At 32.5% G+C, this 58,978-nt stretch overlaps 3 protein-coding genes across 5 annotated transcripts; 2 read left to right on the top strand and 1 right to left on the bottom strand.

Moving 5' to 3' along the window:
• Positions 1-12,176: 12,176 nt before the first annotated feature.
• Positions 12,177-19,423, top strand: LOC143081737 (dorsal root ganglia homeobox protein-like). Its single transcript, XM_076257464.1, has 5 exons — positions 12,177-12,438; positions 16,905-17,030; positions 17,751-17,911; positions 18,128-18,283; positions 18,957-19,423. The coding sequence occupies exons 1-5, from the start codon at positions 12,303-12,305 to the stop codon at positions 19,188-19,190; spliced, it is 813 nt and encodes a 270-aa protein (XP_076113579.1). The 5' UTR covers positions 12,177-12,302; the 3' UTR covers positions 19,191-19,423.
• Positions 19,424-20,673: 1,250 nt separating this feature from the next.
• Positions 20,674-28,092, bottom strand: LOC143083194 (sperm axonemal maintenance protein CFAP97D1-like). The gene is made up of 6 exons (XM_076259441.1): positions 27,891-28,092; positions 26,306-26,376; positions 25,578-25,699; positions 22,795-22,918; positions 21,780-21,899; positions 20,674-20,858 (listed from the first exon to the last, which is right to left on the bottom strand). Exons 1-6 carry the CDS (start codon positions 27,994-27,996, stop codon positions 20,763-20,765), a joined length of 639 nt encoding a protein of 212 aa, XP_076115556.1. The 5' UTR covers positions 27,997-28,092; the 3' UTR covers positions 20,674-20,762.
• A 2,734-nt stretch (positions 28,093-30,826) lies between these two features.
• On the top strand, positions 30,827-46,351 carry LOC143083193 (uncharacterized). 3 transcript variants are annotated; one of them, XM_076259440.1, is made up of 3 exons: positions 30,827-30,937; positions 44,017-45,531; positions 46,147-46,351. In XM_076259440.1, the coding sequence occupies exons 2-3, from the start codon at positions 44,026-44,028 to the stop codon at positions 46,204-46,206; spliced, it is 1,566 nt and encodes a 521-aa protein (XP_076115555.1). In that variant the 5' UTR covers positions 30,827-30,937; positions 44,017-44,025; the 3' UTR covers positions 46,207-46,351. The 3 variants fall into 3 exon arrangements, with proteins under 3 accessions (XP_076115555.1, XP_076115552.1, XP_076115553.1); XM_076259437.1 differs by having other exon boundaries at positions 44,017-45,603; XM_076259438.1 differs by lacking the exon at positions 30,827-30,937 and adding an exon at positions 34,394-34,507 and having other exon boundaries at positions 44,017-45,603.
• Positions 46,352-58,978: the final 12,627 nt, after the last annotated feature.

Below are 58,978 nucleotides of genomic sequence, written 5' to 3'. Positions count from 1 at the left end.
TTATAATTTTATTGACGGAGATATCAACAACATTAAGATCTAAACATAAAATAAATCACCACTGACGCTCGTATACAACAATTTTAAAGCGCTTCTAACTGCAAGTACTTATGCATCTAGTACGGGGCGCCGAATGGGACTCTTGTGATTTTGTACGGACAAAAGTGAGTTTTGTTAAAAAAAAAATGAGTTCAGTTTAACAAAATTTGTAGCATACTACAAATTTAATATTTTGTCATACAAAATTATCTTTCAGTGGACAAAAGTTACTTTTGTCATGACAAAATTCATTTTTGTAACACAGACTTTTCTTTTATTACCTAATTTGAAAATTGGGTGACATACGTAAATTTTGTATGCAAATTTGTTTAGTTTGGATTCTATGAACTAATTTGCATACAAAAGCGACTTTGTGACCCAAAATTGACTTATGTGAGACAAAATTGACTTTTGTGACACAAAATTGACATTTGTGAGACAAAATTGATTTTTGTGAGACAAAATTGACAAAATTGAATTTTGTCTCACAAAAGTCAATTTCGTCTCACAAAAGTCAATTTTGTCTCACATAGGTCAATTTTGTCTCACAAAATTTTGTCTCACATAGGTCAATTTTGTCTCACAAAATTTTGTCTCACATAGGTCAATTTTGTCTCACAAAAGTAAATTTTGTGACGACAAAACTCAATTTTGTGAGACAAAACTCAATTTTGTGAGACAAAACTCAATTTTGTGAAACAAAATTGAATTTTGTCAATTTTGTCTCACAAAAGTCAATTTGCAAATTAGTTCACAGAATCCAAACTAAACAAATTTGAAAACAAAATTGACTTTTGTGAGACGAAATTGACTTTTGTGAGACAAAATTCAATTTTGTGAGACAAAACTCAATTTTGTGAAACAAAATTCAATTTTATTGAATTTTGTCTCACAAAAGTCAATTTGCAAATTAGTTCACAGAATCCAAACTAAACAAATTTGAAAACAAAATTGACTTTTGTGAGACAAAATTGACTTTTGTCTCATAAAATTGAATTTTGTCTCACAAAAGTCAATTTTGTCTCACAAAAGTCAATATTGTCTCACAAAGGTCAATTTTGTCTAACAAAATTGAATTTTGTTTCACAAAATTGAATTTTGTCTCACACAATTGACTTTTGTGTTTTCATTTCCATATCAGGTAACAAAAGTAAATTTTGTATGCAAATAAGATTATATTTGCATTCCTTTTTGACAAAATTGACTTTTGTCATGACAAAACTGAATTTTGTCTACAAAATTGAATTTTGTCTACAAAATTGAATTTTGTCATGACAAAAATGAATTTTGTCATGACAAAAATGAATTTTGTCATCACAAAATTGAAGTTGTCATAAAACAAGTCTGTACCACATAGTTTTGTAAGACAAAAATGATTTTGTTATGACAGAATTGAATTTTGTACAAAACCACAAATGTCCCATTCGGCGCCCCGTATCTAAACCTTATATTATTTGACTAAAGCTAAATCCTGTATAACGTAATAAACTTAAAGGCACAAACAAATAATATATTAATCGACATAACATTCAAACTGCAGAACAGCAACGAACATACGAAAAGGAATAGCCTCTCCAGCAGTTTGTCATTTGATCCACGACATTACTCTACAACGTAAGCTAAATATAAAAATGTTTTGCTACAGAAACGGTTTAGAGATATGCCTTCAATTTAACAGAAACAGTGCAATAGCATCTGGTATATTTTCAGGTGACAAACCATATCATGCCAGTTGCAGTATGATGTGTCTTTGGTTTTGTTATATCATTGAGATGTTGTTTTTTTCTGTAAATTTACTTTCAATAAAAAAAGTATAATTATTAGATACAATTGGATTTTTTACCTTACTTTGGCCTTTTTTGTCATAAAGTTTATAAATTTTCGTTCTTAATGCTGGTCGACTACGAATCGTATTTGATGTGGCTTTCTATATCAGGAATAGATTACACGTTTACAAAATTAGGAATTTTAGAAATACTAAGGCTTTTCTACCTCAGAAATAGATTACCGTAGCTGTTTTTGGTAAAAGTTTTAGGAATTTTGGTCCTCATTGCTCTTCAACTTCGTACTTTATTTGGCCTTTTTAACGTTTTTGGATTCGAGCGTCACTGATGAGTCTTTTGTAGACGAAATGCGCACCTGGCCTAAATACAAAATTTAATCCTGGTATCTATGATGAGTTTATTTTCTATATATCGCTATTAGTTCAAGTGTTAATCGTTGATCTAATGTAAACGAAACGAGGTTTGGCGTACAAAAATCAAACGCTTGGTTTTTGAGGAGTGTTTTTTTTTTAATGTGGAGTGTCGTTGCTATGAAAAGTGACGTTAATAAAACGTCACACTCTTTTCAACTGTTTATATTGAGACAGACTAACGGTACTTTTTTTAATTCTTATTTGAATTTTATTGCTTTTGAAATGAATTTATATATTGTTTAAACAAATTAATTTATAATAAAAGTTAAAAAAACAAAATAGCCTCTTTACGAAGAATTACCAGTACAAATTTATTTGTCTTTAGAAGTTTAAAAACCACAACCGTTAATTTGAAAAGAATGTTTGTGCATACAAGAAAATTTATTTTTTGTACTTTCATGTTCACATGTGACAAATGTAAGATATACAATGAATAAGATTTGAAATTTCTGGAGAAAAAAATTTGCCGGATAAGATTGGATAAACATTTTAAAAAGAAGCTATTTTCTTTCCTTTTAAAATCGTTACACGATGATGACTGCTGAACCCATATTTTGGATTTTGCCATGTGATTATGGACTTTCCGATTAGATTTTCCTCTGAGTTCAGTATTTTTGTGATTTTACTTTTTTCTAGAATTTAAACTTAAACACTGATTATAACCAAAAAAAAGGAAACCAAATGAATAAATGCACTATTGGTCTATTTAAAAAAAATAGTTTTTATACTTCGGAGCCAAATATGGAAAGTTCTAAAGTCAATCAAGCTTTAAACGCAACCAAAAAATCCAAACAAAATTTCAAATGCGAGTTCTAAAAGTTACATTTTAAAAGATATTTAAAAGATACCATGAGCGATATCAACATCCATGCGTCCAAGAAAACAACAATATGGCCAGAAAGAAAGAAGATGAAAAAAATATTACAAAAACCACAATAATAAGCCGAGAGTAACACACTCCTTTAAAGTTACCTGGGAAACGAACAAGCCATATATATATACAGTTAACAAATTCAAATTATGGCTTCTGTTAACCTCCAAAAGAAATGGCTTCAAATCTTTAATATCAACTCCTAAACAGCAACGATATATGGAATCATAATATGCAACACAAGTCCTGCAATAGTCTACCAAAAAGAAGAAAATAAAATCTATACTAGTATGCATGCGCTAACGAAACGTGCACTGTGTGAAGTTGATAAAATATCAAGTCACATAGTTTAGTCCTTAAAACTATTCTTGTGATAACTTAGACTGAGCCATCATATAAAGCAAATAAACAGTAGGCTTAGTGATATCTTCTACAAATGTTATATTGTATTTTTGATTGACAATGATGCGTCTCTCTGTTCTAAAACATACCCGACAAAGTTAGAAATGCAGTAAATAAGTTATTATTTAAAAAGTACAGATGTAGGAAAGGTTCTATATTAAAGGGACTATGAGTACATGTATGTGTTCTCCAATATATTTTATTATTTTTTTTATTATCCATGTCTGATTCCAACTGCTTCTAGATTATGTAGTTTACAGTAAATCAGTAGTATGATTATGATTTGTTTATCAAATATATTACTGATTTAAAAGGTGTTAGGGAAATCCAATTATTCAACGTTGGATAAGCTCCCTAAGAATAGATAAACGGACACTTCCCAATCCTTAAATAATTGCTTTTGCATCATATGTCAATTAGACCACTTTGCAATGGCGTCAATTGTCCTCTTTAAAGCTTGTCTTTCTTATTAAAGTCATTAAAACCAGTGATACCCAAGGACATCATATGTCGACATGCTGTGATTTGGTTATAGCATTAACAGCTAAGTATTGTATAAATCAGACAATTCTAAAGGAGTGGTCTGGGCACTTCACTACTACAAAAGAGTCTATTTATTTTTTGGAAGACAATAAAAAAAATATACACAATCATCTTTCTGAACAGAAATTCAGATACCATTTGCTAGATAACAGATTTCCTATTCACTGTGATTGTTTTGTCATATTTATTAATTTCCGTTTTTTTCCAATTTTGAATTTTGAATTTGACTATTAATTTCAAGTGTACTTTCAGAAATCATAAAACAAGACGTTATTAAAAAGCGAAACCTAGACATTAAAGGCTTTTATGAAGTCGACAATAAAGATAAAACTGATTATCTTTTATATGAAGTCTAAACAGGTGCCAAGTGTCATGCTTGACACTTAGTAAAATCTATCCGTACTCAACAAGACATAGGTTCCTTTATAGTTGAACTGCATTCGCAAAATTTAGCTCATCGAATTAATTACATCATTGATATACTTCATTGACATTTGATAAACATTTTTTAAAATCGATTTATAAACTGGCTTTTGGCAAGTTCATTTTTTTTAACTTGTCTTAATATTAAGCAGGACGAAGGTTTATTAGTTGATACAATGTGTAATCATTTATTGAATCAAACGATATGTTCACAGTTCGTGCATTTCGTATTATCATAAAAGTGTATAGATATAGCTGAATTCTATATCCCTAAGCTTTTTGCTATGTTTCATTATTGTTATAATTAACAACAAAATAAATCTTAATACACTACAGAACATTGATGCAATAACCTACAACTTGCGTTTGTTGTTTCTATATATTTAAATCAATATGATTAAGGTAAATGTATATTTTTATGTAACTCCTATTGATAAATGAGAATGAAATATAACGTGATATAGAAATTAAAAAAAAATATGAAAATATTTGTTTAGATAATAATGATTCAGTTTGTCGTGTTAGAATAAGAAAGCTACATGATGTAATCTTCTTAACTTCAAATAATATTGACCAAGATATTTTTACCATGTAAAGCCTTCTTTTTGTGAGTACGAAGGAGATAGTTTGATATATGGAATCATCTGATTCTGTTTAATTGGGTCTTATACTGTTTCAAATTAGTCGAGTACGTTAGATAATTTTTAATCAAAGTTTCCAAATATATAGCGAATTATGTTTTAAAAAGCAGCTGCCTTTTTTTGTAAACAGATTATAATTTTAATAGTAGGTTCTTATATTTACAAATACAGTAACGCATTTTAACGCGTTCCTGATGAAGGTAAATCCAGAAAAGCGCTGTTTAACATGACATTTTTTTAAGGATTTCCACCATAATTATTATTATTATTATTATTATTATTATTATTATTATTATTATTATTATTATTATTATTATTATTATTATTATTATTATTATTATTATTATATTAGTGTCCATACTCGTGTCATCGGATGATTGGTAAGCCATAAAAAAACCAACATTGAAAATGTGCGAAGCGACCTTGGATTTAGTTCACGGGGTCTGATCCTCTGAACACCTGGGTTATCAATTTCTCTACATAACTCTTGAAAATGATCAAAGTCAACAATCTCAGGTCAATGGAAATTAAATTTATTGCAAAATTATGATTCAAAGGCAAATAAAAGGACAAAAGTGAAACTTAAAATCCTGAAAGAGAGTTCAATATTGTTGAAAATAATGCAATAATTGTCATAATTTTCCTTTTGATTTTGAGTTTCTAGTTCCGACAAGCTCCATGTTCCCACAAGGTGTGTTAAAAATTTGGTACCATTAAAACTTCAAATAGATAATAGCTCTTAATAGATTTTATAACTCTTAAAGTTATTATTAGTTCTTAAAAAGTGTTTGTTATGGCTTTGTTACGACTATCGTGAAATTTATATTTTTTGGAAGGTTTTCTTTCAATCCACCATTTTCTACATTTGAAAATGTCTGTACCAAATCAGGAATACGACAGGTGTTGTCCATTCGTTTAATGTGTTTTATCCTTTCATTTTGCCATTTGATTAGGTACTTTCCGTTTTGAATTTTCCTCAAAGTTCAGTATTTTTGTGATTTTTTTTTGACAATCATTTGATAATTGACAGACAAAATACACATTTGTTTCGTCAAATTGTCAATCTATACAATGATAAACACATTTCTCTTTTTTTTTTATATCAGGATAAGATTTTATCCTTTTTCTTAAAGATCGGAAAAGCTTTATATTTAAACAACTAAACTACAGGTATGGTCATATGTTTAACTAAATGTTTCAAACTGAATTAGAAAATGATTCATTTGTATATTCATGAGAATAATCTAACAATAAACAAATCAACAAAAGGATTGAAATCTTAATATGTTTTGAAACAATATTCTTAAATCTTTCCGTTTTCAATTTCAATATAGACTTTCGTTGCATGTTTCAAATGCACTGTTCGTTAATAAATATATTGCTGTTTTAGAAAACTAACACGTAGAAACAACGAATGTTTGACTTTTGTTTTTTTTTCACATGTTTACAAAAGATTTCACATGGATGTACCATAGAGTACATTACTTCAAAAATGCTGACCAGATTTTTTTTGTGATTTCTTTAAGATTATTTTTCCCCAAATAAAACCGTCTTGGTCATATTGATCTGAATCTTATATTCGATACGTCCGATTGCCTAGATTTTTTTTTCTGTATAAATAGAAAATGTTTTTTTTTGCAATACTCAACTTATATAAATTAAACACAATGAACTCATTGTTGTTCTATCAAAAAGGATCTTTGACTTTGTTTATTTCTAGGAAATTTTTACAGCCACATATGCCATCTTTGTTTCATATGCATTCAAGTTATTAACACATTTTTTTAATATATTCTTTATGAAATTCTGGTAAAATTAATAAATATTTTTGAAAGTGTAGCAGGAGAAAACAAAAAGGAAAAAAATGATATAATTGGCATTTCAAGTTACTCAGAAAGTAAAAACTATTGGATCAATCTATTTAAACCACTGACGATACATCTAGTTTAATCGTTTAGATATAGCTAGTTTAATCTTTTCCGGGAAATGATAGTCTTAAATAGATAGAAAAGAAAAGAAATATGATTATCTTTATAAAGCTTCACAATTAGACTAAATAATGTGTGCTTTTTTTTTGGTCGATTCTCATTTAAATGTAAATCTAGAACATCAAATCGTCTATTTTACCTGCGAATGGAAAGAATAACCTTGGCTTTTGAATTAGTATGATAAATTGGTAGAACAATAAAAAAAGAAATAAAAAAAAAATTAAAAAGCATCCTATTGTCCTTCACAAGATAATTTAAAAGAAATTTCCACAAGATATCATAAAATAATAAAACAAATATTACAAGCCTTTTTTTATTTTTTGTTAATTATCTCTTCTGTATTAAGTACGTCATGCCACTTATTTTTCTCTAAGATTTTTAGTTTAACCTTTGACTTTTAATAGTAATGAGATATTTATGTTCACATTACCAATTTTAAAGACCATTTGTTTTATATAATTTGTATAATGTAGGTAGATTTAAAATGTCATCCACGAAATCATAAATAATAATTGGTATTTATTTGGAAAATAAACCCGTTAAATTACTCCGAATTAGTGATAAAACGAAACAAATGATCACTTATTGGCAACCGTCAAGTGTCTTATCAAGATTACACAAGTGTGTATATCTATGCTGATTTGGAGAATTGATCAGTTTATCATTTCTAATGTCATTGATAACCATTTCATTGGTGGCATATATATAACCATGGCTTAAGTATACTTTAAACATATATATAGCGATAAGCAACTTATTAAGCGATGAATAACTTTTTAAGACTTTTAAATTCGCTCGTCGCCGTTAAATCTTGACCCTTAACTTCACTGTAACAGTCACGAATCGTGTCTTAGAGATTTTTATTGCCATGAATCCTAAATAAATTTCAAATTAGAATTCGATAAATCTTTTTTCTTATAAATCATATAACTCTTTGACAACCATAAAATTCAACTATAAATTTATCAGAATTGCACAAGAAACGAACCTACGGTACTTTTAATACATTGAAAATAATGTTTTAAAAAGATAATTATATTTTTCAGTATAATCATTTAATAATCAATAACTATTCAAAAAGTCATTTGTATTTTCTAATGTAAATCATAAAAATTTTGATCGCTACTTTTAATTAAAATCAAACACAATGCAAGGCATTTTATTCAAATTGTAAATTAAATGGTATTAAATTTAATTTAGATTTTAAAGAATACATTTTTATTAATAACGCGAAGTATTAAACTCATAAAAATTGTTCTTTTGAAATTTTCACTATTGTATAAATAACATATACTAGTACTTGAAAGGGTGATTGAACAGATTGTTACCCGGAGAAAACATTGTCAACCGAGGAGAAGCCATTCTGCTTTTATTTAATGTGTATTTTTCGGCATTTTGCATTTGCGCCGATCTGCATTTAATTTGCGCCGATTTTTTCTTTTATTTGCGCCGATTTTTGTTTTCATTTGCGCCGATTTTTTACAGATAAATTACAGGTTACAGTTGAATGTTAATTTTCATTTGTCATTATAATCCTATTCCGTTAGCCAGTTGTACAAATATTATGAATTGTCAATCATTTACCAATGCCACGTTATGCATTGCTTGTTCAAAGTCAATATGCAAAACCTCGGCCACAGGGAAAAGTGTTTTTTGATGGCAGATATTGCAAATTATTTCTCACATCACTTCATAACACTGTTCAATAATTTTCGCCGGTAAGAGGGCGTAAAATAGAAGTACTTCATATTCGTTTCCATTTTGACATCCGTGTAAAGTATATAACTGATAAACTTGAGTATTTTAGACAGCATTTGAAAGTTCCATCTATAAATATTGCAGACATATATTTGCAAAGACATTCAAGATTGAGGTGTGTAGCAAAAATAAATATACCTTTCTCGCAATCAGATGCACTGACCTTCTGATATGTATGGCTAGATAAACTGTAAATGCAATTAGGACATGTAGATATAAAATCGGCGCAAATGAAATAATGAAAATTTCAAAAATAGTCGCAAATGTCATACGCCCGTATTTTTTCAAGGAAGGGATCTGTTCTTTTTTAAATTGTAGTGTTTAAATTATTAGCAGTATTTTTATTATTATTTACATGTAATTTTATGGAAAACAATTAGGCTTTCCCTAGCTTTGTAAATAGGTATAGGTTTTGTTTCTTTATTAAACCCATGTGTGGTTAACTGCAGTTGGTTACCTCATTGTCTGTGTATCTACCGGATAGTTAGTTATCAAAGGCAATAGTACAACACCCCCTTTCTACTATACATTGTAACCTACAGTTTGTTACCTATAAGACGTGTCGCGGTACTTTTCTATCCCAAATTCATGTATTTGGTTTTGATGTTATATTGGTTATTCTCATCGGATTTTGTCTAATGCTTAGTCCGTTGCTGTGTGTGTTACATTTGAATGTTGTGTCGTTGTTCTCCTTTTATATTTAAATCGTTTCCCTCAGTTTTAGTTTGTTTTCCCGATTTTGTTTTTTGTCTATAGATTTACGATTTTTGAACAGCGGTATACTACTGTTGCCTTTATTTACCTCATTGTCCTTTTGGTCTCTACCGGATAGTAAGTTATCAAATGATAATGGTACAACACCTCCTTACTACTATACATTGTCATCACTATTTTTCCATACGATTAAGAATGCTAAAATACTTTATATATGTTGTTATTTAAAGACTAATCCTGGTATGTTATTATATGTATATAAAGAGCTCTTAATAAAAGAGCTCATGTTCTATGTTTTGATTGTATAAATAAAAAAAAAACCTACTTTAAATAAAGATTAATTTATGTGTTATCAAATTCGTATACGAAAAGAAAACATTAATATTATGTGGTAAGGGGGACATACCAAAAGATGACAACTTGTAACATAGTAAGACCCTTAAATAAAATGAAATATAGAAAGAACACCATATCAGCAGGTACTGTGCTTCGATATATATAAAATAAAAACGATGGAATAATATTATTATTCAAATACACATATAGTTAGGCTCTGTATGGCCTCAAACATTTGGAAACCGTTGACAAATTATTTTAGATTTCGATCACACATAGGCGCATGGAAAAAAAGAGCGCATAGTTTGACATACTAGTTTTGTTCAATTCTAATAGGTTATTTTTATAACAAACATAGTGTTAAAAGATCTTCTTGTTTGCCCATACAAGCTGTATATTTCCTGCTCTACATTTAGAATTTCCAATTGAGCTTGACCAGTTATCATTGAATTGGGTGAAATATTGAAATTTATTTTGACGTCATAAGAACGTTGATAGGTAAATTTTCATGAAAAGATATTGCCTGTAGTTTTTCTAAGATACATTTTGAAAATTACCCTTACTTCCTTATTTGAAATATTACCCAAAAATAGGTACATTATATGCTATAACAAAACTTATATTTTTCTAATGTATGAGAAGGCTGAGACTTAGAAAAATCAACAACAACAAAATCACTAATGTAGAATATTAATACTAATTCAAAGTGCGCATCAATGAAATTATGACCTTCAAACCTAACCAATACTACCAACGAGTTAAATACACGGTTCATGTCTATAAGACAACAATAAGAAGGCAAAACACAACGGCACATACAAATGAAGATACAATCTTCATCCAAAGTATATGAAATATTTCAAGCTTTAAATAGCCCCAAATCTTAGAACTAATTTAACAGCGAGGAATAAAGATTTAATATTGATAACAGAAAAAGACAACGGCAAACGAGGTATCTTACTTGGAACATGCATTGAAATTTGAACTTGTGCACTGGTCGTTTCTACATTTTGTAATCTTAACCTTTATCGCATGCAGTAAAAATAGAATTTTAAAATCCTTTCTTTCTATAAGACTTGTAAAATACATAAACACTCAAGCAATGTAATTAAAGCAAGAAAAATTCCCGCATTTAGCGAGAGTTCGACAAGTCTTCTTAATACTACAGTGATTTCTACAATATGATATCGGTTATATGTCCCATACATATATTTTGTTTTCTGGTCTGTGCGTCCGTTCGTCCGTTCATTCGTTCGTCCGTCCGTCCGTCCGCGCGTCTGTCCCGCTTCAGGTAAAGTTTTTGGTGCGGGTGGGGCATCCGTGTACTATGGACATATTCCTGTTATAAAAATATCAGATTCCATACAGCAGTTTCATATTAGCAGTACAGGAAAACATGCGCTTCAGCAATGCCTAAAATAAATGTATATAAGTAATAAATATGCTATAAAAAGTCAGTGTAGTCCTGCTCCATACTATGAAGGAATTCATGTTTAGTCCCCCCCACCCCCCCAACAACAACAACAACAACAACAAAAGATGCAATGATTGAATAGTACATATAGTGTTAAGCAATAGTAATAAGTCTATTTAACACTTATAAAGATTTGAAAGATCATTTCATTCCTAAACTGACCTTGAAATAAAATGTCTAAATAAACTTATTCTTAAAGGTAACCAATTCAATTAGATCTTTGAATATTGTTTTTATTGGAATAGATAATGATTTCTGTGTCCATTCAAATCTTTAAATAAATTTAAAAAAAAACAAATTATCAAAGAAATTATATCAAATTATATATATAGATTTGGAAAATATATATTTGTTTTCTTTAGGTACTTAATTTTGATGGGTTTTTTTTCACTGTCAAAAAGATGGAAAAACTATATTAGAATCCCATGAGACACCAACACAACAACGGAAATGAAGAAAAAAGTCATGATTCGAAATAAATACTAGTATGCTGAATTGTAAGCGTTACTATAATCAAAAAATTTAACAGCATTTCATATATATAAAATGATATGTCATCTTTGTATCTTCGGGATTTTCCCACCTTTCTCTAGATAACTTTAGAAATCACAGAAGCACACAGGTATCTCGCAATAAGGCCAATTTGAATAAATAAACACTTCAAATTCTGGCCACTCCGAGAGCAGCAAACGAAACAGTATAACTGTACAATTGAAAATTTATGACTTATGTCGCAAATTTGTGTAAACAACGGTAATATTTATTGAGAAAATTCTTCTGAAAATGCTACTAATGGATTAGAGGGTCTTTGTACCAATTTGGTTTGATCTTATGGTCTTATAAATCAAAGAAAATTACTTTTTAAAGAAATCTGATTTTTAAATATAACCTAAACCAAACATTTTGTGATTGAACGATGTTAAAAATGAGTTCAGACGAATCTTCAAGCAGTTCTCCAGAAATGTGTAAAAAGTTTGTTACTAAACATTCGATAGATTCTATTCTAAGGAAGCCTTCAGAAGACGATGGTGGAGTTTCAGATGATGTTTTAGGTAGGCACTTTATATTTTAGTTTAGTTTAGTATGGCCTCCATTATCACTGAACTAGTACTAATTTTTGTTTAAGAGTGAGCTGAAGCACGCCTTCGGATGCGGATTGTTTTCGCTGTGTTCAAGACCAATTGGTGGCCTTCAGCTGGTTTTTTTTACTCCTTTGTCAGGTTGTTGTCTCTTTGACACATTCCTCATTTCCATTTTCAATTTTACTTTATATATGTTTCAATAACATAATAGGCTTCGTTATAGTATTCCTATTTTTATATGTTTTTCATATTAAACATTTAATGCTTTATATTTTATTTTTTTGCGTGAAAACACTTTCTTGTTTTTGGTTTTATTATTTATGAAAAAAAAAGTCATGGGTAAATGTATATACAAGGGAAAATTGCTACATTATCTTCAAAAATGCTCGTGAAGTCTTATACAACTGGAAGCTATAAAAGTTTGGGTGTTTTTTTTTTAAATTTTTAACGAAAATGCTTTAAAAAAATTGCCGTTTATTTCCATCAATATACGAAAACAGAGCATACGAACATTACTTTCTTTCAGAGCTAATGCATATTAGATATTGGCCCAGTCTTTTTTTTCGATTTTTTTCCCGAATTAAGTCTGCAAAAATGCAAAACAGCCCTTGGTCAAACAAGAAAAAACTAATCATTGTTACTTATTTATATTTCCGACTTTCGAATGAACTAGAAAATAATTTCCCAAATTTAAGCATGATTGTATATTAATGTATTTCATAAACAGATAAAAACCATTTTAAAAAATTTTCTGCAAGTTTTTTTGTCATAAATTATTTGGTATCTTTCATTTAAGAAAAAAACGTTCATTGCACCATTCGATCTTTTGCGTAGATATTCCTTCATGAATGCCCTGCCAGATGAATCTCTGACTCACGATGCCAATGTTTGGAGATCGTGACATTTTCGGCTTCAGCATAATTATTTTAAACTTCATGCACGATAGAACGTAGACAACGTTCCTTCTGTATGCATCTTACAATATCACATACAGTTTATTTTTACCATGCGGCTAACGTTAAATATACATACAAAATTATGACCTAGTAGATACAATGAAGTATAGATTCTTGTAGGGGTAACATCCCCGATTTTGTTGCACCTACTGGATCCAAATATTAAATATGTCAAATCCTTTAGGAAATTGAATGATATTCATAAGTCTTTATTATTTACTTAAAACTGTTTTGGAATATTTCATTCAGCATTAAATGTTGCTGCTACATGCTTTTTGATTTTAAAAGTGCTAAATTTACACACATTGTAAATTTTATACATTGGAGGAACAGTGGCGGATCCAAGGGGGGGGGGGGGGGGTTCCGGGGGTGCGCACCCCCCTTTATTTTTGCCGATCAATGCATTTGTATCGGGACATATGTTTTGCACCCCCCCTTTGCCCTGGGTTAGCACCCCTTAGCACCCCCCCCCCCCCCTTTCGAAAATTCCTGCATCCGCCCCTGAGGAAGTCACTAACCAAACTGAACTTTAATACATAGGTTTACATTCAATACAATTGTGATTTTGGTCTACGATGCCCTTCTTGTACATTTTTTTTTTAGATAAATGATCAAAATTTGCAAAAATCTGTCAAAATTGCGGTATTTAACCATTTTATTATTAGGCTGTTATAATTCACAATATTGTCAGCAGTTTATTTTTTAACACATATTTGGCTGTGATATTTTGAAAATGGTCCAGGTTGAAAATCAGGTGTTATAACCCGTATTTATTTGAGTTTGTCTTAGTATAGTGGCACTGTTTATAGACATTTTTGTCAGCTTTAAATTAAAGGAAAATACGTCATAAATACATGTACAGGGCAATGGAAATACGTCAATTTTGAATAACGAATTTTTGTTGTACCACCTGATATTTTTCACGTTTTCAAATAACGAAAATGTGCGCTGCATAATGTTTTATTAGCATTTAATTCTCTTTAACTCATTCAAAAGCAATACAGTGTTATAAATTGCCTCGGTGTTTAAGGGTATAAATACGAATTATAAAATATAATCGTCTCAAATATCGCTTGGATCTGTTTATTGCCATGATAAAACCTGAAGAGTTTGAAGTTAATATAAGAATTACCAATATTTCATTTCGTGATGTAATGTTTAAAACACTTGCAATAATTTTACGTAAAATTATGGCTCTCGATTTCCTGTACTTGACCTAGAATGATGAGCAGAAATTTTAAACTGTAATTTATTATTATGATATAAAAATATTTTTATCTGCAATTTATGTTATCTGTCTGGTCGAAAAGATGAAATATTGAATTATTCAAAGGACACCTTCAAAATATAATAAATTATCCTCTCAATGAACCAAGGGTAAAAAGAACCACAATTTTAGAGGTTTCAAAAAATCACTGAGATTTAATATATTTTAGACTATATTCATGAGATTTTCTCAAAATGATTTCTGAGGACTCTTAACTTGAAATGTATTCTTGCATGCTAGTTATAGAAGACACGGGTTGTGGTATATGTCATTGAGACAGCAACCCAAGTACAAAATCAACAGAAAGCATCTTGAGGGCAACATACAATAACCATTTGTCTGTGTTAATCATTATATCGACATGAGTCTATAAGATTTGTGAATGTATTTATTCAAAAGAAACGTTAACCAAAGACCACTTATTAGACGGCAACTTTTCAAAATAACTGAAATAACATACAACCACTGACTAAGTTCCTTTTAAAGAATTTCCAGTATAGCCCAAAAAATCTTACAATATCATCACGGTCTTGTGATATCTATCTCTCGTTGTTTGCATGCAATATAATATTTACACGTGGCATATTTATTTAAAATCTATTAAATTGCGATTAACGATTATGAAAGATATTGCTTAAATACAATTGTTTGCAAATCGTCATGTACAAATATTTCAGCCATTACGCAAACATTTTCAAGATCTGCAGATAAAATTGCAGACACGGATATGATAGAAGATTTAATGCAGTTATTTTTTTTATTTTCTTTTATTCAATTTTATACAATTTGTCACTTTGGTTGTTTCGTTGATTGTTGTTTGATCAACGGTTATCAGTTAAAACCAATTGAAGAATATGGACGAAAAACATTTTTTAAATTTATTTCGGATTACACGTAAATCCAAAATATCTTCGTTTGCATTTGTTAAAAGTAATTATAAAGGTGTTTTCTATAATTTTGGACCAAAACCACACCAGACACATTCCCTAAACACTAAATAAAAGTTTCGTGACAAGAAATCGGACAATATCAACTTCACACCTGGCCGTAAATGGGTTCGAACCTTGCACCTTTCGGAGCCATATCTTTTTAAAAGGTATATTAGTCCATTCATATTGGACGCAATATTTTATCTTATCTAGAATAATTGCAATAAATGAAGTTTTAGTTTTATAATGTTTAAACCATCAAAGACCATGATGAAAAAGAGCCCTTTAGATGATCTAAGCAACGTCTTCCGATTAACACTTGAAACGGCCATTATGGCGATTTGCAGACGATCGTTTACAGAACCAATTAAAGAATAAAACCATGTAAATTATGAAGATATTAAATGAATTTTATCTCAAAGAAAACCAGGAGATAATATCGATAAGGGTGACCATAATAGCCGCTATAAATTACAAATAATATTTTCTAAGCGGATATTGTTTGTTTTGTAAAAGGTAAATTGTTTAGGGTAATAGGTTAAATGATCACGGTAATCGCATGGCATGCGAGTGCAATGATTGATTAGAAAAAAAACCTCAAATAGTATTTATGTGTTTCATATTTTGCAAAAAAGAGTTAGTTTTAGCACACCTACAACACGTCATGTTTTTACAGCCATATGTAGATGCAGAGTCTACGCACTTCTCTTTTTCGACTAGAAAATACACAAATGATCAGAAAGAAAGCGAATTATAGATGCCGTTTGAACTGTTTGTGTGAATTCATAATCTTTTTTTATTATTGAATACTTCCAAGAAATACAAATGTCTTGTTACGATGTCATTCTTCATTGCATTAAGATACATGCAACATTACAGAAGTATAATCACTTATCGTTATTAATCAATAATAGTTGATAAATTTGGATAAAAATGCATACGCTCACGACCTATTTTACTACACCACGGATGCGCATTTCGGCAATACATACATGTCTTGTCAGTGATGATCAAAACCAAAGTATATTTTATAACAGTAAGTTTCAATAGAATCAAATGGACCCTCACCCTTTTCTCCATGCTGAACTTTGATAACTTTTTGGGGTTTGAGTATATTTTTAAGGTTTAACCAACTCTTCAGCTTCAGCAACTATTGTTTCAAAGGGATCAGATTCAAACTTTTGAACTAAACTCCATGAAATTAGATTTAACCGTGGTACTATTTAAGTACATACATATACATATATTATGTATAATTAATGATTCCTGTTTTGGTAATTATAGGTCGTGGCCTGTCGCCAGTATCAAGGACGTCCGGAAATGACCAGGAAAGCAGCGAAGAGGAAATAAACTGGAGTGACATACATGGTTCTGACAATGGATTAAACAGAGACAGTGATTTATATAATGGTAAAATATCTAACTTTTTTACTATATAAAAATGTTTTTATTTATTTTTAAAAGTGAGAGGTTTAGCTAGCTATAAAACCAGGTTTAATCCACCATTTTCTACATAAGTAAATGCCTGTACCAAGTCAGGGTTATGACAGTTGTCCATTTGTTTGATTTGTTTTAGCTTAAAGCTTTAGATTTTGTCATATGATTAGAGACTTTGTGTTTTGAATTTTCCTCGGAGTTTAGTATTTTTGAGATTTCACTTTTTATTGTTATTATTCTTTATGAAGATATTTGCCGGGACGTTCGTCTGCACAACAATAATATTTTCAATCAGAAGTTAGTAAAATCTCATCAAAGATACCATGCTTATAATTTGGTAAGTCAGACGCGTGTTTCGTGTACACGAGACTCATCAACGGCGCTCAAATCAAAACAGTTGACAAGCAAAATTAAATTCAAAGTTGGAGCATTTTCAAGTCAAACACGGGTAAGACAATAACGTGTCTTGTCAGTGTAATAACGTGTTTTATGATAAACTTTATTTACTGCTTTATTTTGACCTGAGAAAAGTATCAGCAATGTCTTATTTTCAAAATTTTATTGTACTAAAACAAAACTTCAAATATCGTAGACGGAGTATTTGCAAATCTTTCACCCGAAAATGTTTGCATTAATTATATTATTCATCAATAAATTGAAGAAATTAAATCCCTTAATTTTCTATGGTTTCAGATATGAATGATAACAGTTACAAGAAACGACGTATAAGGACAACATTTAGTGCTGACCAGCTACAAACATTAGAAGATGTTTTCCGAGTAACTCATTACCCAGACGTCAACACCCGAGAAGAACTTTCACAAAAGACAGGTTTACCTGAAGCACGTGTTCAGGTATGTTTTTAAACTTTGAATTATCAGAAAATTCACAGGCAATTTTGGCAATTATATTTACCATTTCTTCTGTAAAAGTAAAAATCATTCCAATATGTAAGGGGAATGACATATATCAAAATCTCATTTGAACGTTAATTATTGTACACTTATACATCTGTCTAAATGAAAATAAAGAAGATTAATAATATTTGCGATTCTTTTTATTCTATGCAGATTTGGTTTCAAAACAGAAGAGCAAAATGGAGAAAGTATGAAAAACTTGGTAATTTTGGAGGTCTACAGGGGCTTACTGAAACGAATTATGTTCCGGCACCAAAGTCAAGTATTCCTAGACAGGATGAGCTGGCACTAGGCTTAGATCAAGCACAGGTATACTTATATATAGAGAGGACACTATCTACGTTGTAGTTTACTTTCATTGATAACTAAAATAACCGGGGGAAAAAAACATATTTAAAGAAAAGGCTTCGAAAGGAGAACTTATACTTCACGTCTTTGACTCTGTACATGTAATCGTCATTTTCTATATTTTCGGATACACGCATTGTTGCGCATGGCCCAAATCAGGAACCTCTGACCTTTGTTAGTATTGTTGGTTTTTTTTTATAATTTAGTTCATTTATATGCTTATTCGTCTTCGGAGTTTAATATGATGTCCGTTTCACTGAACTATTACACATTTTTTTTCATGGGCCAACAGAGTACCACTTCCGAGGGAAGGATTCTCTCGCTGCATTGAAGACCAATTGATGGCCTTTAGCTATTTTCTGCATTTTGGTCGGGTTATTTCTCTTTGACATATTCCCCATTTCCATTCTCAATTTGACGCTAGTTGAAGACCGGAACATCAGCAAAAGTGTTAAATCTTCCAGTGAAGGATTCAACAGTTTCCTTCATTGTATAGAGCGCCAAGGCCAATATACTTGTATTGGATTATATGACTTTATTTAGAATAGTCGCGCCGGTATTTAAAATGTGCGTGTTTGTGTGTACGTGTGTGTTTATCTCCCAATTGCTGAACCTTTCACATACTTTTTTTCAGGTTAATAGAAAGGTAGATGGCAAAAGCGACGATGAACAAGATATGCCACTGAATTTATCAACGTCGTCAATGCCAATATTCCCTTCATTTCCATTTTATGGTTTGGCGCCGTTTCCGTTTTACACAGGTTGTCATGCACCGGGTGAACCCAAACGATCGGGAAGCATTGCTGCTCTTCGACTGAAAGCACGAGAACACGAGGCTGCAATGGAAATGATGTTTCAATATAAATGAGAACTTTCTGGGGTTTTTTTTTCTGATTCAGATTTGGCCCCAATTTGTGTATAAGTAAGATATGAATGAAACTCAATACGCGGGATTATTGAAGATGATTTTTTTAAATCATCTAAGTGCATATCTGAACATATTTGCATACAATCCTAGTTGTGGTTCGTCGAAGCTAACTGTGATATTACTTTTGTGAAATAACTTGTATATGAATATATAAAATAAATATTTTCTTTATTTGTATTTTTAATTTAAAATGTCGGTTATATTGTGTATGAATTGTTCACTATTTTGTTTAGTTACTTTTGTTACCTATTCTGACATCGGACTCGGACTTCTTTAAAACTAATTTTTACTATGCGTATTGTTGTGTGTTTGTTTTTTCTACGTTTGCTAGAGGTATAGGGGGAGGGTGAATATCTAAAAAAAAACACTTTTATCCCCGCCTCATTTTGCGCCTGTCTTATGTCAGTAGCTTCTGGCTTTTGTTGGTCTTGTATGATTTTTAATCTTAGTTTCTTGTGTTTATTTCGGAGTTCTATTGTCACTGCATTCGTATGCATTTTTGTTTAAGGGCCAGCTGAAGCACGCGGAAGTTTATCGTTGCATTGCAGACCTATTGATGGACTTCGGCTGTTGTTTGCTCTTTTGTCGGGTGATGTCTCTTTGACACATTTCTCATTTCCATTCTTATTTTTATTCTCTATATTACATTTAGATTACTGACTTATTTGAAAGGAGTAGGTCCAGTAAGACCCCTTTTTGGCCCCAAAATATAGCAGTTTTACAAAATTGTTAAAATGTAAACTTTTAGTTATTTATTGGACAGTAGAATGCTTCTGCTACATAAATATGGGCTGTTTTTGACAATACTAGGCACATATATCGGGTACTAGCACCATTAAGTCGTGCTAAATTACTGAAATCTTCACAATTCTAGCATTTTAGTTAAATTTTAGACAGTTTTCGTGTGAAACGAAAGTGGCCGCATTCGTGTTCATCCTTAATATTGAAATGTAAGTTGTATTTTATGATAATACATAACATATATAAAGGTTGAGGATGAACACGGATGCGGCCACTTTCATTTTTGACAAAAATCATCTGAAAAGTGACATTTTTCGGCATATTTGGTAGATTTTTCATATTTGAGCTTGAATCGGGTTGTTTTTAATGACTAAATCAGTTAAAATCTTTCAAATAAATTAATTGATTCAAATGAAATAGACAGTTAAGTGTTTAAAAAGTGGTCAAAATCTTTCGTAAGATGAACCTGAAATTTGAGGCCAAAATCGGTCTTTACCGGACCTACTCCTTTGTCCACGATGCGACCAGTAACCAAATAACAATAGTTGATATGGTACCGACTCTAGCGGACTTCTTCTTGATTCATGTTTTGAACACAGTTAAATCAGTATCTGACTTTGCATATACAACATATTCCGCATCTACGACTAACAGTACTTCGGAGGGTGCTCAAATAAACAACAATTTTCTTTCCATAACAAATTTAATAATAAAAAAGTAACTGAATTCTTCGTAACGATACTTTAATGTTGATTTATGATGTTTATATGTTTATCTATGTGGACTTTTCGGAACGAGGCTTCCTCTCTGGTTTAGTAACGTGGTTAACGCTGATTCGGCAGTATTCTGTTGTTGACTGGTCTCGACCTGCAAAACGATACATTGTGTTGATTTGAAATATGTATATGACATAAATGTGGCGCGGAAGATTATTGTTTTCAAATTGAGTTGTAAGATTTAGTTCGGAGCAAGTTTAGTATGAATTAATTTTGTTGAAATAGGACAATGTTCAGATCATATTATTCAAAAACTTAAAGATGGCTGAAAACTGCAATTTTGGTAAATTTTCGCAAATTTTAGTAATTATTGAAATAAAAAACGCGGATTCTTCCCTTACCGTAAATACTAAAATATTATATTGGAAATAACGTTATTGTTGATTCAGTTTCATAGCAATTGATAAGTACATCGTAGGTTAACGATCCTTCAATTCAAAACTTTTCATGAAAATTTTTTGCAATATTTTATCTAAACTGGCTTTAACATTATTATGACTGTCTGTTCGGCTGTTGAAGTACGCAGTCACGTTCCATCAGAATGAATTAAGACGTTAAATCCGATGGCTCGTTTTCAGAGAGAATACCATGCTTTCTGTATGTTACGAACCCCTGCATCAGCTCTTCTAGGGGTTCGTATGTGGCCTGTTGCAAGGCCAAATATCCATTCCTATCTAATTTACCCTAATTTTCTAGTTGCAGTCTAAATTTCCCGACTTTTATCACAGACGGCCTTTATTATCTGACCTACCAGTACCTATTGTATTTTTGGATAATTTTTTCTTGGCCTGAACATGCATAAAATATTTGCGACTGGACGTTAAGCAACCAACAATCCAATCAAATCATAGTGTTACCTTCCTAATGTGAACATTCAAAATTCACAGATCATTGAAATTCAAACCGATCATATCAAGCTGTCTTTCTATCGTACATCATGTAGTTATTGGAGGAAATTATCGACCAATCAGGTTTGGGTTTTAAAAAATTCAAAATGTCAATCTCAACTTACTTGTTGTCTGATGCGTTCATTCGCAGCCAGTTGTTGAAGTTGATATAATTTGTAATGACTTTGTTCCTGTCTCCATTTGTGTGGGAATTTGGCGATATTATTAAGATATTGTTGATTTATCTAAAAAGTAAACATTAGAATAAAAAAAAATAACAAAGTAATTTTTATGAACAAAATAATCATCACAATTTTTCCTACTAAAAAGGGAAGTGCATTGAAACTATTGATTTCCCGTTCTCTTTCTATCCTATTGACTTTTTGTGATCAAATTTCAATCATTTGCAAGCCGATTGATCTACATGGACCTATAGCTGAGTGGGATATCCGTATAAAGCCTTCAACAATGAACAAAACATATACCGCATATTCAGCTATAATATGCCCCGATATGCAAAATGTAAAAAAAAAATATTCGTCGGATTTATGACAAACAGACAGTCAACCAACGATACCCATTCAATGAAAAGTTCCAGACTTGGGACAGACAGTTAATGCCATGCATATGACATGAGATAAAATGGTCCATCTTACCCTATACACAGGCGGCTCTTTAAACGCGTTGCATTTTTTGTGTCGAATCAAAGTAAAAAATTACTCCAGCAAAATCGTATATATGGGGCGAAAAGTGAAGAAACATCACCTATTCACTTATGCTTCATCGTTTTGTTTTGTTTTATGGGGACGAATAACTGCACAAAAATGATACTCCTAGTTTTAGAAATCAATGTTGTCAGAAAATCATACAAAAAAGAAAAAAAAAGTTGAATTTCACGTTGAAAGAATATTATACATTTATGTTTTCAAAAATAATAAATAAAATAATTTTTGTACAATTTTTTACGGTCTACATTCATTTCTAAAAATATCTTTCAAAGAAAACAACTTCCAAATTGCACATACAAAAATTATTATGCATACATTGTACATATGTTCCAAAATAGTAAATTTGATTATCTTAAGTATATTTTTTGACGATCTACATTTGTTTCTCACCTGTGGTTATATATAAACTAACCTGATTTTCATGTATCCATCGCAAGTGATTCAGATGCGGTTCCTTTGCTGTAATTCGTTTTAAAATTGCCAGATTTTCATGTGTTATTCTTAGTAGTTCTCTCTGTCTTTTTGTCTTATTCAAACTAAAATAAAATTAAAATGTAGTAAGTGATTGAGTGAGAGATTTTGAATATAACGTCAAATCCGAAACTCGTCTAATGTGCTCGTGTGGATAAGAATTAAATAAACTTCTGCTTTTGGCTTAAATTAATTTGCAGCTAGGATTTTACGACTTGATTTTTTCTGGTAATTATTTTCATTATACTTCACGTTAAAATGCAATATTTGTTTGGCTAATACGAGGGTGTTAATTTACTCTATCACATGATTGAGAGGGTGACAATTTCTTTTAATGTTACCCTCTCGTCTAGACCAATCAAAAGTCGATAATTTAAAATGACAATGAATTGAGTTTACATCAAGTAATTTAAAAATACAATGCTTAAGTTCTACGTTTTGGCTCAGATTTTATCATTTGACTAAAAAATGAATTAAAAAAACATCTTGCTTCACTTTTGTGTTTTTTCTCCGACGTACTGTAGTCGGTATAGTTTCGGTATGTGCCCTTTGAACTTAAGGACGCTTAACTATGGCAACAGAATACGCATGCTCGAAAATCCTTTCCATGATTGGACAAAATGCTGTCATGGTGGGTGATTTGGTTGTGTTTGAAAAAAAAGTCTCGTTAATTATATCGTGATGGAAAGCAAGTGAAAAACTATAAATATTTGAACTAGATCTTACAAAGATTTATATTTTTATTAAAATAATTGTTTCTCCAATAGGTCTTTGCATCCGTGACAGCTATTTATTCGGGACAATTATATAATTTTTAATGTAAACTTTGTTGTACGAACGTACATGACTTTTAGAACGCACCTACGCATGTGAGATTTCCGCGGGGTTTTGGTGAATGTAAACAGAAAGATACGAGGACCGAGAATACTGAACACAAACAGAGAAAACGTTATTTAAAGGGTATCTTTGTGCTTCTGAAGGTTATCGAAATGATAGTTTTAAACATATTATACTCAAATTTAAATACGTCGGATATCTTTTTCAGTAAAGATAGTTCTTGTTTTCTATTACCCGTAACGTTGTAATGTTTGTGACGTCATAGAAATATAGATTCTTACACTGCAACAAGTGTATTACGATATTTCTCCACTCGAGACAGTTAAATTTTATTATTTAAAGCGCGAGGCTTGCCGAGCCCTTTAAATAATAAAATTTAACTGTCGAGAGTGGAGAAATATCGTAATACACGAGTTATAGTGTCGGAATCTGTTTCTCTAATGCTTTTTATCGTTCTTTTTCAAAGATTTTCAGAAAATTGTGCTCTTTATATGCAACGTCATCAGGCAAGGTCGCCTTTTTTCATGACGTCACAATAGGAAAATTGAAAAGAAAACAAAACATTTTGACGTCATAATCAAATTTCGACTAATCATTTGCCGAGAACAGATTTTTCACTAGTGAGGAGAAATATTTTTCTCACACCGGTCAGGAAATGTGAAAATAGCACAAAAATTAGAGAAATTACTTTTAACATTAATCTGTAAAAGACATTAATGATAGGACATTCAGTATAATAAATTAAATAACACCTAGCTGAGAGGGTGATAAAGCAGATTGGTACCCCTCAAAAAACATTGTCAACCTTGGCTTCGCCGTGGTTGACAATGTTTTCTCAGGCGGTGTTACAATCTGCTCTATCACTCTCTAAGCTACGTGTTATTTAGAATGAAATTCAAAACAGTGTGGCTGTGGCCATTGATTGACACATTAAATTCATCCATTGACTGGGACAATTTAGGTGAACGTTTGTATGTAACGACCACTGATCACTATGTACTTTTTAAAGACACTTAAACTATGGGGTCACCAAAGGTTCTCAACACCTCAATAAAGTAATTCGAAAAAATTAATCAGAAATAACACGATGTTTTGATTTATACAAATTATATAAATCAAAACATAAAGGTTATTCCTGATTATTTTTTAGAATTACTTTATAATTAAAGGCGTTTAAATGTCTATCGTAGGTACGTCGTGAACAGTGGTCGTTACAGACAAACGTTCACGTAAATTGTCCCAGTCAATGGATTAATTTAATGTGTCAATCAATGGCCACAGCCACACTGTTTTGAATTTCATACTATATACTACAAAACGACAGTTCCCTTCCATAGCTCTTTCATTATGGAAATCGTTGTAATTTCGTTATAGGATAGCCAAACGAAAAGCCTTTTTTTTCAAATTCTTATTAACTTGCATAATCAAAAAAGATTTTTTTTATGTACCCGAAGCATTCATTTAGACGAGTGACACCAACATTTATAGTTTTGAGCGTTGCAAATCTTACAAGATCGACAGGAAAACAGAACGGAGCAAAGTGAAGCATGGAATTTATTTACATTTTGGACTTGTACTAATAATTTTCTTTTTTCTTTCAGAACTGAATGCGTCTCAGTTTAAGGATTTTATTGGGACGTAAAAGCGTCAACCTAAACACATTTAGTATATTTAAAGCACTTACAAGCTTCAATTTTAATAATCACATTTGTTTGTTACAACCATGAAATTAAGAGTTGCATCGAACTGTTTGCCTGTATTACAACATTGTCACGGATAGCAGGTGTAATATTTTATACGGAAATCAGTTGATAAAACCATAATTGGATCCAACATATCCGTTCCATATATATAGACGTGTTTCTGGTTAGAAAATGCTATAAATACCTTTTTTTCTTATAATCGTGTTTCATATTATCTACACTTCCTCCGTACTTCATTATGTACGCCATTTTTTGGAGCAGAATTCGGTTATCCCTTTCCACTGTGGTGAGTCTTTCCTCTTCCATCTGAAAATATATCGCTCTTAAACGTCCTGTGATATTGGTGACCAAAGAAGGGGAGACAATCTAATCGAAAAAACATTTTGTCTCGACCTCAGTTAGATTCAAATGTGGTGCTTATTGTAGCATAAAACCTAGTTATACGACAGGACACTGAAGGGATGGAAAAACATTAGTCCACGAACAATAGCCAAAAATGAGTGATAATGGTTGAGGGAAATCCATAATTGACAAATGCAACAGAAAATAGAGTAAAACACAAATACTGAAATAGAGAAAAAATGGAACAAATCTATTTTAAACAAAATAGTTGACACAACCCCATTTCCCCATTTCCATTTTGAATTTTATAATGGAGTGCTTAAATATGAAATATAAATGATAATGAGTTAAAATATACAGAAAGAGCAAAATGATAAGGAAAATAGAAAAAAGAACTACCCCACCTCCTTCAGTCAGACCATCATAGTTACAAAAAGTATATTAATGTATAAAACGCTATCGTTTTTAATTCTTTACACAATTGTCCATTTTTGTCATGCGCAATACTTGCCTCTCTTTTGTTACATTCCAAACTTGTTCTACTTCAGTTAGTCTCTCTGACAATCTTACCTGGAGTTTCTTAAGTTTTATATGAAGGTGCATGTAGGTCGTAGGTGGCTTGTTGTCGACCACCGGCTTTGCTGAAAAAGATTATAAATAATCAATCTTATGGTATAGACGGTGGATCTTTGGAACTATCAGTTAATGTTAAAAAAAAGTAGAAGATGTGGTATGATTGCCAATGAGACAACTCTTCACAAGAGACCAAAATGACACAGATATAAACAACTAAAGGTCACCATACGGCCTTCAACAATGAGCAAAGCCCATACCGTATAGTCAGTTATAAAAGGCCCCGAAATGACTATGTAAAACAATTCAAACGAGAAAACTAACGGCCTTATTTATATAAAAAAATGAACGAAAAACAAATATGAAACAACACCCACTGAATTACAGGCTCCTGACTTTGGACAGGCACATACATAGAAAATGTGGTGAGGTTAAACATGTTAGCGGGATCCCAACTCTCCCCTTTACCTGGGACAGTGGTATAACAGTACAACATAAGAACGAACTATAAAAATCAGTTAAAAAATGCTTAACTCATCAGATGGACAAAAATACAAGTGGACTTGGCCGGATAATTGTACATCCCACCAGCAAAACGACACTAGGAACAGATCTGAGGGTATTCGCAGTTAACTGACAGTTCACTTTATTTTATAAACTCATCAAAGATACAAGAGCTGTGAACGCAAGACGCGCGTTTCGATCGTCTTCATAATACTCGACAGTGCCGCTGGAAGCAACAGTTAGCCGGACAAATCAAACACGAAGTTGCAGAACATCAACGTTACTTTTACTTTTCGGGTTTTATTTACGATCAATTAACTGAACGAAAACTTGTATTTTCATTTTTAATTCACTATGTCTCTGGAAGTTTGAAAGTTTCATATGCATTTTGTTTTTCGATAATCAGATGTAGTTTGATAAGTTTTTATTGCAATACAATTCTAAATTCATGCACAAGATACGTGTTTCTTTTGAATATTTTTTTGAAGCCTATAGTTTGATGAGTATACACTTTGTGGGATAGTTCTTGAAAATAAACCCCCAAAAAGCTTCTCAATTGATAACTCAAGCATCTCTTGAGTCAAACAGGTTATAATCCAGAAACTTATGAAGTGTCAAATCTAATGTTCTTCATGGAAACCAGATTAAATCACTGGCGCGGCACTAATGGACGATAGTGTCACTACAAAAACTCTAGTGCATAGTTATTTGTGATACAATTCTTGGTGACGACCAAATTGTTTTTAAAGTGGCTTTTTCAATATGTGAATCATAAACCACCGACTACGTTTTACCAAAAAATAATTCTATGATTACATTGATCGTTAGTTACACTGAAAAGTTCAAAGACAATGGCTGCAGATCGAATAATTTTAACATAAAAGAGAGACAGTTCTACGCTAACTTCGACAACAGCATCTGCTGTCAAAGAATCCATGACATATTCTATAGAGCATGTAAGAAGTCAAATATTTAGCCAGTTTAATCATTGAAAATATCGCAATAGAATAATCCTGTAATAAAAGAGGGCACGAAAATACAATAAAATATAAACCAAAATGGCGGTGTTACAACTCACCTGCAAAAACCTTCTTTCTGTGGGCGTCGTAATGACTTTGGTCCCATCTTTTTCTCAAATAAATATTATTAGCAGGCGTGAGGGGCTGGTAAGCACGGTGCATCATAAATCAACATAAAAACAAACATAAAAACAAAACAAAATGCAACAAACCCGAAACAAAATGAAAACAAGGTAAAGACGTCAAACATTGTGACGTTTACATAGCTTTTGGCGCAGAAATATGAAATTCTTTTCCCGTCATTCTGAGAGTTTTCTCAGTTTCTCAAATGTACAGTATGAAATTTGACGCATGTTAACGTCACAAGAGTTTATCTATATTCTATGAAAAATCTATAATTTTGTAGAAAAATATGTAATTATTTTACAAAATATCTCAGTTTTACAAATTAAATTATCACCACGTAAACATTTTCTTTGATTTGCATATTTTGCATTACAAGAAAGTGTATAAACATGCAGTTTCAACTATAGGGGAAAGGCTAAAGAGTGGTATGAACACAAGAGCCCCGTACCAGAAAATAAATGGGTCTTCCCCTAAATATCAATCAAATGCAATACATGATGTATTGTGAATGATTAACGCCCTTCTTAGAGTTAAACGAAACATGGCGCGGCAGTTATAATGCGATTTTTTTTAACTTGAGGAACACATTTACACAAGTAAATATCTTTACTTCTATCAAATCTAGACTGATTTTGATCCTTTTAGCAATTGGTTATTGGTACAAGCATACAATACTCTGATCGAGATGGGGGAAAAGAGTTTTAAAAGTACTACATTACATAATTTACTCATGCAATCATTATCCTTAAAGCTTGTCATATGGCACAAACCTCGCAAGTTCTGTTTTTATTTTCAGAATGTTTTGTTATTGTGGGTATGCATTTTAATGATACAAAGATTTGGAATCTCGAGGACAGTTGTTGGCATATGCATTATGGAAATATTTTAATTTTATACACAAACAAACTTGCCACAACTGATCTAATAATTAAAAAACTAAATAAAAAAAACAGAGTTCCCTGAAATATGTCCCTGGCACATATTTCATCTATCAAAGGTTATATAGTCCAAGGTCATAACTCTTTGGAGAAAGGTAATCAGGACCCATTTAAGAGCTTGTCCGAGAAATTGCTGATATTAACCTAAAGTGCAAGTTTTATAAAATTCTGGAAAGAAATGTCCACGTGAGAGCACTAACAAAACTGAACGGATGGACGAAAGGGCGCACAGTATTTCTATGTCCCCGCATTGTGTGGCGCGAGGGACAAAAATGCTTAAATTAAGAAAAAGACCATCATGCCTAATAACATCAGTTAATAAAGTGGTAGGGATCATAACCAATGGTGCTATATCACTTTAATATATCATCATATGCATGAGAACCATCTGTGGCAAGTTTGCCTGTGCATTAAAATAATATATAATGCAGATGTATATTTCCTTTAAAACCCTTCTATAAAACGCAAGCATTTTTTTCCCCAAAAAGAAATAATATATTTTTTTTAACGGAAACTGCGAAAAATGTCGGTTTTTGTGCAACCTTAAAACAAATACATCTAAAAGAATAATAATACTTTACGGATATGACAATATTGTAACAATTCCTTTATAAATACTAATTACTTTCTTCCTACAGTACAGGTCCGTGTTAATAAGAATTCGTCAAATAACAAAAGTCGAAAAGACGAAATCGCAAAAACGTAAAAACACAAAAAGCCAAATCGCGAATACGCGGAATAACAAAATCGCACAATCGCCATGGAAACGCGAAATTCTGATATCGAAAATGCGATCGCGAAATCGTTCAAAAAATATTTTGCGTTTTCGATTACTCGTTTTCAAGTTTTCAACTCGCTAAATCCTTCTTATAGGCAGTCCATCTCGCTGACAAAAATAGTCTTCAATATCAGTTAAAAAGATCGAAAGGAGAAAAGGCGATAAAATCTCCCCCTGTTAAACACATCTCGAAGACAAGAGAAGAGTCATTAAAACATTTCCCATTAAACCGTTTTGTATTTTTTCCACAGATATGTAGGCCAAACAGTATCGAATGCCTTTCTTATTCGACTTTACAAGAGTTTCGCCCCAAAAGAAAATTAAATTTCAATAAGTGCATGCATAACACTAATATTAAGAACCATTTCAAATATGGATTTTTTAACTATTATATATTATAAAATTATGAAAAGACCCAAGACCACTAATGAGAGTAGTTGCTCTATAATAATCTGGATCAATTTGGCATTTGTGCTTTGTGAAAAAAAGTACGCTTTATTTTACAATCAATCAATTTTAAACCTTCTTGATATCTTTTTTCCGAATCAAAGACAGAAGCTGCGGCATTCACCTAGTTAGTCACTGTTATCATGCATTATTTTGAAAATTCTAAATTCTCTTCAAAAGGTAATGTATGTGCCAGACTATATAATTTTGATATACCGACTGCCATATCTGTTTCTTATCTCAATCATATATAGAAATAACTAGTTATAGATCTTGTCAAGCACGATGACCATTCACTTTAATCAAGCATTACAAGATATTAAACGATTACATATTCATAATTGTAAATCAAAGTCCACACTTAAACGGAATTACTGCCCTGTTGAAATACATGCAAAAGTATTGCACTCAACAATCTACAAAAGACAAACACATTATGTTACAAAAAGTATTTAAATACTGTTTTCGATTATATATGTATAAAAGTAAGTGTCTAGTGTGTACTCGCGAATCAACGCTCTTGTGTTAACCTCCTGAACGTGCATGAAATATTTGCCACTGGAGTTAAGAAACCAACAATCAATCATCAATCAACGCCTCGATGATAATTTCAAATCGAGTCCACCGTATTCATATACTAAAGTTCATTAAAGGTTACAATTCTATTGTTATACGATGAAATTTATCCGCCACGTAAATCTGTGACATCCTCAATAAATAAATAATCGAGTACACCGTTCACCTGTTGTAAAACTTGACATTTGTCATCCCTAAGCACCCGTTCACATTCAGGTGCCTTTTAAGGATTCCGTTTGACGTACGTATTACCTCTGTTTTTAATTTATTTTGTATTCTGACTTAAGTTAAGTTCCACTTTGGTTGCACTGTCAATCGAAAAAGAAAGGAGTAGGTCCGGTAAGACCCCTTTTTGGCCCCAAAATATAACAGTTTTACAAAATTGATAAAATGTAAACTTTTAGTTAATTATTGGACAATTGAAAGCTTCTGCTACACAAATATGGGCTGTTTTTGACAATACAATACACATACATCGGGTTGTAGCACCATTAAGTCATGCTAAATTACTGAAATCTTCAAAATTCTATCATTTTAGTTAAATTTAAATTTTAGACAGTTTCCTTGTAAAACGAAAGTGGCCGCATTCGTGTTCATCCTTAATATTGAAATGTAAGTTGTATTTTATGATAATACATAACATATATAAAGGTTGTGGATGAACACGGATGCGGCCACTTTCATTTTTGACAAAAACCATCTGAAAAGTGACGTTTTTTGGCATATTTGAGAGATTTTTCATATTTGAGCTTGAATCGGATCGTTTTTAATGACTAAATCAGTTAAAATCTTTCACTTATACTAATTAAATCAAGTGAAATAGACACTTAAGTCTTTAAAAAGTGGTCAAAATCTTTCGTCAGATGAAACTGAAATTTGAGGCCAAAATGAGTCCTTACCGGACCTACTCCTTTAATCAACAATGAACATCAAACATATGATTGATCCTTTCGGCTTTCGTTGTCTCAATGCCAAAATATGAAATTTCATAGAAAATTCTAAGCCTTTACAATTTTATATATTTAGACATTGGCTAAAATAATATAATTATGGTGACTCAGCAAGAGTTTTTTTTTAGGAATTTAACGGGTGTTTAGGACTTTTTGAGGTACCCTTGTGCTGATGCAATGCTAAACATATGGAACCTTTATAGAAAATCTACAGCCTTTCCCATTGGACTCTCATATTTGGCAATTCGGTGATTGATAGATAGAGAATTATTGCAAGCATTTCTAGTATTTATTTCCTTAAAACAAGCTTATTAATTTAGTTACTGGTTAAAACAAATATAAATATGGACCAAATCAAGTACACCTTTCAGGGTGCACTCGACTTTAGTACGAGGTTTTTTTAAAGGTCGTTTACAACATTTTGTAAATAATAAACACTATCACATCATAAAAAAGCAAGTGAGTAATCAATTTTTGAAATTTTATAACCAAAACCTCTGTAGTAAAGGCTCTGGATTATCTATAAAAATCTTGGTTTATTTGTCACAGACAGTCAAAGTCCCCTTTTCCTATTGAATGCAACAGGAAAAGTAACTAATTATGCTTTGCACGAAGTTTCCCTATTGTATATGTACAAAATGGCCTATCTCTAGTATTCATTATATGTGTTGTTTTGATACTATTGCAGTTTAAACTAAATAAATATTGCATAAGGTTATGACACAAGACAACAATAGAAAGCTTCAGAACAGTTACTTACAACTTTAAATATGTGCAGTATTTCGTAATTTTATGAATTATCGTATGCATTTAGATCATGTGTCATTGAACTACATCTGAATATACTGAAAATGCAAACCGGAGTATTTATCACGCAGAGATAATTATTTAATGATATGAAATTGATATTGGTCGGTCATTGTTTAGTAGAAATTAATTAGTCTCTAAAAGGTATCACAAGAAGAGAGAAACAAATCGTGTTGGCGGCTAGTGACTGTAAAATCGTTTTTCTGGTTCATTTTTGCTTTTTGTACTAATGATATCAACAGCAAAAAACAAATCTATTTAACTTAGCTTGTATACCAATAATATAAACAGAAGAAAACAAATCTGGTTAAAGTTAGCTTTTTATAACAATTATATAAACAGAAAAAAACAAATCTGGTCAAAGTTAGCTTTTTTATACCAATAATATACACAGAAAAAAACAAATCTGGTTAAAGTTAGCTTTTTTATACCAATAATATCAGAAAAAAACAAATCTGGTTAAAGTTAGCTTTTTATACCAATAATATAAACAGCAAAAACAAATCGGGAATATCATAAAAACGGAAATTAACACCAACAACGTATCAGTTTCAAACGGTGCTGTAGACAAAAATTAAAAAAAAAAATGCATTTTTTACGTTTTTACGTACATAACATTCAAGTATATTGTCATCTTCCAAGCAAGGACCGAAGCTCATAAAATCAGGACTTCGGGAATGTCCGGAGAGCCGACAACCTTGCTTCGGAGGTTGTTCTATTGTATCACTGAAAGCATAATAGCTACATGTATCACCTTTTTTTTATAAATTACATCGGTATAATGAATTCTACATGACTAAATGCATACTAGATATAATCAAATTCCGAAATACCGCGAAAATTACGTACTAGTATACTTCGCCATTTGTTTGAAAGTACAATTGTTCTTAAACTTTCTCGTAACAGTCAATGAGTGGTGTCGGTTAAATACTGATCAAGCTTGCATGATATTTATACAATGAGTGACATGACTTATTGAAAAATGTATTCATCTTAACAGTATCCTAAAAATAATAAACAATATTTGTCTTTTTAATGTGTAATAGATGTGCTTTGATGTGCCTGATTAATTCCCCTTAATTTGGACAGATTAATTATTTAGTATTTAAATGTTTATTTTAAGTTAAATTTGATTTAAATATAGTAGGATAAAAGTAAAGAATGTTAATTTAGCTGTTTTAGTATTTAACTTTGATGTTTTTATAATGTTTTAAGAATATTCATTTATTTAACTTTTCTTCAGTACCTTTTATGTTAAAGTTCTCCTGATTAATGACAAGTTTAGAATATCATTTGATATTCAGTCGGAGTCGGCCTTGCACAGGCCTCCAAATACTCGCCGGATTCATCAGCCCACCCGAGTTTAGAGTTAGCCACCACTTCGGTGCAGTTCGCCAGAGTTAGTCACCCCTTTTTGGTGCAATTTTACTACTCTAAAACACAACGCGAAGCCAATTTACTTTACTTTACTTTGAAGACTAACTCTGGGAACACTCTATTTTTCATTTTACATTTGAAATTACTTTATTTTTGAACTCCATTTTAGAAAGTTTTCTGACTCCTGTTTATTTCCGACTTTGTTTAATATTCATGCAATTACTGTACATTTGTGAATAAAATATAGTTTCATTTGATATATTGTCTGTTGTTCAGCCATACTCTGATATCAGGTATCCCAATGGTCGAATAGGGGCGAAGTACTGGCCACTACACGTCCCGGGAGGTGTCGTCACCGACCCCCTCCGTTACAAATGTTTTATTTGTATAAGCGGTTTACAGCCAGTTGTGAAAATAAACGCTCCGTAACCTACTTATTGACCAGAATTATATTAAGAACAAAATCATGATTTTATAACGACAATTCAACCTATACAGAGTAGTCTTAATTAACTTAGAGCCTTACATATTAAGCATAGTTTGAATGGATTATTGACCCAACCAATTATCTTCAATGTGGTGACGTCGCAAATTCAAGACCCCATGTATTTTAAGATATAATAGTTATTGTATTATATTACGTTCACTGTGGACACACACCCACACGCCACTTTACAGTAAGTGATTTTTGGGTTTTGCAGAAATTATATAATTTCAACATAAAACACAACTTATGAAAGTTGAAAAAACAACCTTTTATCATTAAAAAAATGAACATATCGCTTACTTTACACCAGAAACTCAGCACACAAATTTACGACAACAGGGATGATTTTTCCGTTGTTAAAATTTCCTTTTGATGTTCTTTTGGCACCGTCTTAATACGGTGTTTATATTTCCCAACTCGTTCGCTATACCCGTTTCTGTAGTGGCATTTCGAATTTCAATGAGCGTAATCTATTTATATTAGTAAATTATCAAGTCAGGGATTTCGTAACCACAAATTACTCTAAAACAAGTCTAAATTCTTCTATAGATACAGATATTGTGCTTGCAAATTTGGCTGTACTTGTAGAAAACTCATTTCAAACGGAATAGCACATCATATTTTTTTCTTTGATGTTGTTAACGGAGTTCGAAAATTTAGATACGATCGGAGTAAACTTATGACTCCTATTAAAATAACTAAGGCTGTGTTCCCATTGACCTAAACTCGGTGTTGTGTAAGTGTAACTCACACATAAACTAAACAAAATTACGTTCCCATTGATAAAACTCAATGTTTACATGTAGTGTAAATCATGTTTTGTCTACATGCAGTCGATACTCGATGTAGGCCGTGTGTAGATTCAGTGTACATAAAACTAGGCATTTAAAACATTAGTTTCACCGTGCATATTTAAAGAAGAAACGATTTTTGAATAAAATTGATATTTATAGCAATTATTATAATAAAAGTTCTTTACAGAAATATTTGTCTAAACGTGATATATTTATTTGTTTTGTCTAGAAATAAAACTTAACGTAGCTTTATTAAGCCCTTATCAAGACTCAAAGCAGCATCATTGCCGAACACATAATTCATTTGAAAATTAAGGTATTTCCGAATAAACTTGACTTACACAGAAATATTTGCCACTGGTCTTTATTCAAACAACGATTCACTCATAAATGCATTACTTAAAAAGTGTGAGGTAAATGTATTGTTTGTGCAATATCTCGGATCCGTGAAATTACACTTAAAAAGTAAAAAAAAAACCAAACATTACCCCCCCCCCCCCTTTTTGCCAAATATTTCTTGGAGAAGAGTACCATTTGAACAAACAGAAAAGATAGAAATCTAGTGATCCCTAATATATCAATCCTTCTTCTTCGTCTGTAAGCACGCTGTTGCAGCCTACGTTTTCTAATGCTTAATCGAGACATCTTTAGTATAGTTAAACTACTGGAAATCATCAAAATGGCTTTCATTAAGAAGCAACCACTTAACTTCAAAAAAGGGGGGTATTTTTTTTTATTTATCTGAGTCAGAATTATTTCCGCGCAAACGTTTTACGGTTTTTTTTTTTGTTTTTTTTTTTTTTTAGACTGGTAATCAAATTTTTTTTCTTCAACATTTAACACTATAATGTATGGGGAAACTCTTGATTCAGAATATTTTTTCTCATCTATAAAACCAGAATTGTTTTCTTTATCCGATTGGGGTTTGGAATATTTCCATCCCCCCTATTCAGAGTCATATGGTCGTTCCCTTACTGCTAGAAAAGTTGTCCGAAAACTTTTCATTCGATTCTACGTAACGAACATTTAAATGACATAGAGTTTACAAGTGTGAACGAATCTTATGTACAGGTAATTAAACAAGGTGTATAGATGTGAACAAATTTAATGTGAAACCAATGTCCAGTACATTAAACTAATTGTAAACAAGTTTACTGTACATGGAGTTTGGTGTGAACACGGCCTTATTCTAAAAGGTTACCAATTCAACACTGTATAATAAAATCCTCGAATATTGTTTTTATTGGTATAAATATCGATTTTGTCATTAATTGATTTTGTTATCAGTATATAAAGACCATACTAAATAGTATTGTTGGACATTCCAATCGATATTAGCAATCACGTCTCAGTCATTACAGCTGAACGGACGTGCTGGGCCAGCTCTCCTTTACCCGCTACTTTCGATGAGGGTTTACAGTTAGATGATCAACGACTTACTACTTTAGATCACAGAAACCAATCCAACGCCGTAGAGTAGACGTAGTAGTAGGCGTACCCGCGTTAACATGCACTCCAAAACCCATTGTATCATAGGGGAGTGTTATGCCGATTAACGTCCGAGGGCTGTATCCTAGGTGTTAGATGATTGACTTTCATTTCACTGCCTCACGGCTTTGGTCCTGATAACGCTTCCTGTCATCTTTAGCACTATGTCCAAGACTCATCTACCAGTACTCCATCATCGAGGTTAGCGGGCTGCCAAGCTGACCAAACTGGCCCTGAAAGCAGCCGTTGTGAAGAAATAACAACAAAAATAGTAAACAAACCAAAAAGAACTCACAAAACCAAGATGGCGACCTCCAAAATGGCCACCACCACCTGTTCCTGACCGATGCCGGCAAAAATTATTTAAACGCTCACCAATCGCCTTCGGGCACCGAGCCGACCGTGCGAGGGCTGTATAGCCAGTCAAGGTCGTTAAAAACTTCCATTTGTTATTGTTGAACCAATCCAGTCACGTCTCAGTCATAACAGCTGAACGGATGTGCTGGGCCAGCTCTCCTTTACCCGCTATCTTCGATTAGGGTTTACTTGTTGATGGATCAACGACATACTACTTTAGATGACAGAAACCAATCCAACGCTGTACAGTAAACGTTGTAGTTGGCGTAAATTCCCGCGTCAACATACACTCCAAAACCCATTGAAGATTGGGGAGTGTTATGCCGATTGAGGTCCGAGGGCTGTATCCTAGGTGTTAGATGATGGATCTTCATTTCACTGCCTCGCGGCTTTGGTCCTGATAATGCCTCCTGTCACCTTTAATACTACGTCCGAGACTCATCTACCAGTTATCCATCATCGAGGTTAACGGGCTGCAAAGCTGACCAATCTGGCCCTGAAAGTAGTTGTTGTGAAGTAAAAGAAACATCAAAATAGTCAACAAAAGAAAAACAACTCACCAAAACCAAGATGGCGGCCTACATATGGCGTCCTCACCTGTTCCTGACCCTACGCATCAAAATATGTTAAAGCTCAATAAACGCCTTCCGGCACCGAGCCGACCGTGCGAGGTCTGAAAAGCCAGTCAAGGTCGTTAAACACTTCCATCATCATAGTGTTGAACATGCATATAGGTACTTTCAAGGTACTACAATCTGTCGATACCTATATTTTGACACAAGGTCGTGTTTTCTCTGACTGTTTATGACGTCTTTATACTAAATTGCATGTTGGATGTGTACTGATTGATATTTTAGTCTAAGATGCATGATTTTTTTAAGTCAGATTTAGTTATTATTGGCATTGAACTATCTGCCAGTAACTGCGAGAACTCTCATATCTGCACTTATCGTCTTCTCTCTTGAAAGGAATGAGGATTATGAATAGCCTGCCATGTCCGATCTTCGTTTTTGTTTGTATCGATCTGATGAGTTTGAATACAGCCTTTTCAACTGATTTTATGGTTTGTTCTTGCGTTGCACTGTTAAATCACTGTCCCAGAATTAGGGACGGTTTGAGCGCTTACAAACATGTTCAACCCCGCGACATTATTTGTGTGTCTGTCCCAAGTAAGGATAAGTACTGTAGTTAATTGGTTGTCGTTGGTTCATGCAGTGCGAAATCTAGTGACAAAATACCCTATAAACACTGAAAATTATATCATTTCAATGTTTGTCCCATTTTAGCAGGATGCTATCAATTATAAATTCACGGGAAAACGTTCTGACTGGTAAATAACAAAGATAGAAATAAGTTGAAATCATTTTTTTTTAAAACTTCCTTTAAACGTTATCATCATTTCGTTTCTTAAATAGGAGTACAGCAGCCGATTGGTGTAAAACTAGTTTAAAATGTTGCTTTACTAATTAATTTCTGGAGAAACCAACCTAAATTTAGTTTTTACTTGCTGTATACATGTACCTCTCTGAAATATGTTAATTATCCGCGTATAGATATATGCAACTAGATCAGAGAAAGTCACTGAAAATTCCCAAAGGGCTCGGTTGATACGCAGCAAAGATTGGAACTTTTGAAATAAAGTTTGTTTTAAGCAAATTCAAACCGACCGTATCACGATGTAAATATTGAATGTGAATAAAATTAATCGAGAAGATCGGAAATAGATGAACAATCAAAGTACTGAAGTATTGGACATCGGATGACTGCATGTTCTTGTGGATGATCTCAAGCACCGTTGTCTTAGAAACAGATATAAAAAAAAATCTGAGAGAAGTTCGTGCTTGGAGGATAAATAAATGAACAGGAATTCAAAAGTTTCCAAAGCGTCTGACCCAATTATCTCGATAAAAAGTAAACATGAAACAACGTGTATTTGCGTGTATACTTCTTATTACACAGTTTAACAACCAATTTCTTTTAAATGTACAATTGTTATTTAAATATAACATCTGATCAGTGTCGTCACCGGCATTGTTTTAGGTTTGATTTTCTCGACTCTGTCATTCGAAGAGGTGATTTTCTTTTGTTTTTTTTCACTAAAATTCTCACTGCAAATTTGTCATATTTCTTTTTCGTAAATTCCTTTCTTATAAATTAGTCCATTAATTTTCTCAAATTAATCTCATATTTTTCATGTCGGACTCTCATTCTCATTGTTGAAGGTCGTACAGTTGCCTATAGTTGATTACATCCACTGCGTTTGATCTTTGGTGGATAGTTGCATGTCTAATTGACAAATTTTGTTTCCTATTTTCTAAATGGTAAATTAAAAAAAAAATCAAATTCAAAATTCAACTGTTATACATATTTGACTATTGTTCACTCACAAATTGTATTTTGAAATTAGAGAAACAGTATAAGCAATTAGGCCCATTGTAAAAAAATACTTGTTTTTGTCGACGATTCAGATTCATATTGAAATAATTTTAGATCGAAGTGTCAGCTTGGATGACACGACAAAATCATGTTAAACCAATTAAAACAAAAAAGCGGATTTTTTTTAGCAAGTGGGCAACAACCCTTTTAACAGTTCTAGTTTATAGTGTTTTTGGATATTCGTCAGTCATTTGCCATGAGATTCCAGTTTAAAGTATAGTTATTTGCGAATGCTTAGTTTTTACCTGGTAATTATTAAGTTTTTACCGGGTAATATTATTTGATATTTAAAAAATTCTTTTCTGGAATTTACATTTTGAATTAAGTTTTATTAATTCTAATAATATTGTTTTTAAAACTGCATTAACATTAACCAAACGATATCGAAGATGAAAATATGCAGTAAATATTCATTTCTGAAAAAGTGATTTCATTTTAGTATATATTTAAAATTGAGAATGGAAATGTGGAAATTGTCCTTTCGGGGCCTTTTATAGCTGACTATGCGGTATGGACTTTGCTCATAGTTGAAGGCCGTACGGTGACCTATTGTTGTTAATTTCTGTGTCATTTTGGTCTCTTGTGGACATTTCTTTTTTATAAATTCAGTGGCAAATGGAAATGGGGAAATTCAGTGGCGGTCCAGAACTTTTCATAAGGGGGGCCCGCTGACTGACCTAAAAAGGGGGCGCTCTAGTCATGCTTCGGTGATTCCCCATATAATCAACCAAATTTTTCCCACGAAAAGGGAGCCTCGGGCCAACCAGCCCCCCGGATTCGCCTATGGGAATGTGTCAAAGAGATAACAACCCGAAACAGACGAAGGTCCACCATTGGGTCTTCAACACATACATACACTTAAGGTTTGTAATTGAGGGAAACGGGTATTTACGATAACCGATGAAAGGGTTATAAAATTATATCCTGCATCTCTCTTTATTGTTTCCTTTTACTATGACTATCATGCTTTTAATGGTGTCGAATATTGTCTACGAAAATGTGACTGCTAGTAGCCGGTTGGATATTGAATATCGAATAGCGAGCCAGCCGCTAACTATACATGCATGTATGCAGTTTGCGCTTTATGAAAGTGGATAAGATTAACATTGTGGCATTTCACATTTAAAAACGATCAAATATATGAAATTGCAGCCCTTGAACTAGAAAGTATCGATATTTTTAATTTATTATAAAGTGTCCGTGGGTCCCGCTATAAAATGCATGCCAACTATTTTTTGCATCGGAACCTTGCCACTAATGTAACTGGTTTCTACTACTAGTATATGCATTTTCCTGCATTAGGAAACTGTAATGAGCATATTTTGATATTTCTTCAGTAAAACTAAACAAGAACATTGTAAGTTTCCATTTATTTCATAAAATGAAAAGCATTCTTATAAAAAGATGTAGTAAATATGAGAGTAAATAAGCGGTATCATAACGTAATGGTCATTTTCGAATTGATGACGAAGTTTAGAAATCGGTTGATTGTCGCTTTGTGTACATTGATATCGTACCCGTACATAAAGAAAAATACTTGTTGTTCTCCGTACATCAATATCGTACCACACAAAATACATAGCTGCATTATTGCTGTCAAGAACAGAAATAATCCGTATAATGGGATACACAGATAACCGGTATATATAATATTGTACAACTTATAGGGTTAGAGCTTATTTCATTATGTTTGTAGAGTACGACATTGTTTGGTTTGCTTGCTTTGTTTGTAAAAACATTTGCTCAAGCATTGAAATTTAGATTAACATCTGCAAACAGTATAGATAGGCAAAGTTAAGGATGTACTTAGGTGAGGTTTTGGAATTCGTGTCAAATTTTCGGACTCCTTGGTGTTTTTCCATATAAAACAAGGTAACATGTTTTGCCCCATAACACCCATTTATTTTTTCATATGAGACTAAATAGCTCATGAAAGGTCATTTACCCAAATTTTAGAAGATTCTTAATTTTCTTTCTTTTGTTTTGGGACCCAAATAATACCAATGCAAACATGAGGTAAAAGTCCGAGTCAGCTTTTTCCAGCCATATTTTAAATCTCAAATATCTCACAAAGGAGGTCCATGACCTGTCAATATTTTTAGCTTATTTTTATCCTTTAAGAATGCTCTACCAGCTTATAGCATCAATTTTGAATTCTTGATTTATTAATTTTCACCTAACCTCACCTAAGTTTAAACCTGTAAATATCATTTTTAAATTTGATTCATCCAAAATACAATTGTACAATATACAAACAAAGCAAGACAGATAACCAAAGTCTTACTCTGCATGCATTAGGAAACTAGCTGTAATGTTATATGTATGATGTACTTTATATAAAGAAATATCTTTTTGCATTTAAATTAAAATGTGACTGTTATTATATAATATATGAAATGTAACGAGTTTCCAGTTTGTGTTTAAAAAAAAAGTATAGTTGTTTTTGGAATTCTTCGTTCTTCCCATGCCAGTTAAGTAGCTACAGTCTTACTTGGAGATATAAAATTCCCATGTAGAGCACCATTGTATTTTCGCATATAATTATCTCGTATAGATATAGGAAGATGTGGTATGAGTGTCAATGAGACAACTATCCATCCAAGTCACAATTTATAAAAGTAAACTATTATAGGTCAAGGGACGGTCTTCAACACGGAGCCTTGGCTCACGCTGAACAGCAAGCTATAAAGGGCCCCAAAATATTACAAGTGTAAAACCATTCGAACAGGAAACACAACGGTCTATTCTATACAGTAAAAAATAAGAAACGAGTAACACTTGTGAACCACATCAACAAACGACAACTACTGAACATCAGATTCAGTCTAGTTGCATTTTTTTCGGTAAAAACTTTTTTTCTGCAAAAGTTTCCAAAAACTAAAATTGAAGTTGAAAGACATTTTTCAAGAAGTAGGAATGATAAGAATTATTATTTGACTCCTATAATTACAAAACATAGTGACTTTACTCAAACCTTTTGAACAATTGTTAATTACATGAACCAATATTGCTTCGATCTTCCAAGTTGAGGACAAAGATATCACTTGTGGTGTCAATCACTATGCTTGTCTGATGTTAGTAGATGTTAGTAGATTGGTGATACTTTTTTGAATTTTGAATTTGATGTACCAAAAAGGTGGCATGATTATACCTTCTCCTTTTGTATATAATTTTTAAAAAAATAAGGAACTCCATTCCCTCGGGATATGTTTACGGGATATGTATATTGTTATATAGACCTAGATACCCTTCTTAAAAATATTACTCCCCCACAATGGTTGTCTGTGCATGGTAATAAATACCGAACAGCAAGCTATAAAGGCCCCAACAATGACTAGTGTAAAACCATTTGAACAGTAAAACCGACGGTCTAATCTATACAAAACGAGAAAGGAAACACTTATGAATCACACCAACAAACGACAAACTGCTGATCATCCGGTTCCTTACTTTGGACAGGTGCAAACAAATGCAGCGGGTTTAAATGTTTTAACAGTCGACAATCTCCACTTTAACCTGAAGAAATAGTGTAACATCAGCATATAGAAAGACACACTATAAAATATCAATTAAAATGGCTAAACTCAATCAAAAGACAAATAAAAAAAAAAACCGCCACATTCTCTATATATGTATTCGCCTGTCCCAAGTCAGGAGCCTGTAATTCAGTGGTTGTCGTTTGTTAATTTGTTACATATTTGTTTTATCGTTCATTTTTTGTACTTAAATTAGGCCGTTAGTTTTCTCGTTTGAATTGTTTTACATTGTCATTTCGGGGCCTTTTATAGCTGACTATGCGGTATAAGCTTTGCTCATTGTTGGAGGCCGTATGGTGACCTATAATTGAAAATTTCTGTGTCATTTTGGTCTCTTGTGGAGAGTTGTCTTATTGGCAATCATACCACATCTTCTTTTTTTATATAAAGACAAGTGAACGAATAATGTATACTCATATATATAGCTGAAGCATCCATCTGACTTTGATTATAAAATTCACTTACATTTTGAGAATATTTGAGGCTTATTTTTTTCAGAAACAATACAGGAGGTATTGAACTTCTTTATCTGTCAATGTAATTTCGTTATTCTTTTTTTATTCTTTTTTTTAATTTCTTTATATTTGAATAACACTATAAGAGACGTTTAATTTACAAAAGGATATACACACTTCGAAGAAAAAATCTGACGGTTGATCATGGTGAAGAAAAACACACTTAGTCTTTTCTAATTCAGGCTATTTGTCATTAGATTTAATGTTAAACATTGAGCGATATAAGATAAGTAATTTGATGCTTGGGTGATGTAAAAAAAATCAGAATAAACAATTCAATCATTGCCCAGCTCTCTCGCCCTCAAAGTTATATGGTCTATAATTCCTTATCCGAATTTACTTCCAAACGATTTCAACTTGTTGGACTGAAGTTTAGAAAGTTTAATATTTTCTCGTCTTGGCCTTTTATAGTCGACTATACGTATGGTGTTTACTCATGACTATAAGCCGTACGATTGCGTATAGTTGCTTACATCCACGTCATTCGAACTTTGATGGATAGTTGTCTGATGACAATCATATCGCATCTCTTTATTTTGATATATAAAACTGTTTTTATCTTTATAATTTCAGGCCATAATTATGAAGCTTATTTGGATGTTGATGGTGTGGTTTACACTCTCCGGAGTATATGCTAGAGATCAAGATGTCGAATTAAGTAGAAGAATCTACAATAAATACCGTCGCTTACTACTATACGCAGAGAGAGAACATATTCAGCTGAGTGAATATCTTGATGAAGAGACAAGAGCTAGTGGCTCTGCTCCCGAGGAAAGAAAACTTGATAAACTGGTGAGCGAATATCTGGATGAAGAGACTAGAGCTAATGGCGCTGCTCCCGAGGAAAGAAAACTTAACAAACTGGTGAGCGAATATCTTGATGAAGAGACTAGAGCTAGTGGTTCTGCTCCCGAGGAAAGAAAACTTAACAAACTGGTGAGCGAATATCTTGATGAAGAGACTAGAGCTAGTGGTTCTGCTCACGAGGAAAGAACCTTTGATAAACAGCTGAGTGAATATCTTGATGAAGAGACTAGAGCTAGTGGCTCTGCTCCCGAGGAAAGAACCTTTGATAAACAGCTGAGCGAATATCTGGATGAAGAGACTAGAGCTAGTGGATCTGCACCCGAGGAAAGGAAACTTGATAAACAGTTGAGCGAATATCTTGATGAAGAGACTAGAGCTAGTGGATCTGCACCCGAGGAAAGAAAACTTGAGAAACTTGTGAGCGAATATCTTGATGAAGAGACTAGAGCTAGTGGATCTGCACCCAAGGAAAGAACCTTTGATAAACAGTTGAGCGAATATCTGGATAAAGAGACTAGAGCTAGTGGCTCTGCTCCCGAGGAAAGGAAACTTGATAAACAGCTGAGCGAATATCTGGATGAAGAGACTAGAGCTAGTGGATCTGCACCCGAGGAAAGGAAACTTGATAAACAGGTGAGCGAATATCTTGATGAAGAGACTAGAGCTAGTGGATCTGCACCCGAGGAAAGAAAACTTGAGAAACTGGTGAGCGAATATATTGATGAAGAGACTAGAGCTAGTGGGTCTGCACCCGAGGAAAGGAAACTTGATAAACAGCTGAGCGAATATCTGGATGAAGAGACTAGAGCTAGTGGATCTGCACCCGAAGAAAGGAAACTTGAGAAACTAGTGAGCGAATATCTTGATGAAGAGACTAGAGCTAGTGGCTCTGCTCCCGAGGAAAGGAAACTTGATAAACAGCTGAGCGAATATCTGGATGAAGAGACTAGAGCTAGTGGATCTGCACCCGGGGAAAGGAAACTTGATAAACAGCTGAGCGAATATCTGGATGAAGAGACTAGAGCTAGTGGTGCTGCTCCCGAGGAAAGGAAACTTGAGAAACTTGTAAGCGAATATCTGGATGAAGAGACTAGAGCTAGTGGCGCTGCACCCGAGGAAAGGAAACTTGAGAAACTAGTGAGCGAATATCTTGATGAAGAGACTAGAGCTAGTGGATCTGCTCCAGAGGAAAGGAAACTTGAGAAACTTGTAAGCGAATATCTGGATGAAGAGACTAGAGCTAGTGGCGCTGCACCCGAGGAAAGGAAACTTAACAAACTGGTGAGTAAATATCTTGAAGAGACTAGAGGCTATGGTGACCCACCATCTGAGGATAGTAAACGAGTAATTAAGGTAGATACTTGAATTAAGGAAGAATACAATAATATGGAAATGATGGTAGATATTTGGTGCTCTTTCAATTTTATATTGAGCATTGTTGATCCGGAAAATTCGGTTCTTTAGTTTCAGTGTTTTCTGACGAGTTTGGCTAACAAGTAAAACGGTCATTATACCTACTTTTATCTGTTCCGAAACTAAAGCAACTAATGACATTTTTTTAACCCAATCCTTTCATTTAGACACTTAAGTAAATCTCAATAACATGAAGATCGACACTAAAAAGATAATAAAAAATCACAACATAATTCTCTTAATACTCTATATCTTAAGGTGGTAGTAAACACCTAGACTGAATTATCGAGCCGAAGGCCACCAATGGGTCTTCAATTTTGATCAAGATATTTTGATAGAATTCATCAGCCAACAAAAACTGTTTTTTTTAATTCGGAATATACAAGAAATGTAAACTGAATATTCCTCACGTACTGACCATATATTTAAGTTTAATTGTAATCAAATAGAATATAATATAATCCTGATTGATGTCTATTGCAGACCATGTTCAGAAACAAAAGGAAAAAGTGGACAATAACGGCCAGGAGATCTAAACATTGACAGTCCTGAGGATAAATTATACAGAATTCTGTGATAGTAGTTTTTAGAAGATCAGACGGCGACCTAACAAACTATATGTACATGTCCGTCTGATTATAGTGCTGTCTTGGCAATATATTCAATAAATTAAATCAGAAAATTAAAACATGTACTGTGGCCGCAGACATAGATTCACTGTGCTCCTTTTGTAGATATACTACATTAAAAAAGAGGGGCGAAAGATACCAGAGGGACAGTCAAACTCATAGATCAAAAATAAACTGACAACTCCATGGCTATAAAAGAAAAGGACAAACAGACAACTAACAGAATACAATACACAACATATAAAACTAAAGACTAAGCAACACGAACCCCACCAAAAACGTGGGGTGATATCAGGTGCTCCGGAAGGGTAAGCAGATCGTGCTCCACATGCGCCACCCGTCGTGTTGCTCGTGTTATTATAAACCCGGTAAAAAATCTAATTCGGTAGGTCATATTCGTGAAAAGGGAAGGAGATTGTAGTTACGACATAAGGAACATATCTGATATCATATTGCATAACGGTCAACCACTCGTGATGGCGTCCGTAAAATTTACGACGGGATGATCTCAACTTCACCATTTGGAAATCTTGGTTTAGTAGCTTCCTTGTGAGCAGAAACCCTCTATCAAGGAAATCATGAATCGATAGGACATGCAAGTCCTGGATTATTGTATCAATTGGGAGATATATTCCGGGATATGTTCTCCGTATGCAGGCGCTGCTGGAATGTTGCTATCTAGTAATGGAAAGTTCACAATTGGGAAGCTGGAATCATCTCTTTTGTCATAAAGTTTTGTTTTCAACCGACCCTCATTGTCAATTTCTAGATGTAAGTCAAGATATGAGGCTGACTTAACTGTATCGTTTGTATCCTTTATCGGCCTCATATTTTGACTTACATCTAGAAATTGACAATGGACGGCTGGTAATCTACACACGCAGAACATTTGGTTCTGCAATGAAAACTGTGAGAGGCTTTTTCGGTTGTGCTTGAGTGAAGTAATTATCACCGCTTCAAAAGGTATGTACATTTCTAAATCGTAATTTTCTGTGATCGAAATATTGAAAATCGGAGAATGGTATGCTGTGGTGAATATTTTAACGAAGATATACGTGTTTCGTTTACTGTTGTACGTGGAGTTGAACTCCTACAAAATTAGTTGCCCCACGAGAAATTGCATAAAGAAGTGACATTTGAATTTTGAATTGGTTATATTAACAGACCTACATGTTCAGTTTAGTTTGTTTTTTTTACGGTCAATGGGTATGAATGTCGTTTTTGGCGGCGTGTACGCTGTCCGGTGTTGATAGACGTCATAATAAATCTAAAAACTACACTTTTTCATTATGTCATGTGTGAGAGGATCGGTTCTGATTGAGGACATCGTGAATGCGTGAGGAGACGTGAAATCATATCTTTGTATCCAAGCTTTGAGTAGTTGAAAATTGCCTAAATTTTGGTTAAATTGTTCATGAAAAAACACATTTGTGTGCATCAAAAATAATGAGATAGAATTTTAAAATAAATTGTGGGAAGATAGGTTTCATAAAATGTCTTGCGAAGAATAAACAGAAAAAATTATGTCAACGATTTTGTTTTTTTGCTACAAGTAACTGAATTAAAATTTTCCGTATCAGCCCAATATATATTTTTTACGAAAATAGTTATTTCCCCTTGAATTGCTTCAAGTATTTGAAAGAAAAAAATGATTAAGAAAACCCAAATTTTGATATTTCGTTTAAATCAATTTGGATTGAAACAATTAACCACCAAGTTTTCTTTATATAAATTAAACAGGCTAACTAATGAATTGCAAATCTGTCTTCAAATTTGCAGATTTTCGCAAATTTTGAGACAGATTTGGAACTCATTGGCTAGACTGTTAATTCATATTAAGAAACATTTGTGAATTATAGGGTGACGTTTGTGCCAATTTTTAAAATTTTCATTTGTCAATTGCGTCGATCTTTTCTTTATAAACATAAACAGTCTAACCAATCAATTGTAAATCTGTCTCAAAATTTACCTTGAATATAATCCATATTGAAGATAAAGGGATACTTGGGGAAACCCAAGGTGATTTCCGAAAAGATAGGAGGCTGGAGGATCACATTTTTACACTTAACGGAATTTGTTCGATGAAAAAGTCGAGGAAGGAAAAGACTTTTCTTGCCTTCCTTGAACTTTCATCGGCTTTCGATAAAGTTTGGCGGGATGGACTTTTCTATCTCCTATGGACAAAGGGTATCCAGGGTAAATGCTGGAAGATCCTTCGGGCACTAAGAATGTTAGCAATAAAGTCCTTTTTGTAATTACGAGTCTGAATGGTTCGACCAAAATTTGGTCTTAAACAAGGATGCACTTTTTTCCGTCTTAATGACTGACCTGTGCGATATGCTGAAGGAGGAAAATTTAGGTGTAAGCATTGCTTCTGAGTTAATAAACTGCCTTCTATTCGCTGATGACATTGTTCTATTAGGAAACACTGAAGATGAGCTACAAATTCTCTTAAACATAGCGCATAAATTTGTCTCAAAATGGAGCTTAAAGTTCAATTCATCCAAGTCAAGGGTTCTGGTTACAGGTAAAAAGAAAGACTCAGATAAAAAATGGTATCTTGGGAACGATCTCATTGAAGAAGTAAATGAATATAAATATTTAGGCGTATATTTTTCAAGATCCCTGAAATCTACATACCATATAGAACAGTACTTGAAAGAAATTTTTCAACGTAAAATAAATCATGCAATTCGTATTTTAGGTGAACATGGGGATTTTAATCGTATAAATTTTGGACATTCTCTGTGGATGTGGCTATTCGACCATCACTAACGTATGGATGTTCAGTATGGTTCCCGTCATCCCAGAAATCTAAAGAATTACTAGAAAGTTTTCAATATAAAGTGGGGAAAATAATCCTTAAAAAGTTAACACAAAAATGAATATTCCTTAATGTGCGCTCCTAGCTGAATTTGGGTGGGAGTCAATAAACAGATTTATGGATAGACAAAGAATTGCATACTACGCTAGATTAAAAAGCCTGCCCAATAATCGGCTGTCTAAAATTATCCTAGATGAAATTATACCTGTTAAATGTAATGAATGGAAATATATAGAAAATATCGAAACTATTCTACAGACTGCGGGTCTTGACCATTATGCAAATGGAAACATAAACGTTAACATCTTTGATAAATTTTATGGTAACGCAACGACCAATACTCAACTATGTAATATTTTAGGAAAGAGTAGCCTTAACTTGTACCAATCCTTTGTGGTTGTTAATCGTAAGCAGCCGTATCTATCGAATGTTGACGACTTCCGCTCAACAAGACTAAAAAAATTTGGCAAGTACGAATTGTCTGCCTATAAATGCAACGCTTCAACGAATGAATATGACAACAAATAATGAGTGTCAGTTATGTTCCTCAAATGCGATTGAGAATATCTTTCACGTTATGTTAGATTGTCCACCTTTCTCGGCTATCAGAAAAAGAACAAGTATTAACATACAAGCATGTTTCGAGAGTTTAGAAATGGATATCTGTTTTTCAGAGTTGCCACCCTTATCAAAAATACAGTTCATGATAGGTGATCTGGGCTACTTGTATTTTCCAGACTTGGGTATAGTTTAGATAAGAGTGTTAAAAAATACCTTGTAGACGTAATGAATGAACGTTCTTTTCAAATTGATAAAATTTCCAATGTATGATATCTTGAACTGTGTGCGAACGTTTTTAGTATTAAGTTTGAATTTTTTAATCTTTTATGAATGAAAGATTTCCAAGTATATATGCATATGAAATTGTAACTGTAATGTACTTTTACGAAATAACCAATGTATTATGATATTTTAGCTTTAATGTATTTATAAGACTTTTAAAACCTGTTGCAAGTATCTTATATACAATTTTTATTACAATCATATAATGTTGTTTGTAAATACTATGATGTGCATTTTTGATGACGCAGGTGTCAGTACCCCGCTGACGCTTGCCCCCGTTGTAAAGGGGTAGTTTCACAATAAAATATATAATATTACAGATTTGGGCAAATAACTAATAAAACCGATCATTTGCCCTAATCTGCCCCCCCCCCCCCAAAAAAAAAAAAGTGGTGGTTTATTGTAAAAATCTAAATATTTAAACAAACATCAAAATTTGTGTTTTCACAATCATCAAATATATATTGGACTGATAGGGAAAGGAGTAGGTCCGGTAAGGGCCGGTTTTGGCCTCAAATTTCAAGTTCATCTGACGAAAGATTTTGGACACTTTTTAAACACTTAAATGTCTATTTCAATGGATTCAATTATTTTTTGTGAAAGATTTTAACTGATTCACTCATTACAAACGCTCCGATTCAAGCTTAAATATGAAAAATCTATCAAATATGCCAAAAACTGTCACTTTTCATATGATTTTTGTCAAAAATGAAAGTGGCCGCATCCGTGTTCATCCTCGACCTTTATATATGTTATGTATTATCATAAAACACAACTTACATTCCAATATCAAGAATGAACACGAATGCGGCCACTTTCATTTAAGACGGAAACCGTCTGGAAATTAACTAAAATGTTGAAATTGTGAAGACTTCAGTAATTTAGCATGACTTAATGATGCAAGTACCCGATATATGTGCATTGTAATGCCAAAATAAGCCCATATTTATGTAGCAAGGGCATTATACCTTCCAAAAAATAACTGAAAAGTTACATTTAAACAATTTTGTAAAACTATCATATTTTGGGGCCAAAAAGGGGTCTTACTGAACCTACTCCTTTAAATTTTTACTTGAATCAAGAAAACAAAAACGTTTTTTCATGAACAATTTAACCAAAATTTAGGCAATTTTCAACAACTCATAGCTTGGATATAAAGATATGATTTCACATCCCCTCACGCAATCACGATGTCCTCAATCAGAACCGATCCCCTCACGCATAAAATAATGAAAAAATGTTGTTTTTAGATTTATTAAGACATCTATCAACACGACATTTATACCCTTTGACCGAAAAAAAAAAACTAAATTTGAACTTGTAGGTCTGTTAATATAACCATTTCAAAATTTAGATGTCACTTTTTTGTGCAATTTCTCGAGGGGCAACTAATTTTGTAGGAGTTCAACTCTACGTACAACAATAAATGATACATGTATCTCTTCGTTAAAGTATTCACCACACCACAGCATTCTCCGATTTTCAATATTTTGATCAGTTGAATAAGAAAATTACGATTAAGAAATGTACATAACTTGTGAAGCGGTGATAGTTACTCCACTCAAGCACAACCGGAAAATCCTCTCACGGTTTTCATTGCAGAACCAAATGTTCTGCGTGTGTAGATTACCAGCCGTGCAATGAGGGTCGGTTGAAAACAAAACTTTACGACAGAAGAGATGATTTCAGCTTTCCAATTGTGAACTTTCCATTTCTAAGTTGCAACATTTCAGCAGCACCTTCATACCGGGTATATATCTCCCAATTGATACGATATTCCCGGGCTTGTATTTTCTAATATTGATTTTCTTGATAGAGGGTTGCTGCTCACAAGGAAGCTTTTAAACCAAGAGTTCCAAATGGTGAAGTTGAAACCTCCCTTCGTAAATTTTACGGACACCATCAAGAGTTGGTTGACCATTATGGAATAACCGTTTCACAGATATATCGGATATATCTGAGTACAAAAATCATGCTCCAAAGTTTTATGACCGTGAGCCAAGGTCTACGGCCGCAACGTCAACTGCAATTCAAATTGCTGAATGCCATTTTGGACAGATTTATGCCATAAGTGTTTCCCATTAACTGAAATGCCAAAGAATCGACTGCAGAAAAACAACTAAAGCCTTAAAGTTTCAACCGCATAATTGACAAAACCCATTGAAATTGGTGGAACAACGGCAAAATCAGAAGGTGCGAAACAGAACCCAAAACGTGCCAAACAGAATTGGTTGAACTTTCTGGCAATCATTTTGGCGTTTATTACAGGTAGTCATTGATTTTGAAGGTGACACGTTCATTGGTAAGGGGAAAACCAGGGTTTCAGTGTTTACCACAATATTTAAACATTGAAAATGACGTAATAAATTTAACTTTCGAACTGGCATTTGTTTTTAAACATTAAAGTAATGAAAGAAGTTTGTTTACAAAAAAAATCATATTTGAAAATGAGAATTAAACTAATAATCTAGTGTTGCGTTTCTAACGTCGGTCAGTATATATGTGCGTGTGTGTATTTTTATCATGTTTATATGATTCAATTGACTATATGCAGGACAACATACTTACTTCACTTGTCATATTTCAAATAAGTACAAAAATTGAAACGACAGCTGTCAGTAGCAGTACTCCCCAGATTTTTACTTGGTGTCTTTTTGTTGTTGGGATGTACAAGTGCCCGGCCAAGTTCACTCTGTGTTTTGTTATATGTATTTTTATTTGTATCACCTGATGATTTGTTATATGTATTTTTATTTGTATCACCTGATGATTTGTTATATGTATTTTTATTTGTATCATCTGATGATTTGTTATATGTATTTTTATTTGTATCACCTGATGATTTGTTATATGTATTTTTATTTGTATCACCTGATGATTTGTTATATGTATTTTTATTTGTATCACCTGATGATTTGTTATATGTATTTTTATTTGTATCACCTGATGATTTGTTATTAGGTCTTTCCACTTTTCGTGGAACAGTCATTCCCAAAAAATGGGTACAATTCGAATGTAGACACTGTTAAAAAATAAATTTCAACTGAGCAGAGAGAGAGTGTTGTTTTCTTCTGTGTCTATGTCTAGTCTGTCATTTTTTAAATTTTTACTTACACCATTTTAGTTGTTTTCTAGTTTTTGCATTTTTTGTAAGACAAGGTAAGTATGAACGTATCGGAGGTTAGTGTTGTATAAAGTCATCTTAAAAATTGCATTAGAGAAAAACACAAGATTTAAATCCAGGCTCATGTGAAATGGGTTACATTTACCACCATAGCAAACTGATTTATACGTATTATTCTGTATATATTGAAAGCAAATACCAATTTTAAGGTCTGAATTAATATAGTGTTTAAAAAATAATTCAAATAAGTAGTTTTCACAACTCATTTAGTAATAAATTTAAACTATTGAAATGTTATGCTGTATAATATTTTAGTTTCATAATACAGCTTTCCAGGAAAAACCCTATTATTTATGTTTTGAATCACTTGTATGTTTATTTTTATGCTTGTATTAATCCACACCCCATCTTTGTTACGGAGGTTGATATCAAACCAGTATCTGAATGCTGATACATAGAAACACTTAACTCTTTAATGCTAGCTTTTCTAAACAATTTATTGACATTACAAACTAAAAAACTGTTTTCTATCAAGTTATATGTTTCTTTTAGTCAAATGGACTTGTTCTTGTCAAAATCTCCGTAACGATTCATGAACTTTCACTCAAAAATATGTTTTACCTAAACCGAATACTGTTCAACTTAATTTTATTAGCTCTATACAGATAATGTCATCTTCCTTCACACCATAATGTACGTATTATACTCAACTATGAAGTTTTGGAGTCAAAATAGTTTCATTTCGAAAATTTCTATCCTCCGTAACGACATTTAAAACCTCCATAACGGACAATTCCAGTTCTTACCAACAGCAAACATATAAATGAATGTAAATATTGGAATTAAATGACAAACAAGACAACAGAATTAAACATTTTTCTTAGTAAATCGTTATCTAAAAAGAGTAAAGTCCTGTTAGAGAAAAAAAACTTTTTTTCCTTAAATTTCTATCCTCCGTAACGTAAATCAATGATGTCGTCTATGATTGACATCACCTTTTGATTTTTATTAGTGATAATTGATGAACTGATTTGGTATCTATAACAATGTACAAGAATTTCAATTGGTATGATCGTGTTTACATGCATCTTTAGATTTTTTTTATTTGCATAACCTCCGTTACATTGATGAGTCCTAAATAATCTTGAAAATGTTTGCCATAAACCGCTGTTAAAGTTATGATTGTCGTCGTAATTACACAAGTTGTGTTGTAGACTATTTTAAATCTAAGAAAATGGCTGATATAACGTTTATTAAACGTTATAATGTTGCTCACATAATAGGGAAAAACCAAGTTAACCTACCTTTCTCAAAACAACATTTTTTTTCTCAAAATCTGTATTTTGTTTGTCTGTTTTCTTTATAATAAATGATGTCTACTACAAAAATGACTTTCGGCAGTGTCGGCAGCCGTTGATACTGATAAAAAAAGTCTGACAACTTAACTGTAAATAACTGCGTCACGGAGGTTATTTAAACGGAGGTTAGTTTTATTTACATTATACATGGAAATATGTAACAATATTGCTGAGTTGCTTTCTCAAAACTGATTATTGAGAAGCTTTATGGGTGCTTTCAATGAAATAATCATCATTTTGATTTGTTCTTGGTTAGTGCGTTCCAAAATACGCGTTACGTAGGTTGGATTCTTATATGCGACAATCGAAAAAAAAGAGAAAGAGAAGATTTTTTTTAATTTTTCGTTTCATTGCAATAAAAGTTAAAGGCAGGATTTTAAAATTTTATGTATCACCTTTGCTTAAAGTCACTTTGGGCATGATTTCCAATCATATAAATATGTTTTGACTGTACCTAAAGATACGTTACGGTAGGTTATACGTTTATCGGCGACATTGGTTTAATGGGTAAATCAAAGTGTATATTATAACTTTTGATTCTAAAATATTTTTGTGGATAAAAATCAATATAGTGTCAAATAAAAAAAGCAAATTTAATCATGATTTAGATGAAATAAAGTATTTTAATTCACACCGATATTTGGAGTTTTTCTTGGCGACATTCGGAATTCGTGTGATTTCCGTATATTGAATAGAAAATCACACAAATATATTTACGATATACATCACAAAAGAATATAATTTTATTTTAGTATACATATTAATCACGTAGAACACGAAAAAGATTATGTGTGACATAGGTTAAGCTTGCATTTTGTGGTTATTTGCCGGCGACACTGAAATTTTGTAATTGTACCCATTTTTTGGGAATGACTGGGAAAGACCTATTGTTTTTCTTCTGATTATTAGGTCTTTCCACTTTTCTGTGGAAAGACCTATTGTTTTTCTTCTGATTATTTTTTTTTTTTTTTTCTTCCGCCTAATTTTGTTCTTGCGATAAACATTTGTTTCGCAATATGTCGCTTAGATATTTTGTATATGATATCGAACAGTTTATGCGCTTTTGAAATTTACCCTGCGTAAACGAATACTTTTCTTTGTAGGAGTTATCTCCCCAAACACTGTTTTCCTTGTTAGCGCATCTCCTTCGCAACCGTAAAAGATTATGACAAATTTATTTTACAAAATTGCTCGTTATATCCTTCGCATGATTTGTCCTATTTTGACCGAAGCGATATGACCGCTCCATATGAGAGTTATTTCCCCTTATGCATCTGACATAAGTGATATGAATTTCTATCTTATAAACCATAAGTGATAGAGACCTAGGATCTTTTGATTTGAGGTCCTTGGTCCCAAAAAATGAAAATTAGGTCAAGGTCAAAGGTCAAGGTCATATTCTAATATTTGAATTTGGCTTTTTTTCATTTATATCCAAAGACTGTATAAGATATCAACAAATTATTTTTACTAAATTGTTAGTTGCGACATGTCGTAAGATGTAAATTTTGATTGCAAGCGTACGTTGAATGTAAAAGGGAGTTTTCTCCCCTCTTGTATTTAAAAATACGCATTTGGTGATATAACTCATTAACTAAATATAATTAAGACCTATGGTCTTTTGATTTGAGGTCCTTGGTTGATGACCTTGAAATTGATCTCAAGGTCATAGCTTAATTTGACGTTCTAGTTTTGACCTTTGCTTTTATTCTATATGTATACATGATAAAGATATACAACTTTTAGAAAAAGGTATCAAACCATTTAACCTTGAAATAACAACCGGAAGTGACCCTTTGTAAACCGGAAGTAGCTATTTTTTGTACTTTATTAATATAAAAGTATATAGAACCAGATATTTTTGGAATCAGTGTCAAGTAAATATTCAAATATAATCGGAAGTAACATTTTTCAAACCGGAAGTAACAAATTATCTCCCTTATTTAAAAAAAATGTATGGAAACAATTATTTTTGGAATCAGCTTACTAGGAGCTATCATTTGACGATTGAAATGACATTTTAAACTTAGTTTCACAACTTTTCATATCAAAATACATTGTTTTGATGGAAAGACCTTCAATTGTTCTCTGAACAATTGGTTTTTAATTTTTTTTTTTTTTCTTCTGCCGTCTGAGATGCTTTTTTGTCTTACAACATATTGAAAGGAATTTTTGACCAATGATGTTGTACAGTAATGGGGGTTTCAAAACTCACCCTGTGTGACGGAACACTTATTCTTATAGGAGTTATCTCCCCGCGTTCCTTTTTTCTTGTTATCGCTATATCTTTAAAACCGTAAAAGATTTTAGCAAACTGTTTTCACCAAATTGTTCGTCTACTCTTGAGAATGATTTGGTTTATTTTGACTTGAGTGATCGGAAGACATCTTATGGGAGTTATTTCCCTTTGAAAATTTAAGATATGCGATTTGTTGGATAAATTCATACGTTATAAGTCGTAGAGGCCTACAGTCTTTTGATATGAAATCCTTGGTCCATTTGAAGGAAATTGAGGTCAAGGTCAAAGGTCAAGGTCATGTTCTAAATTTTGAATTTTGCTTGTTATCGTTATTCCACAGAAACTGTGACAGTAAATGATATGATGTGTTTGCCAAATAACTGTTTACAATAAGGCGCAACTTCAACCTTTTTCAGTCAAAGTGTTTTGGTTAACCCTTAAAGGAGTTTTCTCCCCTTAGGTATTTAAAATCAGTATTTCTCCATAACCATACAAGTGATTGACCTCCGGTCTTCCGTTTTGAGTTCACTGACCTATGACCTTGAAATTGGGATCAAGGTCGAAGGTCAAGGTCATGTTATAAATTTTGAATTTTGCTTGTTATCGTTATTCAAAAGAAACTGTTACAGTTAATGATATGATTTGTTTGCCAAATTACTGTTTGCAAAAAGGCGCAACTTCAACCTATTTCATTCGAAGTGTTTTGGTTAACCCTTATAGGAGTTTTCTCCCCTTATGTATTTGAAATCAGAATTTCTCCACAACCATACAAATGATTGACCTTGGGTCTTTTGATTTGAGATCACTGACCTATGACCTTGAAATTGAGGTCAAGGTCAAAGGTCAATTTGACGTTCTAGATTTTGACCTTTGCTTAAAATTATTTTCTGTTCATACTAAAACAATTAAGTCTTCTGCATATATACCTATTAATCTAATTTTTTTTATATCAATTCGAAGAACCAAATAACATCAACAAGGAGTGACATTTTCTAACATCGTTTTTTAAATTTCATTCTTATTATCGAGGTGGAAAGACCTTCAATTGTTCTCTGAAGAATTGGTTTTTAATATGTATTTTTATTTGTATCACCTGATGATTTGTTATATGTATTTTTATTTGTATCATCTGATGAGTTGTTATATGTATTTTTATTTGTATCACCTGATGATTTGTTATATATATTTTTATTTGTATCACCTAATGATTTGTTATATGTATTTTTATTTGTATCACCTGATGAGTTGAGCCTTTTTCAACTGATTTGAATAGTTCGTTCTTATATGCTGTACAATTACACCACTGCCCCAGCTTATGGGAGGGTTGGGATCTAGCAAACACGTTTAAAGTCGCTACATTCTGTATTTATGTACATATCCCAAGTAAGGAGCTTGATTAAGCGGTTGTTGTTTGCTGCTGTGTTGTATACTTGTTTTTTTTTGTAAATTAACTTGGCTGCTAGTTTTCTCGTTTGAATTGTCTACATTTGTTATTTTAGGGCCTTATACAGCTGACTATGTGGTATGATCTTTGTTGATTTTTGAAGGCCGTACGTTGACCTATAGTTGTTAATTATTATGTCATGTGGTGTCTTGTGGAGAGTTGTTTCATTGGCAATCATACCACATCTTTTTTTATATAAGGCATTGCAAAGTTCCGACCCAAGAGATTATTGAAGGTAGTGAACACCCAATTTAAACGAGAGTAAGTATGAGCAAAGCTCACCAAACTTGCTAAGTCCATGTTCTGGTAAGGGAAATCCAAAATACTAGAAATTGAGAATAAAAAAAACAACATTAGAGGTATGTCATTATGGTGAAGATTCCCTAGAAATTTATGATTACTAGACTTTAAGTAAGAGAACGGGATGAAAATGCACACAGCAGTGAGCACATTATTTACTGAAATGCAAAATTGCATAATTTGGTTAAGATTGTGATAAAGTTTAAATAAATTGGAAGTTACAGATTAAAAATGGGCACCATCAGATTAAGCAATTGGAAAGTGCATGCTGTGATTATGAAACTCCTAAAATAGTTCTGAAAAAAAAAAGAAATGTATAATGCTATTATAGTAATTGAACCTGACGATTTGAGAAAATTGAAGAAGTTGTAATAAGGCGTTAAGGAGGAGACAGAATGAGTACCTCCAGTGTGTAAAATTGTGTGCAGATATGACTATGTCCTTGTCATCATAGAGTAAATTCTAAAAAATAGTCAGATGAAGAAATGAACAAGATTCAAGAGCACATAATGTCGCATGTATTCCCAATACAGTCCCAAAGTACATGTTTTTGT

The sequence above is a fragment of the Mytilus galloprovincialis genome, chromosome 7 (assembly GCF_965363235.1).
Source record: "Mytilus galloprovincialis chromosome 7, xbMytGall1.hap1.1, whole genome shotgun sequence".
In the NCBI taxonomy this organism is placed as follows: domain Eukaryota; kingdom Metazoa; phylum Mollusca; class Bivalvia; order Mytilida; family Mytilidae; genus Mytilus; species Mytilus galloprovincialis.
Note: the sequence above shows the minus strand (reverse complement) of the source record. Positions and strands in the feature narration are given on the sequence as shown.

Excerpts from the sequence above, each read along its gene's own strand:
- LOC143083193 (XM_076259437.1), top strand. The coding sequence starts at position 44,026 with ATGAAGCTTATTTGGATGTTGATGGTGTGGTTTACACTCTCCGGAGTA. Across the intron at positions 45,604-46,146 it reads ATAGTAAACGAGTAATTAAG|ACCATGTTCAGAAACAAAAG; the intron begins GTAGATACTTGA and ends TGTCTATTGCAG.
- LOC143083194 (XM_076259441.1), bottom strand. The coding sequence starts at position 27,996 with ATGATGCACCGTGCTTACCAGCCCCTCACGCCTGCTAATAATATTTAT. Across the intron at positions 22,919-25,577 it reads CACGATTATAAGAAAAAAAG|TTTGAATAAGACAAAAAGAC; the intron begins GTATTTATAGCA and ends ATTTTATTTTAG. Across the intron at positions 21,900-22,794 it reads GATGGATACATGAAAATCAG|ATAAATCAACAATATCTTAA; the intron begins GTTAGTTTATAT and ends TTTACTTTTTAG.
- LOC143081737 (XM_076257464.1), top strand. The coding sequence starts at position 12,303 with ATGTTAAAAATGAGTTCAGACGAATCTTCAAGCAGTTCTCCAGAAATG. Across the intron at positions 17,912-18,127 it reads TACCTGAAGCACGTGTTCAG|ATTTGGTTTCAAAACAGAAG; the intron begins GTATGTTTTTAA and ends TATTCTATGCAG. Across the intron at positions 18,284-18,956 it reads TAGGCTTAGATCAAGCACAG|GTTAATAGAAAGGTAGATGG; the intron begins GTATACTTATAT and ends ACTTTTTTTCAG.